The sequence below is a fragment of the Barbus barbus genome (assembly GCF_936440315.1).
Source record: "Barbus barbus genome assembly, chromosome: 41".
Lineage (NCBI taxonomy): Eukaryota > Metazoa > Chordata > Actinopteri > Cypriniformes > Cyprinidae > Barbus > Barbus barbus.
Window position 1 is genome coordinate 24,059,255 of NC_136719.1, and position 65,515 is coordinate 24,124,769.

Here is a 65,515-nt window from a genome sequence, read left to right on the forward strand (position 1 = left end):
CATACATAAACACTTACAAAAAAAACACTTCACAAAGAGCTCCTTTACTGCAAAAAAGATGCAAACAATATCATCCCTTTATATACCGAACATAATATATTTCTACTACACCATTTAATTTCAAATGATGACAAATCATTCATCGCTTTAAAAAAACTGAAATCTATAATTACTCTTGATTTAATTAAGTAAAAACCATCAATACATCATGAAAGATTACATGAGAAACTGACACTGAAAAACTAAAATTAGTATTTTCCTTCTTAGGTAAAATAATATTGTTTTAAGGATGTCTACTGTATTTTACTGGAAAAAAAGATGCGCATGAAGAACAGGGTTGTTCGTGATCGGGAATCCAAAACCTTGAAACCATTAAGACTTTCATCTGAGACTGCATTCCGGACACTCGTCACTACCAAATGCATTGCAAGTATTGTACATTTAACTAAACAAAACAGAGGTTATTAGTACAAGGTATAGACCCCTTTATAAACAGCACTGATGGTTTTACTCTGGTGGTTAAATGACTTTTTCCATAACTGCATTCTCTGGTTTTCCTGATGGTTTCATCCATCAACTCTCATTAGCCCTTTCCCCATGTATAAGTGATTGTATGTGTGTTTGCACTGTTTGCGTTAGTGTTTAGTTAATAAAGGTTGTGTGCACAAATTACATGCGTTTCTGATTCTGCCTTGCAAATTAAATGTCTCTTTACGATTTTGACCCTCGCTACATGCTCTAATGCATTAATAGGAAAGTATTTCCTGTGGCCAAGGAAATATCCTTTCTTAGAGTTGATATGAACTTGCACTGAATGTTCGCTGGACGGACAGATCAGTAGATGGCAATTTAATTCTGCTACAGTTATTACTGTCAGCTGATATAAATAATTGTAATTAATCATAATTAAATATAATTATTTATATACAGTTCCCTTTTGAGCTTATAAATTGTTACAATAGATAGATAATGTTAGCCATAGATAGATAGATATGTTAGGCATAGATAGATAGATAGATAGATAGATAGATAGATAGATAGATAGATAGATAGATAGATAGATAGATAGATAGATAGATAGATAGATATGTTAGCCATAGATAGATAGATATGTTAGGCATAGATAGATAGATAGATAGATAGATAGATAGATAGATAGATAGATAGATAGATAGATAGATAGATAGATAGATAGATAGATATGTTAGGCATAGATAGATAGATACCCTGCAAACATGCTCCTGTGGGGCCCATGCTGGCTTTTTGCGGGTATAGTGGGCTAGGACCAGCCCACACCAAACCTAAACAGGCCCAGTGCAGGCTTGCCCAGACAAGGCCCACAGCTTTGGGCTCACCGCAGCCTCTCTGTGAGCAGGCCACACTATGGGTCTGTCCACATTAGGGCTGCACAATATTGGAAAAAACATTGCAATATTTTTTTTTCTGTGATATATATTGCGATATGAAAAAAATAATAATAATTCAGCTCTATTTGGAAACAATAATCAATGATTGCGGTGATTTTGTAGGTAAATAAATCAGCCTAGAAAATAAACAAATTACAAATGTAGATAAATATAATAGAAAAATTATACAAATGAAATAAACAGTGCTTTATATTCTTCAGGTAAGTCTAACAGTATTCAGGTACAGAAATTGAATAATCAAATGTAAAATAACACTGTATAGTCTTCACTACAAATTGAATCTAATAAATCTGTGGTAAAGCTACAAAAGTGATTTTTCTCTGTGTTTTGTTTGATTAACATTCATGACACAGAAAGCCTCAGGAACATTAAACTGCTGTGAACCAATATACTATCCATTTAGTTTCTCAATTGTTTACCTTCACCTAAGCCATAAGCAACTGTGTTTACAAAAATAGCCTACTTGCACAGAAATGCATTTTGACACTTTTGTGCATATGTGTCATTTAAGAGATGAACGAAATTCAGTGTTCACATGAATCTGCACACTGTGTCTACGCGAGCAGTGCGGTGTGATGCGACAAAATACAATAGAACCCATTATACTGTAATCAGGGATGCTGTCTACAGTGGATGCGGCGCGCACGACAAATCCCCGCAAGTAAATCCCTTGTTCTTTTTAGGATGTAGCCTACTGAAAGTTCACATGATTTGCAACGGTCGCTTTGTCGCATCGAGTGTAGACAGCCTCTAGCTGTTGCAGCGTGGGGCGGCGCGACACGACAGCTGTCGCAAAAACGATCAGTATAAATATAACGATCAGTATACTGCCGTGCATAGGCAAAAGACTGTAACTTCGATTTTTGTCGATAATGAGTTGATATTTTTGGGACATTCAAGACATCCTTTTTCATGTACATAATCAGAATCAGAATCAGAATGAGCTTTATTGCCAGGTATGTTTGCACATACGAGGAATTTGTTTTAGTGACAGTTGCTCCACAGTGCAACAGAGAGACAGCAACAGGACAGGACACAGATAATAATAAAAAAAAAATAATAATGTACAAATATACAAAAATGGACAATGTGCCAAATAGCACAAACACAATATACTAAATAGACAAATCAGTATGTACAGGTATGTTAGCTGCAAATTTGAAATGTCATAAGTATGTATGTAAAATAAAATAAAAAATATGATAGTTTGTGTGTCATGTTTATTGTTAAGAGTTCAAGTGTTCATGAGATGGATTGCCTGAGGGAAGAAACTGTTCCTATGTCTGGCCTTTCTGGTGCTCAGAGCTCTGTAGCGTCGACCAGACGGCAACAGTTCAAAGAGGGAGTGTGCTGGGTGTGAGTGGTCCAGAGTGATTTTACCAGGCCTTTTGCTCACTCTGGATAAGTACAGTTCTTGGAGAGTGGGAAAGATTGTACCAATGATTCGCTCAGCAGTCCAGACTACCCTCTGTAGTCTTCTGAGGTCAGATTTGGTAGCTGAGCTGAACCAGACAGATATTGAAGTGCAGAGGATGGATTTAATGATGGCAGAGTAGAACTGTTTCAGCAAGTCCTGTGGCAGGTTGAACTTTCTCAGCTGGCGAAGGAAGTACAACCTCTGCTGGGCCTTCCTGACAATGGAGTCAATGTGAATATCCCACTTCAGGTCCTGAGATGTAGTGGTGCCCAGGAACCTGAATGACTCCACTGCAGTCACAGTGCTGTTCATGATGGTGAGTGGGGGAAGAGCAGGGGGGTTTCTCCTGAAGTCCACAATCATCTCCACAGTTCTGAGCGTGTTGAGCTCCAGGTTGTTAAGACTGCACCAGACAGCCAGCTCCTTAACCTCCTGTCTGTAAGCAGACTCATTCAGTCACCGTCCTGAATGAGGCCAATCAGTTTGGTGTCGTCTGCAAACTTCAGGAGCTTCACAGAGGGGTCTTTAGATGTGCAGTCGTTGGAGTAGAGGGAGAAGAGGAGAGAACGCAGCCCTGAGGAGCTCCAGTGCTGATGGTGCAGGTGCTGGATGTGTATTTTCCCAGCCTCACTAGCTGCTGCCTGTCTGTCAGGAAGCTTTTGATCCACTGACAGACAGAGGTGGGCACGGAAAGCTGAGTTAGTTTGGGCAGGAGTAGGTCTGGAATGATAGTGTTAAAGGCCGAGCTGAAGTCCACAAACAGGATCCTCACATAAGTCCAGGTCTGTCCAGGTGTTGTAGTGTGTAATGCAGTCCCATGTTGACTGCATCATCCACAGACCTGTTTGCTCTGTAGGCAAACTGCAGGGGGTCCAGTGATGCCCTTCAGATATGCCAAAACCAGTTTTTCAAATGACTTCATGACCACAGATGTTAGAGCCACAGGTCTGTAGTCATTAAGTCCTGTAATCTTGGGTTTCTTTGGGATGGGGATTATGGTGGAGCGTTTGAAGCATGAGGGGACTTCACACAGCTCCAGTGACCTGTTGAAGATCTGTGTGAAGATGGGGTCCAGCTGGTCAGCACAGGATTTCAGACAGGCTGGTGTCACACCGTCTGGGCCTGGTGCCTTCCTTCTCTTGTTCTTTTTGAAGACCTGGCGCACGTCATCTTCTCTTATCTGCAGTTCAGGTGTGGGGGAGATTGGGGTTGCAGGAGGTATGAATGGTGTTTTTTCAAACCTACAATAGAACTCATTAAGATCGTCTGCCAGTTGTTGATTCTCCACAATGCTGGGGGATGGTGTCTTGTAATTGGTCAAGTCAAGTCACCTTTATTTATATAGTGCTTTTAACAATGTAAATTGTGTCAAAGCACCTGCACAATATCAAAAAAGGAAAATAGTGTGTTAATAATGTAAAATGAAAAGATTAAAAAAAGATTTTCAGTTAAAGGCATTTCATTATTGAATTCAGTGATGTCATCATCCAGCTCAGTTAAATTTAAATAGTGTCTTTGCAATCAGGTCGACGATATTGCTGTAGTGCTTATCAAGGGTGGGCAAAGATTTGAATGGACTGAATTGGCCATGCACACAGAATGAGAGGAAGAAGAATTTGCTGACTTGCACTTCAAAGAAATTCAACACAGTCACACAACAGAGGAATTTAAGTCAAATGCCAGTTTTGTGACTAAGCTAAAATTGCATATTAATTCTACATCCTTTGAATGTCAATTTTGCATCTGCTTGATTAAATTCAAATTCAGTAGTTAGCCTTATGTTAGATTAGTCCCCAAACCCTTTTTGTCTCCCTTAGTTTCCTGTCACTCTTATTCTCCTAAGGCATGTGGTAATGATCGTAATGTTAAAATGGACCAGAAAAGTGGGGTCATTTTGAAAATTGGTTTCCTACTCACCACTCTGTCCAGGCTAAGCCTCTTTTCAAGCTGAAGTATTAGCTTTGACGTGAACAATCGTGTCCAATCCCCGTGTTGCAACCTCCTCCTTTATTTTGAGTCACTGCCCGTCATTCAAAATTCTCTGCTAGAATGACAGATAATGCTTCAGCTGTCATAGCTAGTATTTTCCAAAAGCCAGATACATAGTCAGACAGCGTCAGCACAATTTTAAAATGAAAAAGGTTAGTGTTCCAGGTGGTGTCTTAAAGAATCAAGTCTATCCTAGTCTCTAGATACTGAATGGCTTGAATACCTATTTCAATATAAATAAATGGGATTTACCAAGTTTTTTTTTCCACCAAGTCAAAGTTCTGTTCGCATCTGGAGCAAAAACAGTGCATGTTAAGTTATACACCAAAGTTTAATACATATGGTTTAGAACTGAGAAATGTAGCAAATGAAATGTGATGTGCTACCATTCTGATGACAGAAACATTAACATGATCATTAATGAATGAGTGAATGTGCATGCCAGCGGCTGGGCATCTGACTAATCTCTGCTAATCCTGACCTGATGAAACCAGATTGAGCAGAAATATTGGCAAAAGAGTGGGATTACTGAGCATGGAGTCTAGGCAAACATGTGACGTGAGGGATGACGAGACTACGCAACACACAAATAATCACATGTGGACATGCGACCTTGCACACGCAGTGAAATTGTTTTGCTTTTTTCTATACTTGCATGATAACTTTAAAACACAGACAGAAGGCTGTTAAAGAGGTCATGTCCGGTGTGTATCACAATGGTGGGTACATGCAGAGGTAATGAGAGGTCTATCTTAGTGTGTGTGCATGTGGGACGGCCAGACTGAGTCGGATTACTCTACTGGTAAACATCCGCTGGCGGCTGTCCTGACTAAAGCACGACGCATGACGCACAAGTCTCATTTCAGAGTTTTGTCCATCCCTCTGTGCCTTTCATCAAACAAGAACATCAGCCTCTTCCATATATGTAGATTTCGGGCAACAGTTTGTCAAACCTAAATACGTACAGCCAGGATAGTTTTTGAATTTTGGGTTTAAACTGCACAAAAACTTGCATGTAGTGCAGAACAGTGCTGGGCTATAATCTTTTGCAATTTAGGATTCGGAGTGTCTATTTGCACTAATTGCAAATAGCCCATCTTATTGGCAAAGGCTGTTTGCACTACCACTGACTGGTTGAGCCAGACAAAATGAATAAAGAAGCTTGAAAAGTTCGAAATCACCTCATACCAATCCCATTCATCTCCCTTTTCCCATTGCATCAGCTTTAACACGTATTTACCAAATTTGACATTTCTGTTTCATTCTGTTCTTTATTATGGATCATAACAGTGGAAACTTGGCACACAAACAAAGGTGTCCACATCTAAACGAGGACATATCATTAGGCTTTTGTTGTTTTGGAATAAAGCTAATAAAACTCACTATAGAACCCCCCCCCCCCCCCCCCCCCCCCCAAAAAAAAAGGTTTGTTTGTTTTTTTGCATTTCAGATTGCAATTTTTTTTTCACATTTTTGGAGCATTTTGGAGACTGCTTTCAATGAATGAAAAGAGCCATGTGAACAACCTGCCAAACATACCCTTTTATGTACAACAGATGAAAGAAAGTCAAACAGGTTTGAAATGAGAGAGAATAAATCTATGATACAGTTGATCGTTGGGGAATATAAAAAAATAAAAATACACATGAATACATACATCCATATATCACAGTAAACATGTCCTTGATCATTCTCGCAGTGTATATTTATCAACTGGAATAGCTCACATGGTCAGAGCCTTCAAACCATAAATCAAAAGCTACTGCTCAGCCCAGAGAGCCATTAAGTTGTGTATTCTTGTAAAGAAAAAATGAAAAGTGTGGTGAGTAGGGTCATATTCATCTCAGAATATGTTCTAAAATGGTGTGCTTGAAATTCCATAAACTTGGGATAATAAAAGTTTGAAGTGTTATTTCTGCACCATTAGTAGCACCAAATTGAAATAAAAAAGCGTGTGTTGAATGTGCACCAACAATGCCTCTGTTGCATAACAGAACTATGGATCTAAACAGAGTCTGGGTTACTACACCACCAGTATATCTTTTGATAATAGCCAGTTTTTCACTCCGATATTTTAGGTCGCTTCATATTTTCATTGATGAATTAATAAATTATGTTAATTATTTTTGCCCTGATTTTTATAAACTGAACATTATAAAAGCTTCTGTTCAGTGTAGTTCACTCAGAAATAAACATGTTCCTTCTAATTTCTAGTGGATGGCAGACATTCTGCAGTTACAGTTAAATCTTTTAAGGTTTACTGCTTTGACCACAGGCCTGTACGGATGTGTTTAATTATGGAAGCCCTTTTCCTCCAATGAATACAAAAGAAAAAAGGTAATTTTCGATCGAGCATTTATATCTCACAACTGCGAGTTTACAGTACATCTCAACATTCTGATTTTTTTCATCACAATTAAGACTTTTCTTGCAATTGTTTATATCTTGAAATTCTGTCATTTTTCTCACAATTGCGTGTTTATATCTCACAATTCTAAATTATTTTCTCAGAATTTTGATATAAAATTGCAAATGTGAGCTTTAATGTCAAATTCTGAGGGGAAAAAATACTTTATATCGCAAAGGTTTATATCGCAATTGCAAGAAAAAAGTATTTTTGGAATTTTGAGATAAGCCTCGATTACTTTATTTATTTTATTCAGTCAGAGTAATGGGCTTCCATAGATTAATAGCTTTCTCTTAGCACCGCTTCACCTGACCTGCCGAGGACAGCACAGAGGTGTTTTATATTGTTTCAAAAAAATTCATCAATATAAAGATGTCTTATGCCAAATTATGTCTGACACTTGTATAGCTAAATAAATATGCACTCTGTATTTTTCTGGTGTTGAATCATTACCATTTTCAAAGATGCAGTTGGAGTGCAGTGCTGTTTATTTTGACCACCTTTAGCTGTCACTTTAGCACCATCTTCATGAATAACGAGAGGCTAGGGCATGTACAAGTCTTCCCTCACAGGAGTTCAATGAAGGGTTTTAATGAAGCATCTGACAGGCACACATTACTCTAGAAGATTTCCTCCAGCTCGTGCTCCATTAAAAGCTGTTTATTTGTTTGCCCTGTGTAGCAACTGACCCAGTGCTTGTGCATCTTCTGAGAGTCATTGATGATTAAGACAGCTGGAGAGCCACGCTTAGCCTTCGGTGCTTTGGATTAATTGTGAATGAGGAGTGGAGATGTGTGTGGTGTGTTGGGATTATGTCATCTAACGCTTTAAAAAAATCACTGACTGTGCAGATTGAACACATTGCTTTTCATACTACATATTATTTAGCCTGGCATTTTACTTTTATTTTATTGATTTACACTACTGTTAAAAAGCTGAAGGTCTGTAGGATTTTTTTAATATTTTTGAAAGAGGTCTCTATTATTTTACTTTTATTTTATTTGAAAATATGTTGAAATGTAATTTATTTCTGTGATGCAAAGATGAATATTTTAACATCATTACTAAAGTTTTTTCAGTGTCACATGATCTGTCAGAAATCATTCTAATATGCTGATTTACTGCTTCAAAATGTATTATTATCAATGTTGAAAACAGTTATGGTGCTTAATATTTATGTCATATATAAAACTGGCTTTACTGTCGCTTTTGATTAATTAAATGCACTTTTGCAGAAATAAAAGAAATAAATTTGTCTGACTCCAAAACGGTACTGACTTTAAACGGTAGTTTACATATTTTTCATGTCCATGTTTTTGTTCATATGTGCATCATGTCTAAGACTATTCTCAATATGTCTTAACATATCTAAATTTCTTCTGCAGATTTCTTAAGAATTTGAACTAAAAATCATCTTCCACTTGCATGTTTTACTCTCAAAATGGTCATGCCTCTAAAAAAAAAAGTGAATTCTTTCTGAATCAGTTCAGAATCTGTTCAAATAAAGGCACAGAATTGTCGCACTTTAACCCCCAAATCCCAGAATGCAACTGATATGCACCTGTAAACATTCACACACCCATAAATGAAACCATTTTCCTTCATTCAACATAATTTATGAACAGATCCAGCCAGTTTGATCTTCATTTGATGCTCTGTGCATGTAATCCAGGCCACAGACCCCTTCACACAGCGTGCTTTCGCTAATAGGATTGATGCTGTCCGCACTGTGCACAACACCAACTGTTGCTTGCTTCCTATTGGCTGAACTGGAAGGTGGGTGGGGCTGATATGTCCCGAATGGGCTGAAAACAGTGGATGATTGAAAAGTGTGATGGTCTTCTTAGTCCATCGCTGCATGGTGAAGGCAAGAAAGAGAGTATGAGTGTTTTCTCCAGATCCTGAGCATAACCTGTACTTATTATCTGCACGTTGTTATCCGTCAGTCCATTCTTTCTCATCCATCTGCGTGGGTGGGTCTCCCATCTGGATCTGGGTAGTGGATATATGGAGATCTGCTAGTGTGGCTGGTGTTTTGTGGACGTGGGACAACGATGGCCGTAGCGCTGGATGCAGTTTGGGTGCGAATAAAAGGGGTCTGTAAGCAGAACGGCCTGCTCATCCTCTCGGTGTTGGCTGTTGTTATCGGATGTCTGCTCGGCTTCTTCCTGCGCTCCAAAAACCTCTCGGAGCAGGTTAGTCTCCCTGTAGACTCTTATATGTACTACAATGAACGGCTGCACCAGATGCCACCAAAACAATGTAAAATCCTCCCCAAAAACCTCCCATAAAACCTTCTCCTATCCCACCTACAGTGTCAGTATGATCCAAACTTCTCCTGATGGTCACATTTGCTCCAAATGACCTTTAGCTTTCCTTTTTTAATTTTTGGATGACTTTTCAGTAGAAGCCTATAATCTGGGCTTTTTTTTTTATGATTATCGGTTGATCTTTATGGGATTTCAATGAAATTATTATAGTTTCATGGTCTCATTTTGTCCAAATGACCTTTGGGTTTCATTTTTTTTTTTTTTTTTGGATGACTTTTCAGTAAAAATCTAAAATCAGGGATTTTCTATGATTGTTGGTTGATCAATATGGTTTTACGATTGGACTATTATGGTCTCATTTGGTCCAAATGACCTCTGGGGGTTCCTTTTCTTTGGATGACTTTGCAGTAAGTTCTAAATCAGGTCTTTTTATGATTATTGGTTGATCAATATGGTTTTCTTTCATTTGAATGACTTTCCAGTAGAAGGCTAAAATCATTGATTTATGATTATCGGTTGATCAATAGGGTTTTTTTTGTGTGTGTGTGTTTGTTTTTTATGACTATGGTCTCATTTGGTCCAAATGACCTCTGGGTTTGCTTTTTTATGGATGACTTCCCAGTGAAAAACCTAAAATCTGGACTTTTTTATTGGTTGATGAACATCGGTTTTTCGATTATATTACAACTTGAACAATTTGGTTAAATGTTATGTCTTGTTATGTCTTAGTTTTAAGACCTTTTTCCTGAATTTCCCTTTTTAATCAATCACAATAATGCAATACCATTTGAACTGATTGAAATTTTAAATGATATTTGGATTGATACTGCTTTTAGTCTTGTTTTCCAGTACAAATAATTGAACATTCTTAAATTAATATACATTTATATTATTTTTCTGGCCCTGCTAAAAGATATTTTGTCTTGTTTTAAACATAAATTTCCCTAATTTATAAAAATTCAGGTACATATCTTTAACTTTATACAATTTTGGTTCTCAGTGAAATTCTGATTTAATAATGATTAGATAATTGAACTGGAAAACAACACAGGAATACGTCTGGGGTTTTTTGCAGCGTGGTATATTCTAGTTCTTCATTAGATTAAAATAACAGTACCTGAATGAATGGCAACTGACGAACAAAAGGTACCGTTTCTCCCTTTTTCATTCCGTGTCCGCTTCAACAAAAACCTCCAATATGATTCTCAAATACACCTAAAAATAAAACCTCCACAGGCCATTTGATGTGACGACCAGGGATTACTGTCCAATCATACAAATGCTCTTAGTAATTGTACATTAAGCAAGTGCTGCTTAGCCTCGTGGCGTTTAAAGCAGGTTGATGATTCTATCTGCCATTTCAGCTAAATTGCAACTGGCTCTTGAAAAAAAAATAAAAATGGCTTATTTTGCAAGAATATCACAGTTTGGACCTAAAAATAAAAGAAAATGTTATGTGAATTCATGCATTTGGCATCCACTTTTATCCATAGAGACTTATGGTTTGTCAGTACATGAATTCACTGGGAACTACACTCATGACCTTTGCATTGCTAGTTAAGATCTATAAGTTGAACTACAGGAACGTGGCAATTTCATTTATATAAATATATGTAAAGTGGCAGTATTTCTGCCATACTGAAATCACATTGCACCAAAATCTTAAAATATGTTCCAATTAGCTGTGATTGTTTGCCATCACAGTATTTTCCTTTCAGTATTGAGAGATTATTTGTTGATGGGAATTATCTGCTTGAGACTGTGTAAATATATCCATTGCTATCCATGAGAGGAAATGATCATGATAATGTTTGGCTCACTTGATACACCACCCTCTCTCTCATACACTCTTTCTTATACTCTCTTTGTCTCCGTAGCAAGTCATCGATGTACATTCAGTGCTTTGAGGGATAGGAAGTAGTAGGTATAGCTTCCACAAATATCTCTCATGCACTTTCTATATGCATAAAGAATAGTACACGAATCCATACATATATGACATTTATATAAAACATTGTCAATTCAGATATATATGCTTATTGATTTATTTTTATACAAAAGCAAACAGAAAAATCGGTCAAGAGCTTGGGATGTGTGTTGGTTTTGTAAGAATTATTTATGAGAATTACGAGAGGAGAGAGAAAAGACTTAATTAACCTGAAAGCGCACACACGCATACATTTAGCCAATTTTCTACATGAAATAGACTGTTTAAAATAAATACAACTTCAGATAATAATAATTTTATCATTTTACCTTTCAGGAGCTCAAATTTGGTAAATTTTTCAAAAGTTTTGTTCTTAAAGCAAATACATACACATAATCTTGGAATAATTATGATTTTTTTTAAATGTGTTTTGAAAAAAGTTTCTTGTGCTCACCAAGGCTGCATTTATTTGATCAAAAATACAGTAAAACTACAAAATTCAATTACATTGAAAAATGTAATTGTGACATTCATAATGTTACAAAAGATTTCTGTCATTTCTGCCTTCAGTTTACACAAAATTATTAAGCAGAAAAACTTTGATAATGTTCAACACTGATAAAAAATATTGTAATTGTAATGACATTTCACAATATCAATATATTACTGTATTTTGATTAAAAAAATGCAGTCTTGGTGAGCAGAAAATACTTATTTGAAAACATTTAAAAAAAAAATTGATTGTACCTTTACGTGTGTGTGTTTGTAATCCTGAAAATATCATAATTGATCTGTTTATGTGTATAATTTATGGTGTGTTTTTAAAAGCAATCAGTTTTTTTCTACGAGCCATTGGACATTGATGTGTTTTCCTACAATACACATTCAACTTTGACGAGCTGTTTTGATAAATGCAAATCCCTGCTGTCCTTCTCCTAGACAGATTTGCAAACTTAATTCACAAAGCTGTCTCACAATACAGACTCTCACACTCGCTCTTTTGTTGTTTGTATTTTGAAACGCAGAAGCTGAGCGCTACATCTGTTGGAGTGGTTTTGTGTGTAAAGCTCAGCGATAGCGATGTAATGACTCTATGTAATCTCAGCCCTGGCACCGAAAAGATGCGAAAACGTGACCGTGAGTCATGCATCACATTAGTCAGAAGCACTTCTTTTTTTTTTTTTTTTGGCAAAGCAAATGGAAGACATAACACTTCCATTTGGACACAAAAGTGTTTACGGTCACTTTGAAGAGGCTTTTTTTGTTAGTGAGGTTGTTGTTTTAAAAGCATCGTATTGTGTATGCGGTTAGTTCAATCGGCACAGCAATGTTTCTTCATTCTCTTTCAGATGTGAGCCTATTTTTGGGTTTGCCTTGCTGTGATGCATTGAATGAAACAAAAGAAAACACAGCATGCACATGTTCAATAGTTGAATTAAGAAAGTCTAAATGTGTTGAGAGTGTATACATAGTCTGTATACATGTATACATAGTCTTCACCATGCTGGAAAATCTGGCTAAATCCAGTTTAAAGGAAATGGTGAATAAAATAGATAATGTTATTATCCCTATTTTTCTTTCTTTCATGGAAATGATGAAAGTCAATATAAGTCATAAAGCAAAAATGATAAAAAGCAGTCCATACAATTTGTGCACCATTTTCCATGTTCTTTTAGAGTTGTGTAAGGAAGAGACAAGCTGTTCACTGAAAATACTTAGCTCATTAGAATATGTTCACTTCATGGGGACATTTTGGGATGAATAATGGGGACATATAATGGCTTGAATCACAGAGCAATCATGCAGATGTCTTCAATGATACTTAAATGTTCTTTTTGTCATTTCTTGAGCTCAGTAATGCTCATTCATGTTCAGTATATGGAAAAGAGCCATTGAAATACCCTGAAATTAGAAAAAAAAAATGCATTTTTCTTTCAACAGAACTGAAAAACCATAATCCAAATTTGGAAAGATCTTTGAATTAATAGTTGTTGGTGGTTTTGCATAGTTTCTAGCTGGTCCAAGAAGGTATTTTGAGGTCATCAGTTATGGTTTAACCTGGCTGGTTTATGTAGTTGACCAGTTGGACTACCAGATGTTGGGCCTGTTAGACCACCTAACAGACAAAACTGTATCAGGAAAACACCAAAACCAAGTCCCTTGTTAAAAGGAAGCATACTTTTACATACTTAAAATTGTTATTTAATAAAAATGTATTAAAAAAAAAAAAACTTGGAAGCAAAATACTTGTGTGAACTGAATGTAATTTTTTTCAGACAATTAAATGTTATTTGCAATTAAATAAAAATGTATTATAGTTAAAATCCAAATTGCAATGCAATGTTCTGACCCAGTACAGTAGGTCTTACAATACATCTTTAAATGTAATTTCATAATTATGTTGTCTTTGAAATATGGTTTAAGTGTACTACTGAGTGCACTGACAAGTGTTTATGCTAAACTAAAATATACTATAATGTCATTTCTATTGAAACTGTAAATATAAATATGTAAACAGATATAAATGTGTAGGCTATTTACATATATTATTAATTACACGTTTGTATTGAAGTAGCAATTTAAAATATGCTTTAAATGAACTTAAAATAATGAGGTGCTTTGCATGTGCTTTACATATGTTACTCAACACATGAAAATAAATGCACTCCTTTAAAGGACAACAAACAATTATTAAAACAATGATTTCAAATGTGTAAAACTTTTATTTGACAACCTTTATTAGACAGTGCACGTTAAAAGTGTACTCGATGTAAATTTACTCTCTTTAAGTACACTTAAATCGCCATTAATATTGTATTATCTGCAAGTACAGGTTTTTTTTTTAATATACACTAGAGATACTATACAAAAATACATTAGATGGACAAAAATGACCAGATGATGGATAATTGTTTGATTTCTGATATTTTCATACTAAATGTATTTTTCTTCAACTACAACGGCTTTGTTGAAAACCCACATTGCACTAATAAAAACCTCTGTAATACCCTTAAAAATATGACCTCAAAACCAAGACAGATTTGGGAGGCTATTTGCTTTCTGTGTTCAAAGAGAGAGTGCTTACTGGGACTGGACTCATATCTCAGTGTCAAAGCAGCTGAGCGTGAGCAGAAATGCAAACTCTCACTGAAGCTCAGCTGGATTCTGTTGTGTGTTTTTTTTTAAATACTGGTATAAAATGAATCCTGCAGTGCATTGTGTGATGCCTTTGAAGTGATTGGGAGTATCTCACACATTCAGAAAGCCAGCAGGTGCTTTTGAAAGCTGCAGCTTATTGTGTGACCCTAAATGATATCCTTGCGATTCTGTTGTGTCCTTGAGTAAGACACTGGAAGGAGTGACATGTACAAACTTTTTTGTGGAGTTATACAATGTATGGGAGTTGTCATGCTTCATAAAGAACTAAAAGCACCTTAAGAGCTGTCCATTTACCTGTTCTCAACACTATAGAACAATACTCGACAACATATAAAATGCACTGTTAAAGGCAATACAATGGCTTTGTATTACTTTTACTTACTTTACATTTTACTTTTAGTCATTTAGCAGACGCTTTTATCCAAAGCGACTTACAAATAAGACAAATTACACACCTGAACCTTCAAACTGCACTTAAACTTGAACATCATGAATGTGCCAGGACTGAATTATTATTAATAATAATAAAATAAAAAATAAAAACCTTGGAAAAAAGTAAACTGAAATAAATCAAAATATAAAAATATCTTAAACTTATTTAATTTCAATAGTTGCCAAGGCAACCTTTCTGATTTAACGTTTCCCCTGATTTAACTAATATACTAACATAACTAACCCTATGCAAGACAAAGGTAATTGCAACAATTTATCTCACAATTCTGACTTTTTTTTCTTACAATTCAGAGATAAACATGCAATTGCGAGAAAAAAAGTCAGAATTGCGAGATAAAAATAACGATTATTTATTTATTTTATTATATTTAGTTCTGTGGCTGAAACAGTCTTCCATAAAAATAAAACAAAAATTCATAAAAACGATGGGCATTTAAAAACAAATAATAAAAAATTAATAAAAGTAACTAAAATTCAAATGAAAGGAGTTCAAATAAAAAGCACTTCAAAATATTAATAAAAAAATAATTCATCATTTATTTTAACTTTATGTACTAAATAACTAAAACTGAAAAGAAAAAAAAAAAGAAAAGAAAATATAGACATATTTTAAGAAAATATAGAAACAAAATCCTAAATAATAGTATCTTAATGACACTAAACTAGCTGGTCTGAATGTCTGGAAGAATGAATGAGATTTGACACAGCAAGGATGGAAGGTAGAATTTCAGGCAATAACAAATTACATATTATATGTGTTCCTCACACACAGCTGTATGGCCTTGGAAAACTTATGAGATGTAATGCAAGTCTTCTTTATAGTGGCTTTTGTAGCTGGACAAATGGTAATGATGCCTATTTTTACTGTATTGTAAAAGAAATCAGAAAAAAGAAAGTCAACACGAGGCTGAGTAAACGATGACAGAATTGTTATCTCTGGTGATTTACTCCTTTGAAGAAAAGCTGTTTCCATATCTGCTTATATTGAGGGCATCACCACAGATAAAGTACAGACGTCACCACATATCCAGACGGAAAACATACAAAAGCCTGCAGGAAATTTGAATACTCATCTATTTTTTTTTTGGCCACATCAGACGCCAAGACCTCAGTGTTGTGTAGATTACAGAAAACAAATTTGGAATATAAAGAAGCAGTTCAATTAAAAATACATTTATTCACACTCAAGTTGTTTCCAAACCTCTTTTTACGCAGGTAAAACGAAATTAGATATGTTTTGGAGTACGCATAATGCTCTTTTCCATGTAGCGACAGATGACCACATCTGTCAGGGTCTGAAAAGTTTATTGATCTTATTTATCCATAGCTTTGTATCCAAAGTCATTATCAACTTGGAATTCAATCTGTTCGTCATGCAATGCTATTGTATGATTTCAAAAAACTTAGTGGGTTTTAAAATGAGTCCACAACATAATTCTGTGAGGAAATACATTCTTTGATTCAGGACAATATTACCTGATTAACAGCTGATCTTCAGCTCAATTCCTCTGATGAGTAATTAGTGGATGTTTGTTCCTCTTGAAGATGGCAGGATTCAAGCAGGTGTCCTGAGGTCTTGAGGAAGCACTTGATGGGGAAACTGTTGTACTCTGAAATAAGAGCGTTCACCAAGATGTTAGTATTTTAATACGTGAAAGCTGGCTATACAGTGTACTTTTATTTAGTAAATCTTTTCATTAATCAAATCCACTTAAATTAAACATATGGATGGATGGATAAATAGCTAGCTAGATAGATAGATAGATAGATAGATAGATAGATAGATAGATAGATAGATAGATAGATAGATAGATAGATAGATAGATAGATAGATAGATAGATAGATAGATAGATAGATAGATAGATAGATAGATAGATCGATAGATAGATAGATAGATAGATAGATTGATAGATCGATAGATAGATAGATATGCCGACTATGCAGTTAAAGTTAAAGATCTAGTGCTTTGAAACATGCAGCGTTATTCTATGTGGTGACTTAATTTCAACTGAAACAGGAAGACAGGGCGGGACAAACCGAGCAGTCCCGCACCCATCTGCTCGGGCCAGAGCTGTTGAGCTCCGAAATAACTGGATAAATAACTGGATTGGATTCGTCTGAAAGAAGAAAGTCATATAGGCTACACCTAGAATGATTTGAGGGTGAGTAAAACACAGGCTAATTTTTTATTTTTGGGTGAACTAACCCTTTAAAGTGATGAGTAGACTGAAGTTGGGCTCAGGTTGTGCTGTGGGATGTGTTTCCCATACATTTGCTTATTTGTGACGACCTGCCACAATATCAAAACTTGCCACCACAAATAGATTTTGCAAACGGTTTTGACGTTGTTAAATAAACATGAGCACTGCACATCAAAACGTGGCGCGGGTGTTTTTATATCACTGTATCTCTGAAGGAAACCGACTGTCTTTAAAAAAAATTCCAATGTTATTTTCATTTCATCTTGCCTGTAATGCAAGCTTGCCTGATTTGTGTACAGCCATTACCGGGGAAACCTCTATCTCTGCCACTCCAAAAGCGCCTCCTGCTGGCAGAGAATGATTAATTAATGAATAATTTACGCAGCAAACATATTTTGCTTGTTATCAGAAATAATCTACTCTACAGGGACTTTTCTGTTGTTATTGATTCTTTGTGGAAGTCTACCGGAAGTTAAGTTTGGGCCACAAAAGTGCATGTGCAGTAATGTTTGTTTATCTTATTGCCGTCTATTTAGTGAATCCAAAGCATACTGCGCAAATGAACGAATGATCTCATGAGTGTTTTTTTTCTTGGTCATGTAGCCAACAATGTTGTCGGATTAGGCTACAGAAATGTTTTTTTTTTAGTGAATTAAAAACTACAGTGTGAGAAGTGTAGTATGACTTTTTTTTTTTTTTTTTGAATGAATGAATGAATGAATGTAAAAGCTAACACCACAGCCACTGCAGGTCGATTCCCCGAACACATTTTTTTTTTTTTTTGTATATCAAATGCATAAAGCGTGACCAGGGTCATTACAGAACAAATAACTCTAAAGTTATTTTAATGGATCAAAAACATCCTTGCAACTAGTTTATGACTCCCCAAAATATGAATTTTATGAGTCGGTTTTGTTTTGTTTTGTTTTGTTTTTGAATGAATGAATGAATGAATGAATGAAAACGCTAACACCACACCTACTGCAGTCCGTTTCCCGAATGAATGATTTGAATGAGTCTGATAAGAATTAAAAATAAATAAATCTGATAAAGAATCAAAAGCCTACAGCGAGACGACTCGACAACAACTAACTTTTAATAGTCGTTTTTAATAAAGAAAGAAATTTGCAATTTTCTAAGTAATAATAATAGGCTTAAATAGATAGATCGATAGATAGATAATCTCCACTTCAATAGCAAAACGATTTGGAGAAATGTAGCATTACATCACTTGCTCACCAATGGATGCTCTGCAGTGAATGGGTGCCGTCAGAATGAGAGTCCAAACAGCTGATAAAAACATCACAATAATCCACAAATAATCCACACGACTCCAGTCCATCAGTTAACATCTAATCTATCAAGACATTATCAACTTCAAACTTTTACTTCCTGCTAAAATACAAGCCCATAACCCCTAATAATGCTTCCTCCAGTGAAAAAGTCAATCTCCTGTTGACCTCTCACATCAAAATCTACCCACATATTTGTTCAGATCTGTTTTGAACCGTTTTGGCTTGTGCATATTTCCCTCCTTATTCAGGTGAGATGACGTTTTCACTGGAGAAAGTGATATTATGGATAGAGGACTTGTATTTTTGTCGGAAGCAACAGTTTGAAGTTAAAAACATTCTAATGATGGATTTGTTTCTTACTAACATGCAGCTTTTTCACTTCACAAGATTTTAATTGATGGACTGGAGTGGGGTGGATTACTTGTGGATTATCTGTTGTTTGGACTCTCGTTCTGACGGCACCCATTCACTGCAGAGGATCCATTGGTGAGCAAGTGATGTAAGGCTACTTTTCTCAAAATCTCTTACAATTAAGAAACAAATCTTGGACAGTCTGTGGGTGAGGACATTTTCAGCAAATTGTCATTTTTGGGTGATTTTTTTGTTTTTATGTACTGGATTAATCAACCAGGAAAAGTATAGTAATATCTATTAGTTTATATTCACCTTTAGTGTCTGTAGGCAGTTTGTAAACAGTATTTCAAAATCTTGCAGGATGCATTTGTATTGTGTTGTTTAGTATGCCACCCAGTCATATTTAACCATTAAAAATACACACAATGTTCCTTTTACAGATGTGTGCCTCTGCTATCGCACACAAATGAGCCACTTATCCAGAAATCAGTGGCTAATTTTTATACAACTGCTTTGTAATTCTTCTCAGAGTGAAGGAACAAAGGCATATTATTACAAATCTACAGCAAAAATTGAGCATTCAAAAACAAAGCATGAGATGTTCTTAAAGAAGTAATGGCAATCATTGTTCTATTGTAAATTATGGGTCTGTACATCTTGCAACATGAGAAAAAACAACAACATTCGGACCAGTCCTTTCATAATTTCTACAGTAAGACCTGCAATGAAGTGGCTTCCCACTATAATTAAAGTAATCCATGCAGGAAGGAAGAGAACTTTGTTTTTGATATTGCAACAAGCAGATAGGAAAGTTTTCAATGAGATAAGTTGCCATGTTCTTTCCCAGAAGTTCCTCTTAAGAAATGATTGGCTTCTGTAAGGAGAAATTACATTGAAAGGGTTCAGGGTAATTACAGAGTCTTTTGTACCAGGGCGAGGTCATTTTGATATTTATCTACAGCATGTTGACATACAATTTGTTTTTCTGTATTCTAAGAGTAATTATCTGAGAAGCTCTATATAATGATGGAAATGGAAATGATGGAAATGGAAAAGAGGTAATAGATGTAAAGACGTGCAGAGCCTATTTCCCGTATAGTGCTCATTTCTCATCCTTTTCCATTCTATCTTCCTTGAAAGAAATCACAGATGAGATGTCACATTTTTAAGAAATTTTGAAAGAACACAGTTTGAGACACTGTTGATATTTATTCTGAAATCTTAATCTCATTTGTGATTTTTATATTTTTTTGGCCTTTCCAATAAAAGCTTTCTTGTACATTTTCTCTTCTTCCCATAAATGACATCTCAGTAATATCTTTATTGCTTCTCCTAGATGCCAATGATGTTAATTGGAGAGAAAATTGAGACATTTGTAAAGCTCCTACTGCTTAGAAAAATACCCCTGGATCATGTCTCTTCTGGGATTTCATCTCAACAATCAAGCAATCAACTTCTGAGCTATGCATGTTTTTCCCTGAGATACAACCCGAATTCCAGAAATGTTGGGACGTTTTTTAAATTCGAATAAAATGAAAACTAAAAGAATTTCAAATCACATGAGCCAATATTTTATTTACAATAGAACATAGATAACAAAGTTTAAACTGAGAAATTTTACAATTTTATGTACAAAATGAGCTCATTTCAAATTTGATGCCTGCTACAGGTCTCAAAATAGTTGGGACGGGGGCATGTTTACCATGGTGTAGCATCGCCTCTTCTATTCAAAACAGTTTGAAGACGTCTGGGCATTGAGGTTATGAGTTTCTGGAGTTTTGGTGTTGGAATTTGGTCCCATTCTTGCCTGATATAGGTTTCCAGCTGCTGAAGAGTTTGTGGTCGTCTTTGATGTATTATTCATTTAATGATGTTCTCTATAGGTGAAAGATCTGGACTGCAGGCAGGTCAATTCAGCACCCAGACTTTTCTACAACAAAGCCATGCTGTTGTAATAGCTGCAGTATGTGGTTTGCATTGTCCTTCTAAAATACACAAGGCCTTCCCTGAAATAGACGTCATCTGGAGGGGAGCATATGTTGCTCTAAAACCTTATCAGAATCAGCTTTATTCGCCAAGTGTGCGCAAACACGAGGAATTTGTTGTGGTTTTTAAAATGCTCTGGTACATACATACATACATACATATCTGACATATCTGACATGAGAACAGAAACATTTAAATAAGACTTAACAATAATAATAATAATGTGAAAGAGTCTGGAACAGAAGATTTATGTACAGATTTGTGCCTCATTTACTCAATATATATACAGCTGTTTAGAAAAATATGCATATATATTTACAAAATACTAGGGAGAGAGTCAATAATTAGAGATGGGGAATGAATTACAGGCATGAATGACAGGACACAGGTAATAATTCCTGTTTTAGTTATTTAGGCTGGAGATGGCATGGGGGAAAAAATAGTTTTTATGCTTAGATGTTCTAGTACACAGAGATCTGTAGCGTCTGCCTGAGGGGACAACTGCAAACAGGTCGTGTCCAGGGTGAGAAGGGTCTGTGATGATGTTACCTGCCCGTTTCTTCACTCTGGAGTAGTACAAGTCCTGAAACATCGGCAAAAGGTTATCTGGTGTGCTATTTCTTATGTCCAATAGTTCGTTTCTAGTGAAGCTGATCTGAAAAATGTTGCTTAAGACAGGACAAACAAACAAAAACAGAAAAAGTACCAAGGAGCAACAAACCGAAGCGGCCATGTTGTGGAGGAATAACATATTTTTGTACTTAAATTGGAATGGAAAGGAAAAAGGAATGCATTGATTATAAAATCCAATTTGCACACATGCAACAATATGTGTATCTAACAGGGAGATTCTGTAGGACAAATTATTGCTTTCAAATGCAAAATGATATTATATGAACTGCATTTGCATTGATTAAATCCATTCCCTTTCCACTTTGCCAGTTTGTGGTATGCATATTTGTACTTAAAGCTTTGTGTGAATGTATGCACAACAATTATTGACATTTAGATATTTAAACATTTGCATTTATCAGCCAGCATCCAAACAGAATTTAAAATAGTCTGAAATATATATTTTTTTTATAACTGTGTGTGAGTCTGCGTGGTGCTCTGAGTTTTAAGATGATTAATTTCTCTGCTCTGGCAGTCCTCTGTTCACATAGCACGACACAAAACCAGCAGAGCTTAAAGCAAAGAGGCTTTCTCAGAGTCCTGACCGCAGGCCAAGCATCCAACCACTGAGAGAGAGAGAGATTTGGGCGTTATCACCAGGCAGTTTCTTTAGTTTCGGACTGCGGTCACTGCTAAGGGCAGATGAAGGGATGTGTTGCGGCAAACTCAATAAGATCTGCTGATTACTGCTGTTCTCTGGAGCTTCTGAAGTTAACCTTCTTGTTGTGTTCAGAAACTAGATACAACACTGGTTTCCATGCAATTTGCCAAAAATATGTACTATGAAAACACAAAAGACTAATGTATTAACAGAAGACCTGTCAGAGATTAAAAATATAAAATACGTGAGTAATTTAGTACTTCCCATTTGTTTGTTTTTTGTGTTATATTGTGAAAAACACTTCTTTTCAGTGCTGAAACAGACTAACAACTGAGATCCAAAAAACTACCAACTACTACTGTGAAACTAAACTAGACAAAGAAACAGCAATATTTTGGATTATAATAAATCAGAAGAAGAGTCTTTAATTTCCAGTAAACTAAAACAAGTCCTGAATTTTATAATTTCTCATGCATTTCATATTTTAGTGTTTGACAAGCAACAATAAAGCTTTTCTGTTTTTTTACCAAGTCTTTGCTGTTTTTTAAAGTGTTGATTTTGGCACCCTAAAATATAAATATTCACAAAATATCAATAAGAAATAAGAAATCAGTATTCAAACAGTTTAAAAACTGAGTGTGGGCCAAACTGACTTCAACACAACAGCAGAGCGGCCTGATTAGACTATGCTACGGAACATAATTTCTCAGTTCTGTGTGGGAACCTTATTGCTTTTGTGAGAATTAATTTCTGAGAATGTTAAAAGTCAAAACCTCAGCATGATGTCTGACAGCCATTTCATTCCTATTAAAGCAAAACCTGATACTCTTAAAACAAGCCCTCACCACTGAACTGCACTGTTGGGCAACTTTAAACCAAAGAAAGCCTGAAGGCCTTTACAAATCATCTTTCTCAGAAAACTGGTAAAGAGGCAAATCTAAATCAGAAATTCTATCACATGTTGATTTTCAACATTTCTCTTTGAAAGTAGTGACTGGTCAGTATTTTGTTGATTGCCGTGTCTCTTTTCTACCTTAGGAAGTGCAATACTTCCAGTTTCCTGGAGAGCTGCTGATGAGGATGTTGAAGATGTTGATTTTGCCTCTGGTTGTGTCCAGGTAAGACTTGATATTGCTCTTGATTGATAACAAGCTAATTGTATATCTTCATTCTCTGCTCCAAAAATGTTTAAAACTACTGTTGGGGTCTATAAGATTTTTAAAAATGTTTTAGAAAGAAGTGTCTTTCGCTCATAAAGGCTGCATTTATTTGATTAAAAATACAGTACACGCAGTAATATTGTGAAATATTTCAATATATTGTAAAATGTAATTTATTCCTGTGATGCAAAGCTGAATTTTCAGCATGATTACTCCATACTTCAGAGACAAGGCGAGGCAAGGCAAGTTTATTTAAATAGCATATCTGACCTGAACCGTTTGAGGACCATCCCAGAAAGCCTGACCCAGTGATATCATCAATAACATTCTTAACTTTTGAGATAAAGTAATCAAGGAGAAGAACAGCGCCTTCATAAAAGATATCAGTAATATGAGATACTCATGACAATCTGATGTCTCGAGTGCTTTGGGGTCTAGCTCCCTGTTTGTGCCTGTTTGTGTCGTTCAGTTTTGGATTCTTCCTCTACACTCAATATAAACTGTTGAGATTCACTAGATTCACGGGACTCACCGGCTGTATGCTGAGGGGGTCCATGATGATCTGCTGTGTGTTCTTCCTGTTTTGGAAATCCTGCAAGTAACTTTGTTTCAAAAACTGATATCCTTTTTAGAAGTCTGTGGTAGTTCATGCAGCAAGCAAATTCCACAAGAGGCATTTTCTTTCTCCTCTGTTTGAATGTAGGCAGCTGTGTTTTCCCGTCTCCGGAATGTAAGCTGCTGGCAGTGGGAGGCACAAAAAATAAAATAATAAATCCTCTTTTTAGTAGTGGTATTCCAGTCCTGAAACGTTTTTAGTTTTAGTGTTTGTGCCAAAAATGTGTTTGAGCACTGTGTTGATCTGCTGAAGTTAAAACCTTTCTGAGAAAAGTATAGAAACAGGGAGCAAAGCACAGAGCAGTAAGTAAGACTATCCGAACAGTAGCGAACCTGGAAGTAAGTCACACGATCCTTTAGAATCATTCTAATATGCTGATTTGATACTCAAGAAACATTTATTTAAAAACAAATCAATGTTGAATACAGTTGGTCTGCTTCATACAATTTGTGGAGACAGTGGTCATATTTTTTTAGGATCTTTGATGATTAAAATATTTTAAAGAACAGCATTTATTTGAAATAGAAATATTATAAATGTCACTTTTTATCAATCTGGTGAGCCACCTAAACTAACTTGAACCTCCTAGAAACCATGTTCCAATAACATAGTCTCATCCCAACTCGTCACATATTGACGCTTGGTTTTTGCGTCGCTTTTTGACGCTCAAGGTACCCTTTTCGCGTCACTTTTCGACGTGAAGGGAAGGTAATTTTTTTAAATAGGAAACACTTAGCGTATATTAATAATTTGTAAAAAAATTATGCCAGTACTTGCATCTGCCTCCTATATCTTGCGTTTTCTTCACTGATGGTAGGTTTAGGGGCAGGGTTGGGTAAGTCATTATTTTGACTGTTTACATTCAAAAATCACACCTCTACATATATGCAATAATGGCAGCCTTATTATGAAGATAAAATTCCCAATAGCGCGTTAGCATATCGACGCCGAAAAATTACGCTTCCCTTCACGTCGAAATATGACGATAAAGGGGTACCTTTAGCGTCAAAAAGCGACGCCAAATCCAAAGCGTCAATATGTGACGACTTGGGATGAGACCGGGTTGGTTCCAAACACCTTCCGAAGCTGGTTTTAGCTGGACGTCCATAAGTAATAAATATAATTGGTAGCTTTCATATGAATTCATATCATTATGAATAGTAACAAACAAGCCAAAATATAAACAACATTCCACACTAAAACCAGCAAAAATAAGCAGCCACTAGTTTTTGTGCAATGGTTTTAGTGCAATATGGCTATCCTTCTTAGGAAACTTTGAAAGCAAATATCTTAAAAGAAAAGATGGAAAAGGATTATTTGATGTTGTGTTTAAAGGGGTCATGCACTGCAGTTATTTTTATTTTGTACTGTTCTCTAAGCCACTTACAATGTTATCAAAATTTTTACATTAAAAAAAAAACAGTTTAGAGGTAATAAGCTATTTTCTGTTCTGTTTTTAACCCCCCTCATCAGAACACTCTGTTTGAATAGGCGGATTTGTAGACTCTAAAGTAAACGCCCACCACTATGATTGGCTAACAGTTGACTATGTTTGACAGCGTACATCCTTCACAGATGGACACTGCTGTGATTTAGGTTAAAACTACATGAATACTCAGTACATATCAAACAATCTGTAATAATAGATAAAACAATAGTGACCACAAAATAAAAACAGTTACTCGCACTTCTGTTGCAACATTTCTGTCGGATCCAATATAGTCAGCACAGCATCGTCTTTTAGTTTAAATCTTTCTGAAAATCCCGTGTTGAATTGTGCCTTGTTTGTAAACTAATCGCGGTAAAATGAAGTGAACAAGAACCAAGTTCTTACTGATACGGTCTGGATCTTCAATAAAAATAAAGTCCATCCGCTCTTTCCTAACGTTGGGATCAGAAGGAAGGCAGTGTACGACCAGGAACATGGATTAAAATTAAATGAAAGTTTTATGCCTTCATCTGATTACCAGAAAAATTAAGAAGAACATTTTATAGGGCCCTATTACTGTTTAAGAAAGGACCCTATACTAAAATAGAATAGCTTTAAAATACAGGCCTGTGGTTCTTAATTTCTTTTTATTAATTCACCATTTGTAAACTGATGTTTACTGTTCATTTTTTTTAAATATCAATAGCTTTTGTATTAAAACTATATTCACTGAACGTAATCAAAAAATCGAGAATCGAATCGAATCGAGAGATTGCGAATCTAAATCAAATCGAATTGGGACATCTGAATCGATACCCATCCCTATTCCACAAGCTGTCATGTTGGCAGATCAGCTTCAATAAAAGCTGTTTTTAGACTAACGAGAAAGTTTTGAGTTCTGAGGATGCTTTTTTTTATAGTACAGTGACCTCTTATATATCATAAGATCTAGGAATATTTGATTTCTCAGTTCACGACACCTTTGAAACAGCCATAAACTTGAAACATCCCATTCAAAAACATAAAAATTGGTCCATTTGATGCAGAGAGGAGTGTGAATGGTTGAATTGTCAGGCATCAATGGAAAGAGGAGCTAGTCCTTCCACACAATTTCTGAGAACATCCCATTCAGTTCCTGGAAGCGCATGGCTCTTAACATGTGAGCCTATATTTCCTTCGATATGTTAGCCTATTTCCTTTGAGTGTCTTGCGTACGTAAGAAGAAGAGCACATCCTGGTATGCATCTGACCACTGACTTTAGTGAATGTACCCTTTTAAACACATGCACACACACAGACCTTTTAATGTGTCAAAGAGACATAATGTGGAGAGCCATAAACATTGTTTAACACAATCAGTTTCTATTGTCTGAGATGTCAGTTAATTATGTGCATCATTCTCTTCATCTAATAAAAATTTTTAATCATGCAGACAGAACGCTGTATTTGATCAGAATGTACTTCTAAAATAGTTCTCTATAGGATTTTCTTCTTTTTCTCTTGATGAGCCCCAAATTAAAATGTGCCAGTATGACTAGTTCAATTAGATCTAGGTCTTGTACTGAAGAACGCCTCATATTCATACAGACATGCATTTCACATCTTCTGGGAAGAACTCATTAAAAACTTATGGTTTGATGTTAATTAATCAATGTCTGAAAAGTTTGAAATGTCTGAAATGTTCTTGTTCCAGTATGTGGGACAAAACAGTTTGCCAAGCGGGACATAAAAGTGTCTGACTTTAAAGTCAACATGAAACGTATTCCTAACCAGTTTTATTTCCATAATGAATATATTTCTGACTACAACAATATGCAACAAGAGAAATTAAAAATAGTGTTTTACATCAGAATGGAATTTTTGAACAGCTGACACACTAAGAAAAAATGTGACGCGCCATTCCCACATCCGTGCTCGTGACCACTCGCACCTCATGTTTGCGGCTGAATGCAAATGATCATAATAGATATACAACTAGGCCTATGCCCGTGAAAAGACATCAGCAATACAGCGCCAATAATTTTTTTTTAAATAAATAAAAAATGAAAACGAAGCCTGTGCATCACTTTCAGGCACATTCATAATCCTGTGAAACGTTTTTGGCTGTTGACGTTAATAACATGTTTTAATGTCGGTAATAATTTCACCACGCATTGAACTGTCATAAATCTGGTCTATAAACTTCCGTTAACTCACCACCAGAGGTCACTCGCTCACCACATGGACTCTTGCACCACACTAACTGTTGCACGCCACCTCAGATTACAATTCCCATCATCCATTGCACTGACGACACACAGCTGATTGCACTGATTGCACACCCTACATAAACCATGGACTTCCTCTTCCTCTCTGCCGAGTATTGTATTGCGTTTATCACTCCCCTAGTGTTAGCTGCCTTACCGAGCCATTCTGTGTTTGTCTGTTTAGTTCCAGTATTGTTCTGCATTTATAACTCTCCTAGTTTTAGCTGCGATAGGGAACCCACTTTGTTGTCATAGTCTTGCCTTGTGTGTTTTTCTAGTGTTTCGATTCTTGCCCGCGTTTCATGGATTTACCCTTTGCCTTGCCGTTTGGACTCTGTTTGCACCTCTCTTGGACTACTGCTCGTATACCTGGATTATCTCTCTGCCTTGCCCTGTTGGATATTGTTCGCCAATCGTCGACTCTCGCTAGCCCTAGGATTGCTCTGTGTCTTGCCCGTACCATATCTGTTTGCCGTTGTTTGACCCTGCCTGTTTATTGACTATGTTTATAAATAAAAGCTTGCACTTGGATCCGCACGTCTCAAGTCTCGTTCGCCCCGTTACACTAACATTCTCTCTGAGTTTCCATGTCCCCTTACGAAAATTAGCCATGATAACTGCAAATTAACCATGGTTTTGTTACTTCAAATAATAATTTACAAAGAAGTATTAAGATGATACTTTTTTGTGGTTATAAAAACAGACCTAAGCCAACAATAGCCTTTCAAATGACTTAAATTGCATTATATTATGAAGCAATAATGATTGGTTAATTAATAATTATATGGTTTCATTGAATAACACTGTTGAAATACATAATGTAAAACAAAATAAACAATTGATGTACATTGCATGTTATTACAAATGCCTGCAAAGGGAGCCAAAGGCCATGTAATTGGACAATCAAATCCTTGTTTAATAGGCTATTGACCAAACATTTAATTCAAATATACACTTAATCTTACATTTTTGGCGACCTTTTTGCTATATATAGATGACACAGCCTCTATAATGTCTTCAACAAAAAAAACATGTGGACATCACAACCCTTACAAAATTGAACCACGGTTTTATCGTAGTAAAACTGCTTAATTTTCTTTTGCATGATTTCTGATTTCTTGAGACTATAAAATCAGACAAGTGTGTTAATAAAATCATAGGCATATCTAGAACTACAATTGTAATTTGTAAACAATACAATTTATTTACTTTTATATTTGATTAAAGTTCTATTTTGACCCCTATAGTAGGTGTTTTTTTTTTTTACTTTAACTTCCATAATATTTGAGGGAGGGGGGCACAACAATACAATCCTGCTTAGGACACCCATTTGCCCTGAAGACATGCTTTTTTTGGGGGCGTTAAATAATGGCGCAAATGCCAGTAATTTGACGAGCGCAAACATTAGTAAAATGCGTTGCGTGATTCATTTGAATACTCTCCTCCCATAAATTTTGCATCTGAAAGGGAAACTCCTAAAAATGCATATTCAATAAGGTTAGGTGCAAAAATAACTGTGTCTACGCCTTTTCAGCGCTAATTCTTCACTGCGCGTCTTTAGTAAAACCTGACAGTACAATTTTAATGCCAAAAGATGGTTTGCGCTGGCGCAAACTGTTAGTGAAACAGTTGGGAGAGCCACAGTACAATCGGTTAACACAACCCGGTCTCGTCCCAAGTCGTCACATATTGACGCTTTGGTTTTGGCGTCGCTTTTTGACGCTCAAGGTACCCCTTTAGTGCCACTTTTCGACATGAAGGGAAGCGTAATTTTTCGGCGTCGATATGCTAACGCGCTATTGGGAATTTTATCGTCATAATAAGTTTGCCATTATTGCATATATGTAGAGGTGTGATTTTTGAATGTAAACAGTCAAAATAGTGACTTACCCAACCCCTGCCCCTAAACCTACCATCTGTGAAGAAAACACAAGATATAGGAGGCAGATGCAAGTACTGGCATAATTTATTTAAAAATGATTAATATACGCTAAGTGTTTCCTATTTAAAAAAATTACCTTCCCTTCACGTCGAAAAAGCGACGCAAAAACCAAGCGTCAATATGTGACGAGTTGGGATGAGACTGTGTTAGTTAACAAAACAGCATTGCAGCAATCATGGGAAGAATGCCTTTTTAAGGCAATATATTACAGACAAAAACATGCATGACCTTTTGGATTATTTGGCTTTTCGAGCATTTTCAAGAGACTAATGAAGAGAAAATATAAAAATAAAATACACTTTTAAGTGTTTACAATACAATTACAATAGATACATTTAAAGCTGTGAGCACTGAACAAAATGGTATATAGAAACAATTTTCACTCAGAAATTGCTAATGAATTTTAAAAACAGTTACAAAGGAACAGCAAGTAACATTGAATTAAACATTTAGAAATTTGAAGTAGAAAAAATTAAATATTATTTTCTTATAAAATGTACTCCGATACTCTTTGTGTAATTTATTTTAAGGTTAGATTTGATCTTAACAATTGTATTCCTATATCAATACTCTGAAGGTTTTTACAAAGATGTTTGTTCATATATGATTGATTGATTGATTGATTGATCTATTTGTTTATTTGGATGTGGACTGCCTTCCAGTTTATAGAGTGATAAAAAGCGATTTAAGAGATATCTAAAATCCCATATGTGAAAACCTTTAACTCTATTATGTCCAAAAAAGAAACAAAAAGAAAAAAGAAACAAGAACTTTTAACCTGGCTTTATCCAACATTCACATTTATGTTCTAAAATATAGTTCATATTTAATTAGATAATGCCTCATTTGCATGTTTAAGCATTATAAAAATGTGTAATACAAAAATGTGTATTTTTTTGTATAATCAATCAGCTGGGAAAATAGTTAGATAGTTAGTTAGTGTTAGAGCATTAAAGTGTTTGAACAGTTAAATTTGGGAAATTTTATTTAAATGGAGCCAATTAAATGAAATTAAATTAGCTAGGCTATAATATGTATAAACTTACATAATTTGTTTTGCAAATGTCAGTAGTGTGAGTAAAGGCACTTTTACCAGAATTATCAATATGCAGACAAGTGATGCTCTATCGTGCAACCAAATGTTGAGAACATTTTGACATTTGACCCTTTACCATCAAACATTTCATTAAAATGTACAATATGTGCCCTGAGTTTGAATTGCTATTTTTTCTGTCTTAGTCACAGAATATACAATTTAATGACCTTAAAATATCTCCGGATGATTTGGTAGCCAGGCTTCCATTAGCATCTGTGTTTGCAATTGGTTTACGTCAATTTTGTGTCACTTTGTCCATGACTTTTGTCTTGTTTGTCTGCTATGAAGCTGGGGGATGGAAGAAAACCAACCAGATTATTTTTACCCATCTGAACATTCGTCAGATGCATTAGATGAATTACATATAAAATCAATGTGAAGACTCTAAGAAACAAAATGAGAGGTTGTTTGATGCAGTTTGGAGTGTTTACCGCTTCTTAAATGACCCTCTATGGTCTTGTTTATTATAGCCTCTAATAACTCCTCTTGCACAAATTGGCTGGAACTCTCTCTTGCATGTGAACTTCTGACATGTAGTAAGTCTTTGTTGTAAATCACAAGTGCACTTGATGTCTTGAGGCCAAAATGCCCATCATTTACGCATTTGTTTACATAAAAACATGTCAGATTGAGCGTAGTTGCCTTCGGATCCGTGTTGTGGTTGCACGCGTGTTCATAGCTGCTTGATGAACTTTCAGCTTTGGATTTGGTGAGTAATTGACATTATGGATCAACAAGGACAGATCGTTTTTATAAAACAGGCTATTTACCAGCGGTCTGACCTCATGCAGCAATGAAGATCCTGTCAATTACCCATCTGTAAGGAATACCGAATGCTCGAGGGCTTTAATTAGTAAGAAAGCTACAGATTACTTTACTTTTAAATATGCATTACAAGTCTTCAGATTGCAATTTATTCTGTGTGCACAATTTACAATTCTCTCTTGTAAAAGACTATTAATATTCAGTAATACCATTGATCTGACAGAACTGCCACTAGATGAGAATGAAATTTGAACTGAATTGAATCAACACTGAACTGATTTGAGCTGAATAACAACACTATTGTCTTCTGTAAAGCTGTGTACTGCTGAATTGAAACCATTTCTTAATTGATTATATTTATTGATACAACTAAATTGAGCTGAATAATGGCATCTTATGCAGAGCTGCTTTACAGCTAATTTTTTTTTTTCTCTGAAAACTGTAAATAGGAAAAGACACAGGCAGGACTATAAAAACTAAATTATGTATCCCAATATAAAACGCACACGACCTTTACTTTCCATTGTAATGGATGAATCAGAAATAATGTTAAAAGCTGATTATTCGATCATGTGGCAAAAGTTAAGACAATTTTACACAAAATTAGATTTTAAACAACCATGATTAACAAGATCATAACTTGATGTGAGGTCACAGTGTTTGAAATGTGTGCTTTTGTACACTTCATTTTTTTTTTTATAGAATGCAGTATTGTAGAACTCTAGAGCACAATAAAGCAAAGCTATATGTTTAATAGTGCACTGTAAGGTACACAAGTATCAGATAACAAGAACCTAATCTGCAAAAAAATCAGTATGTTCCAGCTCTCTTATTATTTCTTTCTGAGTCTGGCATTGATGAATATCTCCCAGGGCATTGTGAAAGCCAGTAACTGTTGTCGGTAAATCTGATTTCAACTTCTTGGCAGTTGAGCACGTCTAATAAAAACACGCAGATATGACGCATTTCCATAATCTAGTGGATTCTGGTCTTGTAAACTCTTTAACAGGCAGTCTTACTCCATTCAGTACATCAGATACTAATGCAGTCGCTCGTTCTTAAAAGTGAAATGTAGGCCTATTTGGCACGAAACATAACAAAACAAAACAAAATAAAAAATGTATATATTGAATATACTTATTTATTTGCATGGCAATATATATACACACACACACACACACACACAAATTTGAAGACACAAGTGTCCTTATACAGCTCAATTCAGTTCAAGGTTTGATCCGATAGTGACTGTAAACAACTGAGAAGGATACTAAATCATTTTTCTTTGTTCTATATTATTTACACAAATCATGTCAACTATTCAACACAAAGCTTTACTATAGAAGCACATATGATAAACCTTATGAATGATTCTGCATGTGAAATTGTGACCCCCCTTAACAATGAGAGGAGATGTACTGGAGCCACTGAGAACAAATTCAGAATCATTCCATTCATCTATAGATCCAGTGGGGTTGAACATTGCAGTGAAGCTCAGTTCAGTCGCTGCCTTAAGTGATGCATGTAAATGGTTTGTGCTGCATCTGTTGTTTGGCATTGATAAATGTAATCAAGTTCAAATGTACCATGATGACGTGCTGTAAATCTTCTGTCACTCACTGCTGTTATTCACAATGAAAACCCATTTGCACGGGTCAGTTCACACTACAGTTATACCACAGGCAGAGTGCACATACAAATGAGATATGTCAAGTCAAGTCACCTTTATTTATATAGCGCTTTTAACAAAACAGATTGTGTCAAAGCACTTAACAGTATCAAATTGGAGGATAGAGTTTCAGTAATGTATAATGATAAGATTAAACACAAAATTTTCAGTTAAAGGCATTTCATTATTGAATTCAGAGATGTCATTGTCTAGCTCAGTTTAGTTTAAATAGTATCTGCTAAATCAAATTGATGATAATCGCTAGAAATTAAGTGTCGCCAACTGAGCGAGCCAGAGGCGACAGCAACAAGGAACCAAAACTCCCTCTGTGACAGAATGGAGAAAAAAACCTTGGGAGAAACCAGGCTCAGTTGGAGGACCAGTTCTCCTCTGGTCAGATGAAACCCGTAGTTCAAGTTCAACTGCAGCCATGTCAGATTGTGTAAAGGGCTTATCTGATTCCCGTGGTCTTGTCCCGATGGGGCATTTTAAATGATAATTTAATGTATTTGTTAAATTTGTGTTTTATTCATTATTTGAAGTTTTTCATTTATATGATTTATTCATTTGCTATAATTTTAATGTATAGTTTAATGCATTTATTGTTTCTCTGTCTATTTTTATAATATATATTTGTTTGTTTATTATAATTTTAATTTATAGTTTAATTCATTTAATATATTTCTGTTGCATATATATATATATATATATATATATATATATATATATATATTATACTATTTATTATTTTTAAATTAGTAATTAGTAAAAATTTTGTAATTAGGTATTTTATTATATTTTTAGTTTTATTGTATTTTTAGTCGAGGTCTTCACTGGGGATATGTCTCTGGGGCTTATCTAGGTGTCCTGGTCTCCGCTGATGATCAGGGTTGTAGACATCATCTCTTGGTGCTGATCCACCATCTGATTTGGATATGGACTGAGAAACAGAATAAGAAAGAAACAGACAAATATTAGCGTATATGCCATTCTTCTTATGATGTAACGAGTACATAGTGTGTTATGGGGAGTGTTCCCGGTTCCGGTTGATCGAATTAATGCAGCCTAACAATCCTTTAACGGATTTGAATAATAGAAGCGTATTAGTGTGTTATGTGTAAACCAGGTTAAAGAAATGTGTCTTTAATCTAGATTTAAACTGACAGAGTGCATCTGCCTCCCGAACAGTGTTAGGTAGATTGTTCCAGAGTTTTGATGCTAAATAGGAAAAGGATCTGCCGCCCGCAGTCGATTTTTATTTTTTATTATCAAACAAGTTTGAGAACTCAGCGGACGTGAAGGACTATAATGTGAAAAGAGCTCACTCAAGTACTGAGGAGCTAAGCCGTTGAGGGCTTTATAAGTAATTAACAAGATTTTAAAATCTATCCGATGTTTGGCATTCAGAAAAAAAAAATCAAATACTGTAACTGTTTTCTGTTTGAATATATTTAAACTGTAAATTATCAAATTATTAATTAGTCATCAAAACTGCATTTTCAGCATCATTACTCCAGTCTTCTGTGTCACACGATCCTTCAGAAATCATTCTAATATTCTGACAGTTCACAATTTACTCGCCCTTATGTTGGTCCAGTATGAAATCTTCTTTTGTAAAATTGACCGTTTTAGTGGCACATTGCAAAAAAATATGATAATTATGTGTAGCTCAGTATCTTCCTACTTATTTTTATTCAAGGCATGATCTAACAGGTAACGATTTTTAATTATATGTATACTGCCAACACTACCAGTCAATACACACACACACACACACACACACACATAAATAAAATGAAATACCTTAAACACAAAAATAATTTTTAGGGAAGTAAATAAAGGCAGATGTCCTGTTGGCCTGGCTGTCTTTCCAGCCACATGCTTCATTTGAGTGTGTATGCAGATATTTGTGGAAGCTAAATCTCAGGTCACGTCACGCCGCTGATCTGGCTGTCAGGCGGCGCAGGGCTTCAGAGGGGATTTGCTGTTTTGAAGTGGACCAACTGAGGCATATCAGCCACTGACTGCGAGATGATGCTGATGAAGGTGTGTTGGCCAGGCTTTCTTCCCTCTTACAGGAAAGAGGTCATGTGCATTGTTCTCTGTGGAGATTTGTGGGATGCGACATTTACAGGAGACATGAAAGGCATATTTTATTCCCTAAAAGTACATGTGAACATCTTATCTATATATATCTTATCTTATCTTATATACCTATATATAAATGCTCTCAGTTATGCCATGTATCCGCACAAGGTGTTTGCAAGCACAAAGTACAGTGTGTGTAAGTACACCTGTGCAAGGAACTCAACTTTAATGGGTTAAGTCAAGTCAAGTCGTCAAGTCACCATTGTTTATATAGTGCGTTTTACAATGCAGATTGTGTCAAAGCAGCTTTACAGTACAGGTTCCCATGGTCTTGTCCCGATGGCCGTCTAGGATACAAGGTCTTCACTGGGGATCTGTCTCCGGGGGTCATCTAGTTATCATGGTCTCCGCTGACGTTGAGGGCTATAGAGGTTGTCTCTGGGTGCTGATCCACCATCTGATCTGGATACGGACTGGATCTGGTGACTGCAGTGACCATCTGGGCTGGATACGGACCAGATCGGGTGGCTACGGTGACTGGGGATATGTCCCCGGGGCTCACTCCAGGTGTCCGGCCTCCGCCGATGATCAAGGCCACATACATCATATCCCAGCGCCGATCCACCATTTTGATATTCTAGGTATTATCAAATGGCCAGAGTTTTGAGAACGCAGCAGATGTAGAGGACTATTATGTGATAAGAGCTCGCTCAAGTACTGAGGAGCTAAGCCATTCAGGGCTTTATAAGTAATTAACAAGATTTTAAAATCTATACGATGTTTGATGGGGAGCCAATGCAGTGTTGACAGAACCGGGCTAATATGGTCGTACTTCCTGGTTCTAGTAAGGACTCTAGCTTCTGCATTTTGGACCAACTGTAATTTGTTGAACAAGCGTGCAGAACAACCACCCAATAAAGCATTACAATAGTCTAACCGTGAGGTCACAAACGCATGAATTAGTATTTCTGCATTTGACGTTGAGAGCATAGGTCACAATTTAAACACAGTTTTACAGATGCTAGAAACATGGCTTTCAAATGAAAGATTGCTATCAAACAGTACACCTAGGTTCCTAACTGATGAAGAAGAATTGACAGAGCAGCCGTCAAGTGTTAGATAGTGTTCTAGGTTATTACATGTGGGGTTTTTAGGTCTGATAATTAACAGCTCTGTTTCTTCAGAATTTAGCAGTAAGAAGTTACTTGTCATCCAGTTTTTTATATTGACTATGCATTCCGTTAGTTTCTCAATTTGGTGTGTTTCACTGGGCCGCAAAGAAATATGGAGCTGAGTATCATCAGCATAACAGTGAAAACTAACACCATGTCTCCTGATAATATCTCCCAAGGGTAACCTGTCAAGCGTGAAAAGTAACGGCCCTAGTACTGAGCCTTGAGGTACTCCATACTGCACTTGTGATCGACATGATACCTCTTCATTCACTGCTACGAACTGATGGCGTTCAGATAAGTACGATTTGAACCATGCTAATGCACTTCCACTAATGCCAACAAAGTGTTCTAGTCTATTTAAAAGAATGTTGTGGTCGATAGTGTCGAACGCAGCGCTAAGATCCAGTAGAACTAATAAAGAGATACAACCACGATCAGATGATAGAAGCAGGTCATTTATAACTCTAATGAGAGCAGTCTCAGTACTATGATACGGTCTAAATCCTGACTGGAATTCCTCACAAATACTATTTTTCTCTAAGAAGGAATATTATTGTGAGGATACTACCTTTTCTAGTATCTTTGACAGAAAAGGGAGATTTGAGATCGGTCTGTAATTAACTAAATATTTGGGGTCAAGTTGTGTTTTTTTAATGAGAGGCTTAATAACAGCCAATTTGAAGGTTTTGGGGACATATCCTAATGACAGTGATAAATTAATAATAGCCAAAAGAGGATCTATGACTTCTGGAAGCAGCTCTTTTAGTAGTTTAGATGGAATAGGGTATATTCCGTGGGTGGTGATGGCGCAGTGGATAAGACACATGCCTTTGGTGTGAGAGACCCGGGTTCGAATCCACTGTGAGACACCAATGTGTCCCTGAGCAAGACACTTAACCCCTAGTTGCTCCAGAGGCGTGCGACCTCTGACATATATAGCAATTGTAAGTCGCTTTGGATAAAAGCGTCAGATAAATGTAAATGTAACATGCATGTTGTTGGTTTAGATGATTTAACAAATTTATACAATTCTTCCTCTCCTAGAGAAGAGAATGAGTGAAATTGTTCCTCAGGGGATCTATAGTGCACTATCTGATGCGATATTGTAGCTGACGGCTGCATGGTTACAATTTTATCTTTGATAGAATCGATCTTGGAAGTAAAGTAGTTCATAAAGTCATTACTGCTGTGCTTTTGGGAAATGTCAACACCTGTTGATGCTTTATTTTTCGTTAGTGACTGTATTGAATAAATACCGGGGTTTATGTTTGTTTTCTTCTAGAATCAGATCTAGCAGTTTTATTGCTTTTCTGTAGGATAGGGTATTTTCCCGCCAGGCTATACGAAATACCTCTAGTTTTGTTTTCCTCCATCTGCGCTCCATTTTCCGGGCTGCTCTCTTTAAAGTGCGAGTGTGCTCATTATACCATGGAGTCGGACTGTTTTCTTTGATCTTCCTTAAGCGTAAAGGAGCAACTGTATCTAAAGTGCCAGAAAAGAGAGAGTCCATAGTTTCTGTTATATCATCAAGTTTTTATGAGCTGTTGGATATGCTGAGGAATTGAGATAAATCAGGAAGATTACTTACAAAGCAGTCTTTTGTGGTAGAATTGATGGTTCTACTATACTTGCAACAAGGTGTATAATACAGTTTTAGCTATATGGAGTTTACACAAGACTAGATTATGATCTGAGATATCATCGCTTTGCTGCAGAATTTCAACACCACTAACATCAATTCCATGTGACAGTATTAAATCTAGAGTATGATTTCGACAATGAGTAGGTCCGGAAACGTGTTGTCTAACCCCAATAGAGTTCAGAATGTCTATGAATGCTGATCCTAATGCATCTTTTTCATTATCGACATAGATATTAAAATCGCCAACAATTAAGACTTTATCTGCAGCCAGTACTATCAGCACACACACAGCAGTGAACACACACACACACACCCGGAGCAGTGGGCAGCCATTTATGCTGCGGCACCCAGGGAGCAGTTGGGGGTTCGGTGCCTTGCTCAAGGGCACCTCAGTCGTGGTATTGAGGGTGGAAGAGAGTGCTGGACATTCACTCCCCCCTACAATTCCTGCTGGACCTGAGACTCAAACTCGCAACCTTTGGGTTACGAGTCCGACTCTCTAACCATTAGGCCACGACTGCCCCCATAAATGCAGCCTTGGTGGACATATGATACTTCATTCAAAAACACACAAAAAAAATCTTAATTATTCAAAACTTTTGATCATTACTCTACATCGCTCTCAGTGATTCATGGGATGAGAAGTTCATTCCTTCCATAAAAGGTATATTGTACCTTTGTCTTTACTTCTGATTTTCAGATACTCTGTGCTTTAAATCAAAGTTTGTAATGCAACGATTCTTCTCGGAGCTGGTTGGTTTTGCTTATGGCTTTGATTTTTTTACTGAAGGATTAATGTGTACACACACACACATTTACATTTATTCATTTAGCTGACGCTTTTATCCAAAGCGACTTACAATTGCTATATATGTATATATATATATGTGTAAAATACATACGGAACCAAGGCCATTAAAAAGCAATTCAGCATTGAAATAGTGTTGTAGGTTCAATTTTACATCAGAGAGTAGTTTTTGCTATTCTGTTATTCATTTGCTCTTTTGTTTGCATGTGTGTTTTATGTCTGACACAAACACTCAACTGCAGCTGCAATACACATAAAAAGGCAAAAAATGGTGTCTATTTAGGACTGTCCCATTCCTGTGATCCACATTCATTTATATCTCAATATTCTTACTGTATGACAACTATTGACTCGAGTGTGACTATATTTAATAATTAAGCAATGCAGGACAAAATATATATGAAAATGAAACATAACTGAGATGTGTACTAAGGTTGAAAGAGCATCATCTGGTCATGCAGAAGTCAAGATGTTGCTATGCGGTTGCTAGGTGGTTTCTTACTAGTCCAAGTCAAAGGATAAAATATAAAATATAGATATTAAAGGCGAGACCAAAATATAAATTTCACTTTCTCTTCCCAGTTCAACATCCTCATCTGTAACTGTACGACTTTATCAAAATATTACTGTACTCAAAATCATCAAACCTGAAGCCATTCACTGCAGGGAAAGGAAATCACGTGAATGAGAAAAAGCAACATTTCAGCTGCAGTCATTAATATGTAATCTGTGGCTGATGGAGCAGCTGTTTAGAGGGCACCTTCTCTCTCTCCCTTTCACGTTAATCTGGCAGCTTTTGTGTGGATGACTGACTGACTGACTGCTCGTGCTGTAGTGAGATTTATGAGCGCGTGTGGACCACAACGCTGGGCTTTTTATAGACTCCTGAAGAAGTCCAGTTTAAAGGCCCTGAGAGGTCACATTTTAAAAATGTATTAAATTAATATTTAATAGTATATGTTTAAAAAATATATTTATTATATATATATATATATATATATAATAGATTTTTTGGAGCTATTATTACACTGAATGACATTTCTGTAAATCATGGTCAAAAATGTATGATAGTCATTATTTTTTGCTCAGATATAATACAATTAAACAGGACACATTCTAATGTATAGGGGGAAAAACTCAAATTAAAGCTCTATTGAAGTTTTATTGTTCTGATGCGTGGAAAATGTTGTCTAATCATCTTTGGCCGGTATCTAACACACGAACATGCCTCTGTCTGCTGTCTGTCAGTCTGATGTCAGGTCTGGCTGCGCTGGATGCCAAGTGCTCCAGTCGGCTGGGTCTCATCACCGTCTCTTACTACCTGTGGACCACATTCCTGGCTGTGGTGGTGGGAATCGTCATGGTGTTAATCATCCATCCGGGCGGAATGGCACAGAAAGAGGACTCTGAGGACAGCGGGAAACCCATCATGAGCTCGGCCGACGCTCTCCTGGATCTCATACGGTCAGACGGTCCTCATCATCCTCCTATTGACAACACAGAGAGAAAACAGAGACATGGGTTAAAATTCACACAAACACTACAAATGAATCATATTACTCACCCTCGTCTTACAAACAGGATTATTATAGTTAACTAAGACTAAGTAATAAATCTCAATGAACCATCATCACGAACACAATCTCCAGCCGAGCTGATTGTGCTTAGATTGAAGGTGTTGCAATCATAATCTCACATGACCCGTCTGAGAGCACTTGAGCTTCTGAAATCAGTCACAAACACACATCTAGGGCTTGTGCACCACGACTGCGAGACTACTGAAGATTTGAGTGTTTAATGGATGAGCTCAGCATCAACCAAATGGTCAATATTTGTGTCATTCGTGCTAATGCATGTTTGTTGCTTAAATCGACTATTAAGTGTATTAGTATATCTAGTGTATCTAGCAAATTCTCTGTGGTGAGAAAGCTGAGAATTATGAACCCCACTGGAAGCAAATGCAGCCATTATTTCTGCCTCTAAGAAGCCGCCTAACTATAATCAGCTGTTTCATAACTCAAATTAAACTCCATCAGCTGAATGTCATTTCATTAGAAATATAATTGTTGTTTGTGTGGTCAAAGCCATTTAAATGACCCTCAAATACGGTCAAAAGCCTCATGTGGTCTGATGGCAGGATTTTTTTGGTAGAATCGTTTATTAATGAAAATGACTGATAAAAATGCATTGCAATGTCACAGTTTGTTCCAGTCCACACAAGAACAATAGCTAATCAGTTTTACCACTTAACAAGCACATACAGTATGTGACCCTGTACCACAAAACCAGTCTTAGGTTGCTGGAGTATATTTGTAGCAATAGCCAAAAATACATTGTATGGGTCAAAATTAAAAAAAAATACTGTATGCCAAAAATCATTAGGATATTAAGTAAAGATCATGTTCCATGAAGATATTTTGTAAATTTCTTACTGTAAAGATGTCAAAACTTCATTTTTGATTAGTAATATGCCTTGCAAGAACTTCATTTGGACAACTTTAAAGGCGATTTTCTCAATATTTAGATTTTTTTGCACCCTCAGATTCCAGATTTTCAAATAGTTGTATCTCGGCCAAATATTGTCCTATCCTAACAAACCATACTAATAGAAAGATTATTTATTCAGCTCTCAGACGATGTATAAATCTCAATTTCGAAAAATTTTACATTTATGACTGGTTTTGTGGTCCAGGGTCACATAAATTCCATAAAATCTGTGTTCATTAGCAACAGTAACCAAGGAGCTTAATGAAGGGTCAGCTTTTGCAGAAAATAAGAAGCAAGACTTTTGTCTTTATACTCAATGCTTGATTGATCTCAGGAGAGCTTTATAGGTATAGAGAAGTATCTGCAGGAAAAAAATAAATAAATTAAATTAAATTAAATAAAATTATGCACATTTCATACACAATGGTAATTCAAAATGATTTAAAGAAAAAGTAATCAAAAAAGATTACAATAAAAAATATAATATAAAATAGTTTGAAATTGATTAAAACAAATAATAGAAGGGAAGAATACAATAATATGATATAGTGCAATCACACTAAAAAATATTCGTGGAATTTTTGACTTTGGTGTGAAAATTTTAAAAGTAACACATTGAATTAAACATGACTAAGTATAAAGAAGAATTACATTTTAAATACAATTTTAAGTCAAAGTAAAATTGTATAGCACATTTCATAGTTCATAATGGTAATGCTTCAGTATTTTGTAGTATTTTATTTTTTATGAATTATTTAAAAAAATTATCTTTAAATAATCAAAACAGTTGTATAGGAAAACAGAATTAACAATTACAAAAATACATATCTCTAAAAAAATTCATTTATTAAAAACATAAAAATAAAATAATACATAAATGATACTGAAAAATATTTGGTGTATGATTACTTTGAAAATTCGTACACAGAAATAATTAGAACGAGCAAACAACTCATTGAATTAAACATGACATTTTGAAGTAAAAGACTGAAATAGTATTTTCTTTTCAAATGTTTGCCAATTAAATTGGATTTTAAATACATTTTAAAATAAATTTATGTAGCACATTTCAAACACAATGGTAATGTGTTTTACATAAAATGCATTTTAAATAAAGATTAAAAATAAAATAAAGAGAGAAAATATTAATAGTATGCATTTCATAATTTTTATTTATTTTGACACCTAAAAAAAATATATTGTTTTACAATGCAAAAAGCTAAGCAAAAAAGCTATAAAGCCTGCCGAAAACACTACTTACTCATTTTAATTGCTAGAGAAGCATGAAAATGAAAGTGTCAGGTACACATCTAACATGCACATGTTGGTCTTTATATTGTTGCACTGAAAAAGCAAAACAATAAAATAAAAACCTGCATGCACAAAAAAACTCCTTAATGCACAGAATGAACGAACATAAACTGATGCAAAATGCATAAGCACAGATATTTTCCATTATGAAGTAAAACAAATTGCATCCACAAAAAAAGTCATGCACAGAATTAACAAACAAACGCAAAATGCATGTGCAGATATTTTCTATTTGGAAACAAATCTTGCATGCATGAACCAAATCTTGTGCACTGAATGAACACAGATGCATAATGCATAAGCAAAGCTATTTTTCATTGAGAAATAACAACTTGCATGTGCAAAAAAACAACAAAAAAAAAACTCATGCACGAACACACAAACAGATGCATAATGCACAAGCAAAGCTATTTTCCATTAAGTAGTAAGAACTTACACGAAAAAAAAAAAATGTCACACAAACAGATGCAAAATGCATTCACACAGATATTTTCCAATAAATATTTAAAACTCAACCAGATATTGACATTTTCTTGATGTGAATAGTGCGCTGGGATCATACAGCACATCTGCTCCTGCTCCAGCGGCTCTCGCACACACAGATTGTGTTTGGATGCTAATGAATGAATCTCACCCTTTCATACAGCACAATATGACTATACTACTATACTACTACTAATCCAGGCTAGTCTCATTAGTTTTCACAGGTATTTGTATCTGACGTATACACATATACTCATTTACTGCTTTGTGTCTCGTGTGTGTTTTTATAAAGGTTCTTATGCTTATTGGATATTTTTAAAATCACAAATCAAGTCAGCGTATTAGCTATTTTAAATTTAATGGTATTAAACATTCAATTTTGAATCTCATTTATTATAAAAACAAATCAAATCTTTGAAATCTAAGAATCTGTAAACATTGCATATCTAAAAGTAGAAAATCTATCTATGTTGTAGATGCTCCCTTTAATACCTTCAGATACTAATCGCACATCATTTTTCTTTAGAAAAAAATCATGTATGGTTTTAAAGGAATCCCAGACTCTGGCTTTTGGAAAAACTTGTTGTGTATTATTAAAAGAGTTTTAATTTGTGCTCATTGCATTTGTTGCCATTAGGATCAACACTTGCTCCTGAGGTCCATATCTTGAAGATCTGAAATAGATCAGAAAGAATTACAGTGTTAATCCTCAAAAAAAACAAATATATATATATACATTTTTTATTTCAGTTTTGTATGAAAATGCAAAAAAAATTAAAACAACTAAAATATTTGATTATTTCTATTTTATATATAAATATTAAATCAAATTAAATATGATTATTTATTAAATATTTAATTATAAAGTTGCACCAACATGATTTCATAAAACAATACATAATAGGTTTCATGAATACATTATTATTTGTGAATAGGATGCTTTTTTTTTTTGCACTGAAGTACCTCACAAAACTAAAAAAGATTGATTTGACCCCATAATGAATTATTTCAAAATGATGATTTTGAAATAATTTTGAATGACAAAGATGATTAACAAAAAAAAAAAAATGTTAATCACACACCAAGGAACTGGCAAGGACAGTTGTATGAAGGTTACTGTAAGTTGTGTTCAATGTATGTTTTCAAGGAAAGTCCTATTGAAAGTATTCATTGCAGTTCAATGCTACTCTATGCACGTGTATAACTGTGATGTATTATATGTCTCCACACAGAAACATGTTTCCAGCCAACCTCGTTCAAGCCACATTTCAACAGGTTAGAATCCACAGATAGCCATGAATTATTAGTCACTCTCCTTATACCTTAGGAAAAAAGGAAAATTAACCACTGAATTAATGCATATACAAAAACATTAATGCAAAACCGAAGGCTTTATATAATTTCTTTTTCAATAACTGAACAGTTCAAATTCAGTTATTATTGTATTATTTTGTATGTAAAACTGCTGGTTATGTATCTTGCTTAGAAACAACCCAACATGCTTCTACTAGTTCAAAAGTGTCTGGAAAAAATTGTTGAAACAGGAATAACTTCATTTCCATGGATTTATAAAATCACTTGGAACGTTTTGCCAGCCGATTAGAATCAAGAATTCATCATCTATGGTATATAATGCTGTGTTTTACCATTTAAGATATGTTTATCTGCAGATTTTTTATTTAATGATGTGTTTAGATTTTTAAAGGAATAATTAAACTGAATATTTTCTGAAAAAGAACTCCCCCTCAGGCCATCTAAGATGTAGATGATTTGGAGAAATGTAGCATTACTTCACCTGCTTACCAATGGATCATCTAAAGTGAATGGGTGCCGTCAGAATGAGTGTCCAAACAGTTGATAAAAACATCACAATAATCCACAAGTAATCCACACCACTCCAGTCCATCAAGTAACATCTTGTGAACATAAAAGCTGTGCTTTTGTAAGAAACAAATCCATCTTTAAGACTTTTTAACTTCGAACCAGTGCTTCTGACCAAAGTATCATCTTCCAGTTGAAAAGACCATCTCCTGGGTATTATGGGTAGAAGACTCATTTTTAGCCAAAAGCAATAGTTTGAAGCTAAATAAGTCTTAATTATGGATTTGTTTCTTACAAACACGCAGCTTTTGGCTTCTCAAGACATTAACTGATGGACTGGAGTGGTGTGGATTATTGTGATGTTTTTAGCAGCTGTTTGGACTCTCATTCTGACGGCACCCATTCACTGTAGAGGATCCATTGGTGAGTAAGTGATGCAATGCTAAATTTCTACAAATCTGTTCTGATGAAGAAACAAACTTATCTACATCTTGGATGGCTTGAGGGTGAGGACATTTTCAGCCAATTTTCACTCATTCAAGATAAATTTTGTGCTTCTTCTCTGTAGTATCGTACCAACAGTGTGCCCATAATGAAGACCCCCAAGACAACAGTGGCCACTAGTCTGACAGAAACCACCACTCGGCGCGTTCTCATCTACGGCATTCAGGATGATAACGGGACAGACATCCAGAACTTCCAGCTGGATCTGACGCCACCTCCCGATGTGGTAATGCGGACGCTTCCTGGCACCAGCGAGGGCATGAACGTCCTAGGGATCGTCATTTTCTCTGCCACCATGGGTGCGAACACTGGCACAAAGACAAAAAACAACATTGGACGATAAATCTGTTTATGTTTTCATATTATACCTCACATTTGCATATCACTGCTCATTTTTGCGCAGGCATAATGTTAGGCAGGATGGGTCCTAATGGCAGCGCTCTGGTGAACTTCTGCCAAAGTCTCAATGAAGCAGTGCTGAAAATCGTCGCTATTGTCATCTGGTAAAACTATCCTGTATATACATATATGCAGAGCTGGGTAGATTACTTACAAATTGTAATCCGTTACTGATTCCAGATTACATGACAAAAATTGTAATCCGTTACATTACACATTTTAGGTAATATAATCAGATTACTTTTGATTCAACTCGTTTACCACATTGACAGCATTACCTTGTACCATAATGATGTAAAAAATGCAAAGAGTAAGAAAACGTGTTCCATTCATTGTAATTTACAACATGAAGTGCATTAAACATTATATTACATCAAGGTTTCCCAAACTAGGGTTCGTAAAGGAACTGCAGGGGGGTTGTGAGTTAAATTAAAAACTAACAATTAATTAAATCATAAATATATATACAGTACATACATAATATACAATAAATTTTTTAAATTATTGTTTTATTTCGTTTTTATCATTTAATTTTATATGTAAATAATTTAATTTAACTTATAAATAAATGATACAACTTTATCTAATTACGCCTCTAAAGTCAGACATATTAAATAATAAAATAATAGCCAGAAATATCTCTTTTATCTTTTTTGTTAATATTTAACCTTTTATGTAACAACTTAACCTTCAAACAAAATTTTGAAAAAAAATAAATAAAAATTCTTCAAGCTTTTATGACTCGTATAGTATGATATATTAACAATATGGAGCTCAAATTCAGAGAAAAAAAGCATTAAGTTTTATAAAGAGAATACACAATTTAGTGCAGATGCTAATATTTATATGGACAAAAAGTAATATGAAATTCTGATTGCTTGTAATGTAAATCAATGAGATCTTTATAATATAATAGCAGTTTAATGATATAAATATCAGTCATCACTCTATATCTCCAATAACATGTCTTAGTAAAAAAATATTTAAATGCTTAGATTGATGATCAAAACATATAATCCAATGCAATCCACTGACGATTGAGAGATAAACAAATAAACGCTCCTCAAAAGCAAGATCATTTTTGATAATCCCATTTGAACATGATTTTTCTAAAAAAAATAATGGATAATCAAGTAAACCTAAGTTGCTTCGGTCCAGTAATTGCTTGAAAGTCTTGAAATGAAATAAAAAGTATAAACTATAATTTAGAAGACAGAGGTCATGTAGTAGATTGTGTGCAACAGGTTTTTCTGCTAAATTTTGATCATGTTGATCATTTAGGCCTCAGAAATTTGTATCAAATTTGATTCAGTAGGCTTTATAGAGTCAAGTAATAAAGTATGTGAGGTTATTTTTTGAATATATTTACAGCTAGTTTACTGTGCAGGTACTTCCCGTTCGGCATCGTGTTTCTGGTGGCCGGAAAGATCCTGGAGATGAGCGACCCATCCGCGATGGGGAAGAAGCTGGGCTTTTATGCCATCACTGTGGTGATGGGCCTCATTCTGCATGGCCTCTTCATCCTGCCCAGCATGTACTTCTTCATCACCAAGAAGAGCCCCATCGTCTACATCCGAGGAATCCTGCAGGCCCTGCTCATCTCACTGGCCACGTCCTCCAGGTATAACACACACAAACACCAGCTGAAACACACAAAACCTTCATATTCTTCCTGCAGAATCCCTTTAACTAACAAAAGCAATGACATCATCCACAAAGAAGTGATATTCTTTTTGGCGGTAACAAATTTGATGGATTTTCTGGTGTTTTGTTAATTGATAGCAAAAACATTTTAGAAGATTTCCTATATACATATATACACACACACTAGTGTTCAAAAGTTTAAGATTTTTGAATGCTTTTGAAATAAGTCTCAGTTAGGCTGCACTTATTTGATGAAAAAAATAAATACAGTAAAAACGGTTGAGAAATATTATTATAATTTACAGTAACTGTTTTCTATTTGAATATGTTAAAATGTAATTTATTCTTGTGAATTTTCAGCATCATTACTCCAGTCTTCAGTGTCACATGATTCTTCAGAAATCATTCTAATAGTTGCTGCTCAAGAAACATTTCTGATTATTAGCAATATTGAAAATATTTGTGATGCTTGATATTTTTTTGGGGAATCATGATAAAATTTTGTTCAGGATTCTTCAGTTCATTATTTCCATCCTGTTCATTTTCTTGCCTTTGTGCAAGTAACCAAGCTAGATTATATAGAAAAAAATACATTAAATGACAAGACATTTATTTTATTTACCACTCGTACTGACTTGAAAATCAATATGTTTTCTCCCATGCTTCCTTTCACAGGAAAATACAGTATAGAGAGAGAAAGGGAAAACAACATAAATACTGCACTAGCTCTAATCCACATGAGGAATCAATACTTTACCCTTTTGCCAGCTCACTTTCAGTTCACATTGCCTCCGCTTAAAAGAAAATTGCAGACACACACAATGCATAATGGTGGATATTTTCTCCTTAAAAACACAGCTCCACGGCACAACACTCATCTGTCATTTATTCATAACAATGAGTCTTTCTTGCAGTAGATGCATCATATAAGTGTTTGCACACAGTATAAATAGAAGTTATTTTGTTGCATTAAGAGAAACTGTTGCAACACGTGGTGAAATATCATGGGTCGAGCAGAATTTGCATTCCATCATTATTAGCATTTTCTAAACTGATGATGGTGATAAATATGGGGATGTTCACAGTGAAATGTGTTGCGGATTCTGTTAGTATTCTGGAAATAATATTGAATAAACAAATCTGAAAATGTTTGAATATGATGAGAAATGTTTGAGTTCTTATTGAGATCTTGAACTTTTTGATTGCAGTTTTTGGTAATTGGGTTAAACTGAGACCCGTCCGAAACACTGTTGGGAGTTTTAACAAGAGATTCTTTTCCATTTGCAGTTCTGCCACTCTGCCTATCACCTTCAAGTGCCTGCTGGAGAACAATCACATAGACCGGCGGATCATTCGCTTCGTGCTGCCCGTGGGAGCCACTATCAACATGGACGGCACTGCGCTGTATGAGGCCGTGGCAGCCATTTTTATCGCCCAGGTCAACAACTACGAGCTTGACTTCGGCCAAATCATCACTATCAGGTATGAAAAATGTCTTAATGATTAAGTTTGAAAATGTAAGTCATTTAAATTTTTTTAAACATTTGACCTCTTTGTTTTTTTTCCATATAGTTATTAAGTGCACACATAATGAAATGCTCATTTATTGACCGTATGAGACCGATTTAAGTAGACATTTAGTCGTGTAAATGTAGTTCATTTATATTTGATTAAAATTTTTGTTACTTAAAATATTTTTTTTATAGAAATAATTTTAAATGAACAGTATTGTAATATAAATATGTTTATAAAATTATATGACATGTTTCAGTTTATTTCAGCGAGCTTCTAAGGCAACATATCTCCTTTTCATTTAGATTTCATTGTAATAAAATAACTAAAACTAAAATAAAAAAAAATTACAAAAAAAAAAAAATCATATTTTTTAATTAATAAAAATAAATAATAGTTTAAAACAATGTTTAAAATAATGTTTAAACAAAACTAACTAACTAAAAGTAAACTAATATCAAAAATAAATAATAAAAATAAAATAATAAAATAAAGATTTATAATTAACAACAAACATCTCTTTTTTGCCAATTCAAAACTTTTTCCACATGCTGAAAGTGCAAAGCATATCAGTGTCACCTGTCGGTTTCCTTTCAGTTCTGTTTTGACCATATTTGGTGTTTCCTGTTCTTCTTTCCTGTAATTAGTTAATTATTAGTCTATCATCGTTAAGTATTCTCACCTGTGTTCTTCTCGTTGGCTCATTAGTCTGTCTTTATAAGCCTTTAGTTTCTTGAGTTTCATCGTCCAGACTTAAAGTAACTTTTGTTGGAAACGTTTGCTATTTCTCATTAAAGTTCCTTGTCATCATATTTCTGGATCCTGTGTTCCCTGGTGCACGTTACCGTTACAATCAGAAACTCTTCATAAAGCAATATATACTGTTGAAGCGGACTACTCACCCATTGTTTGAAGACATTTGTCAAGCTTGATGCAAGTTCCCTGCAAAAGTGCTGACTGTGAAAAGCTACAAATATGCATTTACTGTACCAGCTTAAGAAATGTAAAAGGTGTAAATAATAGAATAGAATATATACTGAACCATTCAGAAATTTTTACTTGCTATTCAATTTTTTTTTATATAATTTACTGTACATTTCTTCCATCCATGTGAGCGTGTACACATGCTCATGTGGCGTGTATTTATGTATGCACAAGACATCCGCCACTGTACAGATGTGACGATGCGTGCCTGACAGAACCATCATGCAAGAGATTATTTGGCATGCAGCGTTATCTCAGAGCTTTAGTGTGCTCAGGTCTGGAACGCCACAGTCATAAATGTTCCTATCAGCTGGTCTGGACTAAAAGCAACATCAAGCACATAAATCAACACGCATGCTTTACTGCGACGACCTCACAATTTTGCGAATGGAAGGTCAGATGAAAAAATGGAGGGTGTAGAGATATAGACAGGGATGGAGAGCCAGAGAGCATTTGGGCAGTGCTGTTACAGGGATAAACGCCACTGTCACATGGCTGTTTTATCGCAGGATAATTATGCAATTTTCAATTGTGCCCTCCCCCCACCCACCCACCCACCCTCGGTCTTCCCAATATCTATCAGCCATCTCTGTCTCTCATCTCTAGCATTCATATTCTTTGTTGTCAGTGTTGGGGTTGAACAAGTGTGTTTTAAACCACATGCATAAGCGGGGCAATAGCAGCATGCATTTATTACAACACCTGTATTTAGCAGTTACAGAATTCACTCGGTGCAATGGCAGCGTACATTTGTTGCAACACCTTTAATGACAGGCTAGAGAATTCACTCAGCAAATGTAAACAGCACTTACTGAGACACCTATATTAACAGCTAACAGAATTTACTGCACATTTACACAGTACAACAGCAGCATGCATTTATTGCGATAGCTATATTAATATGTTACAGAATTCACTCTGCACAAGTAAGAAGAGCAATAGTAGCATGCATTTAATGCAACACCTATATTAATAGGTTCCAGAATTGACTCAGCCCATGTAAGCAGTGTATTTGCTGCATGCATTTATTGCGAAACATATATAAACATGTTTCAGAATTTACTCTGCACACCTGTGTAGTGCAACAGCAGAATGGATTTAGTGCAGTGCTTATATTAACAGGTTACAGAATTCTCTCAGCACATGTAAGCAGTGCAGCAGCAGCATGTATTTATTAACAGTTTACAGAATTTACTGCGCATTTATGCAGTGCAACAGCAGCATGCATTTATTGCGATACCTATATAGAGGGTATGCACTGACGTCACTTTCCCCCAGAACACGCCATTGGACTGAGTTAATATGCAGCTCTGCTAGCATGTGCATTGTAAAACAGGCCTGACGCAACTGTAACTCGTCACTTTCCATAATTAGTTATGTTTTATAATGAGTAACAAATTATTGTAAACGCTGTTTTTAAAAATCACATCCCTCAAAACTCAGTCACTGATGTCATTATATTTAAGCTTTGCAGTCAGTGTGTCTTCTGCACAAATCTACCTAAAAAACCAAACAGTGTTTCTCATTAGAGACTCGTTACTTTATTAGAGAAGGTCAGAGCATCTTTTATTCTTCCCTTTGCATTATAAATTGTGTGCAGATCAAAGTGTGACATCAATATATGTTATTCCTCAGTAAAGCAGCGTGCATTAAACGCCACAAGAGCTGACTGATGTTCTTCCACACCTGCGAGGGTGCATGAGTTGCATACGCATGCAAGCATTCATGCAAGAGCTTGTTTTTTGTTCAGTTGCTCCTTCTGTTTGATTTTGTTTGTTTATACTGTTTGCATGAAGGCTGGTTATCTGTCATTCATAAAAATTTCATGCAATTTTTGCAAGTATATCCAGCCTGAACTGCCAACCTAAATTAGCTTTTTAAAGAAAAAGGTCTTCTCAAAATGAAAGTTGCATTACTCCAGATGGTCTCTGGATGCGACATAGGTTGTTTGTCCTTCATAATGTTTTGCCATGTTTTCCAGTATTACAGCGACGGCAGCAAGCATCGGTGCAGCTGGGATCCCACAGGCCGGCCTGGTCACCATGGTAATAGTGTTGACATCTGTTGGACTGCCCACTGATGACATCACTCTCATTATCGCTGTTGATTGGGCCCTGTAAGTATCGACATGTGCTTGATATTTTTGGACATTTAGGTAGAAACCACTTTTTGTCAGTGTACCGTTGGAGGCTGTTCATACACAATGTGTTTTTGCATTCTACTGTGCTGCTTTTCCATTGTTTTTCTACTTAAATATGCACTAGGTGGACTTATGAGCATTGCACTCTTTAGCTGAAAGAATGTTTCATATTTGAAAGGATGTGTCGAGTTACAAGAAGTTCGACTTTTCCCAAGGCTTGTAAATGCAAAAACATGCTCTGTGTGAATGGCTTCTTATCAAAAATACATTTCACTCCTAAATGGTCACTATTATAATAAAAATGAGTTTACTGGTGTCACACAAATCAAACTTTTTAAAAATTTGAGTTTGACACAGAGGTTGCAAGACAAATAATCAGTCATTCTTGGAATTGGTTGTAGATTTCCCATCATGCTCTATTTTATTTATCATCTGTTTTTATCCTGACTATGTTTTATCCACCGGTGTTTTTAAAATGCATTAAGTAATTCTGTTCAACATGTCTGTCCTCTTCAGAGACCGATTCCGCACCATGGTCAATGTGATGGGAGATGCTCTGGCCACAGGAATCATGGCCCATATTTGCAGAAAAGACTTCATTAAAGAAGGAGATGGGGTGAGTTGCCTATGGAACAAATAACATTTTGTAAATTTAAAAATGAAGATAAATTGTATTTCTACAGTAGTGACCAACATATATTTTTTCATTACTACTATTGTTTAAAATATTAAATACATTTATTTTTAAAAAATAATTTAGAAATATCTGTACTATTTCTAAGTAACTACTTTAAAGGGGTCATTGGATGCCTATTTTCCACAAGTTGATTTGATTCTTTAGGGTCTTAATGAAAAGTCTATAACATACTTTGGTTAAAATTACTCAATGGTAGTGTAAAAAAAACCTTCTTTACCCTGTCAAAATCAGCTCTGTTTTCATCAAGCCATTTTTTAGTGTATGTTGCTTTAAATGCTAATGAGCTCTGCTCGCCCTGCCCCTCTCTTCCGTGGGGTGACAAGCAGTGCTGTTTACTTTAGCCGCAAAACTGACTGACTAGCACTAGGAAAGGAGATTTGCAAAGATTCATAAAAAACATTATACTCACTTCTTCTGTAGATGAAGCTGGATTACGAATGATTCGCGTGAATATAGATGCATTTATGCAGATCGGGGATCGCCGCATTCACTTCAAAGCTAAAGTAATGTTAATCCTCTGCATCTTCAGCGGCTCAGATGTCAGGAGTAAATGTCACCCAACAACAAAACACCTCAATCGCTCAATCGGAGACATTCTTGTCTTCCTCTGCACCGGAGTCGACACAATTGCAGACGGATGACAGCTCTCTCAGCTCACTCAGGGCGGGTATAATGTAAGACGGCCTTGTCAATTAACTATCGTGGGAGGGGCCTGTACAGAACTACATCATTCTGACAGGAATCTCAGAACAGCCTGATTTGAGAAAAGGGATTTTAAAATAGGGATTTAAAAGAAATAACACTGGCTGGATTTTTATCATTATAGGATGGATGTGTACACACACTGCCAACACACATTTATGTTCAAACAACTTGAAAAGTGAATTTTGCATCCATTATTTAATGCGAATTGTACGTTTTGTTGGTGTTAGCTTCAAGTGCTTAAACTAAAAAGTTTAATTTCTCAGTTTGAAATTATTGCTCAAAAAACAATAATGCAAAAATGGTAATGATAATGAATATATCAAAACTAAATGCAACAGAATGGCTTCATGGAAACTTTTACGGAGTAAAACACACTCACATCTGCATATATTTACCCAAACAAAATTACTCCCAAGGTTATTTCTCAAACATCTTAAGGAGTTTTTCCCTCCCATCGTGTCTTCTCTGTGGGGTTTGTGAAGTACTACTCTTTATAAAGCTGCTTTGGAAATATTATGAATAGTGCAAAGCACTACACACAAAATTTTTCAATGAACTTATCTGAACCAACAATTGCAAGTTGCATGGACGCAGACCACAATGAATGATATTTCATGTGTTTATCAATGTCTCATGAAGACATATACCGTATAAGTGTAAACTTAATTTCCACCGGTTTTTACATACTGTAGATGAATAAAGGTAGATGCGCATGTGAATGGAAAACAAGAATGTGAAGTAACCGATGAACCCAATTCTCCAAAACACAGAAAACTAAAGTGGGTTTCAATGTTTTTTCCTTGACAAACAGCACAGGTAATTTAATTTGTACCTTTAAGATGGTGTGCCGTAATCACAAAGACATCTCAAGGATACTGAGGTTTTGTAAATCAGGACAAACTTAGTGATGAGAGGAGATATCGTGACTAGATATCGACAAACAGAGAGACAAGATAGTCACGGCAAGGTGGAAAAACATGGTTTCGTAAGAAAAAAGTATGTACAAATGTTACAAACTGATCCAAAATAGACACATAAGTGTCCAATTTATGGAAAAATGGCTTGGAAATAATATTTGTCTTGAAAGCATGTGTTCACCATATGCTGATGGCCGTTTCTAATTACTCTTCAGGACATGTGAGTGCTTTTGTGGCAATCTTATTTTTTTCCACTCTTAGTAATTAAGTGCTTAATAGACAATTTTATCCAACAGCCATTTGTAGTACACTTAATTTAGGCACTTATTCGATTGACAAATTAGCTCAAGAGCAAAATGATGATAGCTTATGGCTTTCTCATTACAGACCATGAATCTTGATGACAACATATGAGATGTAACCCTTACACCACACCAGCAAAAGCAAAAAGCATTAAATACACTCAAAGTAAAAATTGGACCAGAAAATGTCCCCTTCATAAAAAGATCATTTGACACATATTTGAATAACCAGCTGCTTATTTCAGCCAAACTCTCAATGTTTCTCACGCACATGTATGTGAGAAAACAGTAAATTGTGCACCTTGTGCTTTATTGTACAGCTGTTAGGACAAAAACATGACAGGAAATGAACAAAGACTGTAATATGAGTAATGCCGCAATTCTGTGTTGTTTTAGTATTATTTATCTACTTCTGTATGTAAATGTTTCATTATTTCTTTTTTATTATTTTAGCTTAATTTTTTATTATTTTGTTGATTTTTATTTATTTTACTAAAAAAATTGTTTAAATATTTAATTTATTTTCCATTTTTATTTTAGTTAGTCATTTTAGCACTTTTATTATCTAACATTTATATTTTATTTTAATTAACAAAAATGTTCTAAAAATATTTTTAATGATAACAACACTGTTTTGTAGTCTGACAGTGCTAGAGAGACCATTGTTCCTTCATCAAATAGATATAAAATATAATATCTGCACTATTTCTAGATCACTACTTAAATTTATATTTTATGTATTGCCGATGTCAGCTCAAGTGCTGCTGTTATTAATCTAAAAGGAATCTTTAATTTGTCGATTTGAAATGGTTGCACGATATGTTATGCTTATACTATACTGAATAATGATAAATGCAAAATAGGAGCATTTTCATTTAAACTTATTTCAGTTACTTGCCAAGGCAACTTTTCCCATTTCCATTTAGTTTCTCAACTACTATTTAAATTTTATTTTAGCTTTATTTCAATTAACAAAAATCTTCTTTAATAAATTTTGTTAACGATAACAACACAGCTCTGGTAGTCTGACAATCCCAATCTCTCAAAAAGAGATTTCAGTTAAACAGCACATAAAAATAAATACTGAATTAGCATTTCCCCATTTCTCCGTAGGTCCCTCTCATCTGTGAAACAAAACCCATGACTAACCAGGGTTTGCCGAACTGTCAGCAGAACAATGGTAGTTTCCAGTCCCCGCCACCAGGGGGCAAACCTGAGCACATCCCTCCAGATGTGGCCCGTCTCATGCAGCTGGAGGAAGGGGTCCGTCCGCCGCCTCCTGATCGGAAAAAGCCACCTGTACCACCGCGGCACCTCAAACACAGAGACAAGGACCATTGTGCCATCGACATGAACGGTCTGGAGACTAACGTATAGCGACCATTGAAATTGCAGATTGAAATCAATCGGACAAAACAAATCCACTTGCATGAGAACAGATGATGGGACATGTATTACTTCCTTTCTGTTTTTCTCTAACAGGCAACACATGGTCTGACCCTGCACATATGGGCCACTGCCCCAGTAATGCCATTGTTGGCAGCACATCTTAGTTGACCCATTCAGTGCATTAGATAATGCCGGGATGCGATGAGAAACCAGGTCAAGGTCCACAACACCAAGCCAGCCTGTTTCAAGGGTCATAGTGTGATATATTCAAGGCCTTGAGAGTGAAACATTTCCTGTAGCGTAATGCAAGACTGTCAAAAAGCATGAGTGAACTGTAAATACAACATAGCTATGTACTCTAATGTGTTTTTTTATTTCTCATGTTTATATATAATTTTATATCTTATGTCTTGTCTTTTTAAGCAGGCCATGTAAAAATATTGTAAAAGATCAACATTGACTGTCATATTGAATGTTTTATTCTCCTGTCCCTGTTCTGCTAAACCCGTTCTCATAAAACCACTCAAGGTAAGAGGTGCTCGCCTGGAAAACTAAATAAAGTGGGATCCCAGTCATATACTGTATGGACTGTGAAACTACAGTTGATTATTCAGAACTAAATATGGGTCTGTAATGCATCATGCACAACTCGGAAAGTGTGCTAAATTAGGGCAGAAAAATACTTTGCGCAATTCTATACTGACTCATCAAAAGCATATCCTGTTGAATTTACATCAATCTTTGTGTAAAGAATAGTTCACGCAAAACATTTAATTTGATGAAAATCCAAGATGCAGATGAGTTTTTTTCTTCATCAGATTTGGAGAAATGTAGCATGTATCACTTGCTCACCAATGGAGCCTCTGCAGTGAATGGGTGCCGTCAGAATGAGAGTCCAAACAGCTGATAAAAACATCACAATAATCCACAAGTAATCCACACCACTCCAGTCCAATAATTCACATCTTGTGAAATGTGTTTGTAAGAAACAAATCAAAGTTTTTAAGTTCAAACCTTCTGGCCAAAATAGTTCATAATTCATAACGCTTTTTCTAGTGAAAAAGTGCATCGCCTGTTGTACTCTCACATCAAAATCCACCCACATATTTGTTTAGAACTGTTTTTGCTTGTAAACAGTGCTTGATCTGTGCATATTTCTCTGCTGATTGAATTGAGACAACTTTTGCCCTAAAGAATCAATATTATGGATTCATAGAGGACTTGTATTTCAGGCCGGGAGCAGCATTGAAGTTAAAAATGTCTTGTCTTACAAACACACAGCTTTTATCTTTACAAGATGTTAACTGATGGACTGGAGTGGTATGGATTACTTGTGGATTATTGTGATGTTTTTATCAGCTGGTTGGTCTCTCATTCTGACGGCACCCATTCACTGCAGAGGATCCATTGCTGAGAAAGTGATGCTAAGCGCTTCAAAACTATTTTCAGACAGGCAAACTAAACAAATGAGTATATAACTGGACTCATTTTTTGTTTTTCACTAAATTATGGCAATCTGGCCCAAATACATAACGTCTTTCGCACCACGTAATTCTGGGAACTCAGTTCTTGGAACTATCTAGCAGGGTCGTTACTAGAGAACCAACTTCTCCCACGGGCCGTTTTCCTGGTTGCGTTCACACCGGCAGCAAGGAACTCTGAAACGGCCAACAGTGATGTCTTTGTTCACAGCATTTGCAAATATCAAACAGTGAATAGAGGAATGTTTTATCACTGTTTTTCACATTCGTGGAGTAAATATTTTACATGGCTTCAAATGGTGGGTAGCCGGTGTTTTGTATGCATTTGGCCAGCGTACACTTACGTCACTGGCTGTTCCAATAGAACTGTTGTAGACCCTACTCTGAAGTAGGAGCTAATTTACTTCCCCCAAACTGAGTTGCTAGAACTAAATCTGTTCCTATTTCCTGCGGTGCGAACACACCAAACAGCGGGAGCTTCCGCCAATAGTTGTAGGAAAAGGTTCTTCCAGTGCGAAAACCCCTATAAATTCTATACATTTATAGAAAAACAGTGGAATATATACATAAATAAGATCTAAATAACATAAAAAAGAAATGCAAAACTGTATTGTTACCACTTCAGAGAAAATAATAAAGTAAAAAAACTCCACCATAAGCTAATACCAACTATAGCACCCCTTGTGGAAATCCTTAATATGGAACCTGCACATTTTATAGCCCAATGAAAAACCGTTCGAGCTCACATACATGTGTTAAGTATATTTCAGGCTTCGCTCTGCGGTCAAACGTGTGTGTCGTGGTCCGTCATGGTCTCTAATCTCTGCTGAAGCGCGGCCCACTCTCATTTGTGCTGATTACGAAGGCCCATCTCAGTAAAGCCGTGACACACAGGGCGGTTCATGGCCGGCTGCTGTCTTCTCTCAGAGCTGATTAAAGCGCTCAGCTGTACTCACAGCTTTTCTCATTGACATATATAGAGTGCTCCATGTGCTCTTTGTGATTAACTGAATTAGGCTGAAATCCCTCTCTCAGCATTTGACATTGATGCACAGGTACAGATTCTGTTCTCCATGGATAAACGCAGACAGGATTTCCATGCACAGAGAAAAATCCTTGAGTTCTGCTCCACCTATGTAGAGAAAAGACATATGGATATTTGTATGACAGCAGCTTTATTGGAAACATGTAAATGCTGCAATTAAAGAAGCTATGGAATTTTTTCTGTCTTGTTTTGTGATATCAACTTTTTCATAAGGAAATAAATTAAATAATACATCACTCACCATTTCTGATCTGCTGCATTTAATCATCCTTGTTTGGGATTGAGCTAAGAAACATCATTATTTACATCTAGACCATGAAAATACTGAAGAAAATATATTTAAAATGACTTTTCATATGGTATATAAGCACAATGTTGATAAAAAAAAATTAAGCAAGACAGTAAAAAATTATGTGTTTTGCTTCTTTGAAGTTCCTACAAAAGACAGGAAATACATTGTTAATTTAGTCACCAAATCTAATATTTACTGGCATTTTGCTGTTTAGCGAGTGTTGTTTTTGGACCCTGGGTATGGTGCATTAAGGAACATCTGTAAACCAATAAATAACCCCACTTCCTCAAATTATGTATGTATATAATTAATGATAATATTCATGGGCCAATATTATGTTAATACTGTGGAAAATAATGCATCAATAAAGCATTTTATATACAGTATTTTATTTGTGATGAATTGGGCAATAGTGCAGTGGACTCCATGTTTCTTTCCTTTCAAAAAATGTATCCTTGTTTAATAAACATCACTAATAAATGTGTGGTAATAGCCAAAACCTACACAATATGATGAGTTAGCAGTATTCGCATAATTAGTACTGGGGATTTAAACAAACCACTAACCTCAAGCAAGCACATAGCGACAAAAGCAAGAACCATAACTCAAATATGTGACCTGTTAAAGGGGTCATCGGATGCAAAATTCACTTTTCAAGTTGTTTGAAAATAAATGTGTCTCGGAAGTGTAGTGTGAGCCCTGTCAGAATGACGTAGTTCTGTACAGGCCACTCCCACGATAGTTGATTGACAAGGCCATCTTACCTTAGACCCACCTGAGTGAGCTGAAAGTTGTCCGCCTCTGGTGCAGGGGAAGACAAGATGTGTCCGATTAAGCAATTGAGGCGTTTTGTTGTTGGATGTAATAATGAATAAAGCAGTCATCATTTACTCCCGACATCTGAGCCGCTGAAGACACAGAGGATTAACGGTACTTTCGCTTTGAAGTGAATGCGCTGATCCCCGATCTGCATAAATGCGTCTATGTTCACGCAAATCATTTGTGATCCAGCTTCATCTACAGAAGTTCAAGTTCAAGTTTATTTGTATAGCGCTTTTTACGATACAAATCGTTGTAAAGCAGCTCTACAGGAAATTAAGTTTCCACAATATATTTATATATTGCAGAACCTTAATACATTTAACTTGTGGCAAAATTTGGTAATTCTGTATGTTGTCTGAGCTTTGGCATCTTCTGAGATCCTCTGAGGGGTTGGCATTGTCTTTTCTCGGGTGTTCGATCTCAGAATATTTAAGGGTTGGATCCAGACTGAAGCTTCTGTAATTCCTAGTTACCACGGGATGTTAATCAACAGAGAAACAAATAGAGACATAATTAGCGTAGCTGCTGTTCCATCTAAGCAAAAATGATTTGTTCAACCCAAGCTAAAGAATAATAATAATGTACATTTGATCAGATATAACTGCAGTACAAGATTATAAAATGCATTATGTGAATGCTTGGCTAAAGAGATGTGTCTTTAATCTAGATTTAAACAGAGAGATTGTGTCTGAACCCCAAACATTATCAGGAAGGCTATTCCAGAGTTTTGGAGCCAAATGTGAAAAAGCTCTACCTCCTATAGTGGACTTTGCTATCCTTGGTATTACCAAAAGTCCAGAATTTTGCGACCTTAGGGAGCGGGTTGGATTGTAGCATGGTAGAAGACAAGTTAGGTACGCAGGAGCTAAACCATTTAGAGCCTTATAGGCAAGTAATAATATTTTGTAAATGATACGGAACTTAATAGGTAGCCAGTGCAGAGACTGTAAAATTGGGGTAATATGATCATATTTTCTTGACCTGGTAACAACTCTAGCCGCTGCATTTTGGACTATCTGTAGCTTGTTTACTGAAGATGCAGGACAACCACCTAGCAGTGCATTACAATAGTCCAGTCTAGAGGTCATGAATGCATGAACTAGCTTTTCAGCATCAGAAACAGGTAGCATGTTTCGAAGCTTAGCAATGTTTCTAAGATGGAAGAATGCTGTTTTTGTAACATGGGAAATATGATTTTCAAAGGACAAGTTGCTGTCTAGTATAACACCCAGATTTTTTACTTTAGATGACAGTACATCCGTCTAGTTTCAAATTGTAATCCAAGAGATTGTGTGTACTGTTTTTTAGTCTAATAAGTAATATCTCTGTTTTATCTGAATTTGATTGGAGGAAATTATTGGTCATCCAATCTTTTAATTTTTTTTACACAATCTACAGTATTAGCTTAGATAGTTTAGAAGTTTCATCTGGTCTTGTTGAGATATATAGTTGAGTATCATCAGCATAACAATGAAAACTAATTCCATATTTTCTAATAATATTACCAAGGGGCAACATGTATATTGAAAATAGCAGAGGACCTAAGACAGATCCTTGTGGTACTCCATACTTTACTGATGATAATTGAGATGACTCCCCATTTAAATGAACAAAGTGGTAGCGATCGGATAGGTAGGATCTAAACCATCTTAAAGCCTGCCCTTGAATACCAGTATAGTTTTGTAATCGATCTATGAGTATGTCATGGTCTATAGTGTCGAACGCAGCACTAAGATCAAGTAATACTAGCAATGAGATGCAGCCTTGGTCTGAAGCAAGAAGCAAGTAATTTGTCATTTTAACATGTGCAGTTTCTGCACTATGGTGAGGCCTGAAACCTGACTGAAATTCTTCATAGAGATAATTTTTTTGCAAGAAGGAGCACAATTGAGCAGACACAACTTTTTCAAAAATTTTAGACATAAACGGAAGATTTTAAATGGGTCTGTAATTTGCCAGTTCATTAGAATCTACTTGTTGTTTCTTAATAAGAGGCTTAATAACCGCCAGCTTGAATGGTTTTGGGACGTGACCTAAAGATAACGATGAGTTAATAATATTGAGAAGCGGTTCTTCTGCTACAGGTAACAACTCTTTCAGTAGTTTAGTGGGTACAGGATCTAATAAACACGTTGTTGGTTTAGATGCACTGATAAGTTTATTTCGCTTTTCCTGTCCTATAGTTGTAAAGCACTGCAGTTTTTCTTTGGGTGCGATGAATGAAGTTGAAATACTAGACGCAGTAGAATCTACATTTGATATTGTATTTCTGATATTATCTATTTTATCAGTGAAGAAATTCATAAAGTCATTACTATTAAACTGTGAGAGAATATTTAGATCGGGTGGCGTCTATTTATTCGTTAATCTAGCCACTGTGCTAAATAAAAACCTTGGATTGTTTTGGTTATCATCTATGAGTTTGCGGATATGCTCTACCCTGGCAGCTTTTAGAGCCTGTCTATAGCTGGACATACTGTTTTTCCACGCAATTCTAAAATTCTTCCAAGTTAGTTTTTCTCCATTTGCGCTCAAGATTACGAGTTTCTTTCTTTAGAGAATGGGTATAACTGTTGTGCCATGGCGCAGTACGTTTTTCTCTAACCTTTTTCAATTTGAGGGGGGCAACAGCTTCTAATGTATTAGAGAAGATAGTGCCCATGTTGCTAGTCATTTCGTCCAGTTCATGTGTATTTATGGGTACACAGAGCAATTGAGATTAATCAGGCAGGTTATTTGAGAATCTGTCTTTGGTGGCTGAAACAATAGTTCTGCCCGGACGATAACGCGGAGCCATACAATTAATATCAGTAATACGCAGCATGCATGATACAAGGAAATGATCAGTAACATCATCACTTTGAGGTACGATATCTATATCGGTAAGATCAATTCCATGCAATATAATTAAATCTAGCGTATGATTAAAACGATGAGTGGGCCCGGTGACATGTTGCTTGACTCCAAAAGAGTTTATTAGGTCAGTAAACGCAAGTCCTAACGCATCATTTGTATTATCAACGTGAATGTTAAAATCTTCGACAATTAGCACTTTATCAACATTAACCAATAGATCTGAGAGGAAATCTGCAAATTCTTTTAGGAAATCTGTATATGGCCCTGGCGGTCTATACACAGTAGCCAGAGCAAGAGATAGGAGAGTCAGGATGCAGCGGCACGACTGGTCTTCAACGAGCCCAAAAGAGCCCATGTTACACCTCTCTTCATCTCCTTGCACTGGCTACCAGTGGCAGCTCGCATCAAGTTCAAGACACTGATGCTTGCATACAGAAGACCACAGGCTCAGCACCCTCCTACTTCCACTCACTATTACGAATCTACATCCCCTCCAGAAGTCTGAGATCTGCTAGTGAGCGACGCCTTGTGGTACCATCACAGAGAGGCTCAAAATCACTCTCCAGAACATTCTCGTTCACCATTCCTGGCTGGTGGAATAATCTTCCTACCCCTATCCGGAATGCTGGGTCCCTGTCAATCTTCAAGCAATAACTGAAAACTCATCTCTTTCGGCACTACTTGACTTCATCCTAAACTCAAAAAAAAAATATATCTTTCCCTCTATCTTTTTCTCCTTCTCTATCTTGCTAGCTTTTACTTATTTGAACAATGACTAAGACTTGGTGTTACGAGCATTTCCTCTGTCTGATTGCCTCTTCAAGATGAACCGCTTCTTGTATTCCCCAATTGTAAGTCGCATTGGATAAAAGCGTCTGCCAAATGACTAAATGTAAAAATGTAAATGAGAGATTTATTTTGCATATCTAACAGTGTAACATTAAGCAGAAGTATTTCGAATGAGTTAAACCTCCTGTATCCTATTTTCTGAGTAACATTGAGAATATCACTATATATTGTTGCCACACCGCCACCACGACCAGTCTGACGGGGCTCATGTTTATAACAGTAGCTTGGTGGAGTAGACTCATTTAGACCAATATACTCATTTGGTTTAAGCCAGGTTTCAGTCAGGCAGAGTACATCAAAATTATTATCTGTGATTATTTCATTTACAATAACTGCTTTGGGTGCGAGTGATCTAATGTTTAGGAGCCCAAGCTTTAAAAATGTTGTTTGTTCATTTATTTTGTGTTTTTCTGGTTTAATCACGATCAGTTTTGTTGTAGATCCTGCATTACATTTATATCTTAACATCGCTATTCGGGGAACAGACACAGTCTGTATAGATTGGACAACGCAAGTACTTCTATCTTTTAAGTGGGTAGAACAAAAATCATCATAGCAGTTATTTGAGAATTGGCTTACTAGTCAGATGGAGCTAGTCCTGGTCCTGGAGTTGTTGTCCGACAGGAGTTCCACTCCAACTCTGCTGGGGTGCAGGCCACAGAATATAACAGTTTTTTATAAATCTTTGCAAATCATATCAATTTGTGGAAAATTACCCCGATGACCCCTTCAAAGGAAAAAATAGCAGAGCTGCTATGCTAGACACAAACATATAATTAATGATGTTTTATTAAAGGGGTCATATAATGCCCATTTTCCACAAGTTGATATTATTCTTTAGGATCTTAATGAAAAGTCTGTAACATAGTTTGGTTAAAATTTTTCATTGGTAGTGTAAAAAACTCCTTTTTTACCGTGCCAAAAACAGCTCTTGTCAGAGCAAGCCGTATTGTGTCATTCTCCTTTAAATGCAAATGAGCTCTGCTGACCCCGTCCCTCTCTTCCGAGCCGCTCTCTGAGGGACTTTACTTTAGCCACATTCATCGTGAAACTTGCTAATTAGCACATTATTAGGAAAGGCGATTTGCAAAGATTCATTTAAAAAACCTTGCACTCACTTCTTCTGGAGGTGAAGCTGGATCATGAATGATTTGCGCGAACATAGACGCATTTAGGCAGATCGAGGGCGCATTCCCTTCAGAACCAAACGTAATTCTCTTTAGTTGCTCAGATGACGGAAGTAAATGACGACTGCTATGTTCTTTATTACATCCAACAACAAAACACCTCAATCGCTTAGAAGTCATTCTTGTCTACATCTGCTCCGGCGGTGAAACAATTGATGACAGCTCACTCAGGGCGGGTCTGAGGTAAGACACCAGTGCAGTCTGTGCTGAAACGCTACTGTCAATCAAACTATCGTTGGAGCGGCCTTCGTCCTTGTGAAGTCACACGACAGGCATCTGAGATCGGCTCGATTTCAGAAAGGGGTAAAGATTTTAGTAGATTAAATAGAAACCACTGAATTTTTATCATTATAGGGTGGTTGTGTACACACACACTACCAAAACACATTTCAGTTCAAGCAACTTGTAAAAGTGCATGTAGCATTAAATGACCCCTTTAACAAAATTCGGGAGGAGCACATTCAGATAATTAACCTGGCCAATTCATCATCAGCAATCACAACGTCTGTGCTCGAGAGAGAACCTCTATAAATAACCAAGCCATCTCCAGCGCGATGCTGCCTCCGCTAGCGGTGCAGGCCGTGTTGCAAATTAATAATTTTCTAGGTGAAGTTGCTAAAAGCAGGTTTCTTAAACGAGCAAGTTTATTAAACGAAGTCATGACATAAATGGATGTTGATGCCGTTTGTAACCATTACGCAACCAGGCATTTTTCCAAAGTTTATCATCCACACTGAAACATCTGAAAGTGTTACATTCACTTTTCTGTGCATGTATATAACCTCACTGAAATGATACAGACAGAACAGACACAAAAAGTTTCACACAATTCTTCTGGCAGGATCTATTTATTTACATAAATATCTCATCATTCACTGACCCGCCCACCGCAC

General features: G+C 35.9%; 2 protein-coding genes across 2 annotated transcripts; both read left to right on the top strand.

The window, feature by feature from the left end:
* Positions 1 to 9,294: 9,294 nt before the first annotated feature.
* On the top strand, positions 9,295 to 45,744 carry LOC306860944 (excitatory amino acid transporter 5-like; the record flags this gene model as incomplete). Its single annotated transcript, XM_079402970.1, has 5 exons — positions 9,295 to 9,435; positions 23,198 to 23,277; positions 40,044 to 40,259; positions 44,309 to 44,351; positions 45,466 to 45,744. The coding sequence occupies 5 exons, from the start codon at positions 9,295 to 9,297 to the stop codon at positions 45,742 to 45,744; spliced, it is 759 nt and encodes a 252-aa protein (XP_079259096.1).
* Positions 45,745 to 45,821: 77 nt separating this feature from the next.
* Positions 45,822 to 56,258, top strand: LOC306860945 (excitatory amino acid transporter 5-like; the record flags this gene model as incomplete). Its single annotated transcript, XM_079402971.1, has 7 exons — positions 45,822 to 45,904; positions 47,188 to 47,421; positions 48,732 to 48,926; positions 51,922 to 52,056; positions 52,597 to 52,696; positions 55,815 to 56,072; positions 56,184 to 56,258. The coding sequence occupies 7 exons, from the start codon at positions 45,822 to 45,824 to the stop codon at positions 56,256 to 56,258; spliced, it is 1,080 nt and encodes a 359-aa protein (XP_079259097.1).
* Between the last annotated feature and the right edge of the window lie 9,257 nt (positions 56,259 to 65,515).